At 37.6% G+C, this 56070-nt stretch overlaps 4 protein-coding genes across 7 annotated transcripts; 3 read left to right on the top strand and 1 right to left on the bottom strand.

Moving 5' to 3' along the window:
* Nucleotides 1–10315: 10315 nt before the first annotated feature.
* LOC121801625 (cationic amino acid transporter 7, chloroplastic-like) lies at nt 10316–13330 on the top strand. Its single transcript, XM_042201155.1, has 3 exons — nt 10316–11090; nt 11164–11747; nt 12630–13330. Exons 1-3 carry the CDS (start codon nt 10486–10488, stop codon nt 13190–13192), a joined length of 1752 nt encoding a protein of 583 aa, XP_042057089.1. The 5' UTR covers nt 10316–10485; the 3' UTR covers nt 13193–13330.
* Nucleotides 13331–40556: 27226 nt separating this feature from the next.
* Nucleotides 40557–44016, top strand: LOC121798875 (serine--tRNA ligase-like). The gene is made up of 9 exons (XM_042198110.1): nt 40557–40876; nt 40970–41040; nt 41332–41493; nt 41577–41682; nt 41965–42158; nt 42678–42781; nt 42928–43111; nt 43275–43454; nt 43622–44016. The coding sequence occupies exons 1-9, from the start codon at nt 40744–40746 to the stop codon at nt 43829–43831; spliced, it is 1344 nt and encodes a 447-aa protein (XP_042054044.1). The 5' UTR covers nt 40557–40743; the 3' UTR covers nt 43832–44016.
* Nucleotides 44017–44286: 270 nt separating this feature from the next.
* On the bottom strand, nt 44287–46070 carry LOC121798650 (sm-like protein LSM36B). 4 transcript variants are annotated; one of them, XM_042197750.1, is made up of 4 exons: nt 45857–46070; nt 45531–45661; nt 44667–44780; nt 44287–44564 (listed from the first exon to the last, which is right to left on the bottom strand). In XM_042197750.1, the coding sequence occupies exons 2-4, from the start codon at nt 45640–45642 to the stop codon at nt 44518–44520; spliced, it is 273 nt and encodes a 90-aa protein (XP_042053684.1). In that variant the 5' UTR covers nt 45643–45661; nt 45857–46070; the 3' UTR covers nt 44287–44517. The 4 variants fall into 4 exon arrangements, with proteins under 4 accessions (XP_042053684.1, XP_042053683.1, XP_042053685.1 ...); XM_042197749.1 differs by having other exon boundaries at nt 45531–45664; nt 45866–46070; XM_042197751.1 differs by having other exon boundaries at nt 45866–46070.
* Nucleotides 46071–48103: 2033 nt separating this feature from the next.
* On the top strand, nt 48104–55631 carry LOC121798874 (pentatricopeptide repeat-containing protein At5g04810, chloroplastic-like). Its single transcript, XM_042198109.1, has 10 exons — nt 48104–49037; nt 49808–49935; nt 50286–50426; nt 52100–52186; nt 52396–52549; nt 53186–53245; nt 53536–53964; nt 54078–54373; nt 54484–54613; nt 54879–55631. Exons 1-10 carry the CDS (start codon nt 48180–48182, stop codon nt 55380–55382), a joined length of 2787 nt encoding a protein of 928 aa, XP_042054043.1. The 5' UTR covers nt 48104–48179; the 3' UTR covers nt 55383–55631.
* The last annotated feature ends 439 nt before the right edge of the window (nt 55632–56070 follow it).

Genomic DNA, 56070 nt, shown 5'->3' with positions numbered 1-56070 from the left:
TTCCTAGCATTCTTCTACGGAGCAATTGTACCTGGATAGTTCCTGCATCGGATTGGATTGCACGTGGACCTCGATAGTAGTGGATTCAACTTGCAGGATTCAATCATAAAAGAAAACAACACAACAAGTAAGATTTAGTTACGTTGTGTATTACGTGCTCAACTTACAATATAAATATGAATCTAGATCTGTTATTCTTGTCTGCAATTTCCGCTGCGCTCATTAGATGAATACAAGAATTCCTAATAGTGGTATCAGAGCCCGGGGCTTGATTCATAATTAATTTTGTTTCCTAATTAATTTGAGGATGATTTTGGAAATCAAAACTCTGATTTGATTCTTTTAATTGATCTGTGAAAATTATATAATTTTGAATGAATATGTATCTCGTTAGTTTCGAACTTGCATTAGTGGAGACAAAACAGATCATATGATTAGGAGTATAGCAACGACTCAACGAGGTTGGATAGGAGTCTTTGTTGCTCAGATTGGAGGTTAGTGTTCCCTGATGTAGTGCATTTACTGAGGAAGGGCTGCTCGAATGGTTTGATTGGATGGTTCAAGACATAGCCTCGAGAATTTTCATGATTGACTAAAGGAAATTGCTTCCACCACTTACTTTTGCATGCGAGACCTTTTTGATTAAATATAATAACTAGAGAATGTATATGGCCAAGAGAAGGATTGAAGAAGATAGGTCTTTTATTTATGCGTAGCGTATTCTAATCGTGTTTCTTCTTCTACTCCGTACAAATTAAAGAAGAATTAATATAGATCAGAGAGTTAATATATTAATTAGATTAATAGATTGTGATTGATCTATATTATTTTAAATAATAATATTGTGTATCTAATATTGATTTTGAATTAATCATGTACAATTATTATGGTATAGATTATTATTTAAATTCATTAATTCGATTACTGAATACTAATAATAATAAATATATTATTAATATTAATTTGGAATTAATATTGATTATGTGATTATGTTAATTTAGAATTAATACATAAATTTTAAGTCCACATTCAATTAGAGAATAAAATTTGATTTTATTCATTGCGCATTATTTGATATCCTATGTGATAAGCATGCTATTTGATTTATGCTTATTTATTTAACTATAGTAGTTAGAGACTGTTTTATTGTCTGGGTAGGCGGCGCCCAGTATGTGTAGTCCGTGTTATACTATGTGTGGGTAGGCGACGCCTAGTATTTGTAGTCTGTGTTATACTATGTCTGGGTAGGCGGCGCCCAGTAATTGTTTGAAATTTAATATTGGATATTATATTCACAAAACTAGTATCACACTTTTCCCCATAAAATATAAGTCCTGTTTTGAAACAAACGCGTCGTCCATCACAATTGTTTGCTGCTCCTAGCCTTTTCGACCACAAGTTTTGCGCCCTCACGTTTACTCTAAATCCACAAGGTTAAGGCTGATTCATAGATGCATGGTTAGCATCGTGTGATGGGGTTGGCTTGCTTAAATGATTTTGAGTAGCCCTCGCAACCAAATGATTTATGGATGCATATTAATTAGATTAATAAACCAAGAATTGTAAAATTGTTGTTACAATTGGCTTGGAGGCCTACTTGGTGATATTATTGTAGTCATCAGCCCTCGCAGAGGCTACAACTATATAGACTTGGATCTTGGACCACTAAAATTTATATTTGATATAAATTCGTATTTTATGTTTGGGGGCATAATATATGTTAAAATTAGTGGGAGCTAATCAATACAATAAACCCTTGTTTGATTACTGATGCGAATGTGATCTTTGTATGCTTTTATAATTTGCTTTTCATTTTATTTTCGGTTCAGATAATATGACAAATTTATCTTATGAGTGTATGATGGAAACAAACAAATTGACTAGGTCAAATTTCACGGAGTAGCAGAGAAACTGCCCAAAACTCAAGGCACAAGGTGCAATGAGTGGGAGCTCAGCTATGTTTGTCATTGAGATAAATATGTCTATGAATAACTCACAATCCTGGGTATTGGATACCGCTTGTGGTTCACACATTTGTAATAATGTGCAATGTTTAATTGACAGCAGGAAAGTGAGGCTTGAGGAAGTAGACCTACGTGTTGGAAATGGAGCAAAAGTTGCTGCCGAACGCGTGGGAACTTATAGATTAGATCTTCCCTCAGGACATAGATAATTGTTATTTTATTCCAGTTATTTCAAAGAATATTATTTCCATTCCGATGTTGGACATCGAAGGTTTTTCCTTCCATTTTGCAAACAACAGATTCTCGTTTTCTAATAATGGATTATTTTATGGAAATGCCTCTTTAGAGAATGGATTATATATGCTTGAATGCAAACGGAATATTCTCAATGTGCAAAATAAAAGACTTAAGCTATGTAATACGGATAATGCTACTTATCTTTGGCACTGTAGACTTGGTCATATCAATGAAAAAAGGATAGCGAGATTGAGAAAGTTAGACTATCTAAATTCATTTGATTTTGAATCATATGGTGCTTGTGAATTCTGTCTCAAAGGAAAGATGACTAATAAGCCACTTTCTGGGAAAGGGGTGCGTGCTAATGATGTGCTAGAGTTGATCCACACAGATGTGTGCGGACCGTTTCCAACTCAAGCAAAAGGTGGTTATTCGTACTTCATTACTTTCACTGATGATTTGACAAGGTGTGGATATGCGTATCTTATGATACACAAATCTGAGGCATTTGAGAAATTTAAAGAGTTTAAGTGTGAAGTTGAGAAACAACTTGGGAAAAGTATCAAAACTCTTCGATCAGATCGAGGAGGGGAATACTTGAGCCGAGAATTTCTTGATTACTTGAAATCGCATGGAATTCAGTCAGACTGGACACCTCCTGGTACACCACAAATGAATGGAGTATCTGAAAGAAGAAACCGAACATTATTAGATATGGTTCGATCCATGATGAGTTTAGCTAGTCTTCCTTTATTTCTCTGGGGTCATGCTTTATTGACTGCTATTTACATTCTGAATAGAGTTCCATCTAAATCAGTTGAGAAAACACCATATAATTGTGGTATGGCAAAAAGCTTTGTCTTAACTATATGCGGACCTGAGGTTGTCTAGCTTTTGTTAAGAAACAAATGACTGATAAGTTAGAATCTAAAAGTGAGAAGTGTTACTTTGTGGGATATCCTAAACAAACTAGAGGATATGAATTCTACTTGCCTGGAGATCACAAGGTGATAATCTCTAGGAATGTGAAGTTTCTTGAAAACAATTATGTCTTAAAGGAACACAGTCACAACATTGTAGGTCTTAAGGAAATTCAAGAACCACAAGATAACACTGAGAATGAGGTATTGAAAAATGGTTTGAACAATAACTCAGTGAGAGTTTTTGATGATCTATTGGGAGGGGAAATTACTATTAGAGGAGACCTTAGATGGACTCTCGAAGAACCTCCTCAAGACAATGAGATGCATCAAAGACAAGATGATACAATAGTTGCATCACCTCTACCTCAAGAAGATCATAGTGATATTCCTGAACCTACTCACATTCAGAATGAACAGCTCGAGCCAGAAGAAAACCAACTCAATAGGCCTAGGAGGATTCGTCGTCCACCTGAGAGACTAAATCTAATGGTTGAGAACCAAGATGATGAAGTTGATTTAGATGACGATGAGCTTAAGACCTATACCGAGGCGGTGTCAGACGCCGATCGAGAGAAGTGGCTTGAAGCCTTGATATCTGAAATGGACTCGATGTACTTCAACTTAGTCTGGGAACTAGTTGACTTGCCAGATGGGTTTTACCTCATAGGTTGCAAATGGATCTTCAAAAAGAAGAGAGATGCAGATGGCAAAGTACAAACCTACAAGGCTAGGTTAGTGGCAAAGGGTTATAGTCAGCGCGAAGGCATTGACTATGATGAAACCTTTTCGTCAGTTGCTAAGATCAAGTCCATTAGGATACTATTTGCAATTGCTGCATACTATAATTTTGACATTTGGCAAATGGATGTCAAAACCGCATTTCTCAATGGAGAATTAGAAGGTGATGTCTATATGACACAGCCTGAAGGTTTTGTATCGAAAGAAAGGCCAAATGCAGTGTGCAAGCTAAAGAAGTTCATCTATGGACTTAAGCAAGCTTCGAGGAGTTGGAATATTTGTTTTGATAGAACAATCAAATCGTTTGGTTTTGTCAGAAGCAAAGAGGACCCATGTGTTTATAGTAAACGCGAGAATGGTAACGTTGTCTTCCTCATCATATATGTTGATGACATCTTGATTATAGGAAGCGATCGTTCCATGATGCAATCCGTGAAAGAGTGGTTGTCTAATTCCTTTATGATGAAGGATCTAGGTGATGCTTCATATATCCTTGGAATTAAGATCTATCGAGATAGACGAAATAGGATGTTAGGATTATCACAATCCACTTACATAGACAAGTTGCTAAGGCGCTTCTCAATGGAGAATTCTAAGAAAGATTTTCTTCCTATGGGACATGGCATTGTATTATCGAAGAAGGATTGTCCTTCTAAGGACAAAGAAAGAGACAACATGAAAATGATCCTGTATGCTTCGGCTATAGGATCTATTATGTATGCAATGATCTCTAGTAGGCCAGATGTGGCCTATGCGCTTAGCATGACAGACAGATTTCAGCAAAATCCCGGTGAAGAACATTGGAAAGTTGTTAAGACTATTCTTAAGTACCTTAGAAGGACTAGAGAAAATTTCTTAGTCTATGGTGGACAACCAGAGTTATCAGTTACTGGGTACACTGATGCTAGTTTCCAAACAGACCATGACGACTATAAGTCTCAGTGTGGATATGTTTTTGTTCTCAATGGTGGAGCAGTGAGTTGGAATAGTTCCAAACAAAGTACAACTGCCGATTCCACCACCGAAGCCGAGTATATTGCTGCATCTGAAGCTGCCAAAGAAGTTGTTGCTTTGTTAGAGTTCGTTAAAGAACTGGGTGTCATTCTGAGTGCCAGCAGTGCACTACCTTTGTACTGTGACAACACTGGTGCTGTTGCGCAAGTAAAAGAACCCAGAGCTACGAACAGAAACAAGCATGTTCTCAGAAGATATCATCTGATCAGAGAAATAATTGAAAGAGGCGGCATAAAATTAGAAAGAGTACCCACTGATGATAATTTGGCTGATCCCTTCACCAAACCGTTATGTATAGTAAAACACAACAAGCACTTTGAGAGCTTAGGTGTTAAGCATGTTGGTAGATGGCTTTGAATCAATGGGAGTTACAGTTTTATATGTCTTAGAAATATTTTGTGTTGAGACAATATTACTTGATCACATTATATGAAAATTTTATTTCCTATGGGTTTTGTGCACTTATTGGAATAATTATTTGAAATGTTTGTATTTATTCTAAATATTGGTTCCCTTGAATTATGATTGTCGTTAATGGTGTGAGACATTAATTATATATTATAATTCTAAAATAGCCCTAACCAATGATCATCAAGAATGAGATACTGATGATATGTTATAGGTTAGCATGAGGTTTGCATCACATTCTTCGAGAATGTAGTTGTTCTCACAACTATGAGATATTAGATACTCGTGATGGACACATGGTATACTTTGGAGAGTATTGATATACCATATTATTAAACTGTTTTGTTGAGTGTCTACAGTTTATTAGTACATGAAGTATGTAATAGTCCTTGGATCTGAGGTCATTACACATTTTGTTTGTTGAGTGGTGTGCTTTGACCTTGTACAACGCTTTGCCTCCCCTCAGAGGATTAAGACACGCACTTGTGTTGGGTATATCATAAGATAAATGGAAATGGTAGTTGGGCCAAGAATGAAATTCATTCTTTGATAAGAATTCGAGAGAACACTAAAATTCTCTATATTACTTGACCACTAAGTCATTGGCCAATGCAAAGATATATTCGATTAAAGTAAATGAATATAATCAAATGGGTCATGTAATAAAGAAGAGATAAAGTGATTGAGTTATTTGGATGACACATAACAAATCTTAGGCTCAATCTGGTGGTTCGTGAATGAAAGGATATTACTATAAACTTTGTGTAAAGGCTTATTTACCGAATTCACGTAAACGTCCTTCATATATCGAGCTACGCTGCCAACGCAGTCTAGGAGTTTTGTGCAGACTTCGATTAGATTGTCGTCGATAATGAGGGCCTAAAGGGTCACACTATAAGTGTATTTTGATCCGCTCAAGGGTACAAAGTTGGAACTGCGTATTATATCTAATGCTAGTCTAAGTGAGAGATTGAAAGGATATGTGCTAGATTAGATTAATATGGATTAAATAATTATAGTTGGGCTACAATTATAATAGTCCATAAGCCCAATAATCATGGAACCCTAGTGACTCACCATCTATATAATGGTTATTTATTCACCATTGTGGGAGAAGAGAAATAGAGTAACATTAGAGAGAAAATACGTAAAGCTTTGTAGAGAGAATTCCTAGCATTCTTCTACGGAGCAATTGTACCGGGATAGTTCCTGTATCGGATTGGATTGCACGTGGACCTCGATAGTAGTGGATTCAACTTGCAGGATTCAATCGTAGAAGAAAACAACACAACAAGTAAGATTTAGTTCCGTTGTGTATTACGTGCTCAACTTACAATATAATTATGAATCTAGTTCTGTTATTCGTGTCTGCAATTTCCGCTGCGCTCATTAGATGAATACAAGAATTCCTAATTGAAACTACTATATTATATTATCACTGAAGGTCCAGCAGCCCATTTGCATGCCGTTAGTTTGATAATTTAATCATTGATCAAGAGATAAACTATATTGAATTCAGACAACCTAGAGACAGAAAAGATAGGTCCACTTCCTGTGATATTATCGTCATTCAACTTTGACAATATCAACAAATTAACAAACTATGCTTTAATTAGTTCATACTATTTGGAAACAGTGGGAGTGTTTGAAAGGTTGTATTCTCCTCAGTACTCTGCGGTGGGAGTGTCTGAAAGGTTCTATTCTCCTTAGTACTCTGGTTTGCAAGACATATTAAAAACATGCAAGTTATGCAACTGATCAAGTCAGACGATGAATGGATCAAGTAGGAAACTATCCGGTCGTTGGTTATGCAAACAGAGAGACTTAGGCCCTTCAATACCTTAACCCACAATACTATAGACTAGTAAAGGGAAGTAATGGTCGAATCCCACAGGGACAGAGGCGGGTTGAGTTGTGAATGAGACATGCGGGGGTTGGTTGTTGCCACGCTTAACTAAAGTGGGTTAACTAAGACTAAGATCACTCAAGTCGTAAACTTACATGATCAACTAGACTAGCAATATGAAAACAACATATCTTTAAACTGATCAACTCAGATAGAAACACATGCAAGCATAAAACTAACGGGGAGCACTGCAAGAAAACTTGTGCACTACCAAAGCTGCAAAAACGAAAAGGTGACAGAGACTGCAGTTCTAACTAACTATGACCTTCTTCTTTGCTGAGCAACAAATCAAACACACATGGCAGATGGAAACAAAGCATATGGCATCAAAGCAAGAAACAACAAATCAAAACACGGATCCATGTGATTTAGCGAAAGAGAAAACAGATCTGAAGGTCTATCCTAATTTCATGCAAGTTGACGATCAAAAACTTAGATCTAACTATGAGAATTCGAAAACAGAGCAACAAAGGCAATCTCAGCTAGATCTAATCCAAAAATCACCAAATTCCAACAGACATGCTTCGCATACTCCATCCAAAACATCATATCTAACCATAAATCGCAGAACTCACTTCAAAATCGGAACAGAACTAAACTAACAAGAAAAAGAGAACATAAAACATCATATTCAAAACAGCTTGCACTGAAAACTCCATTGCATAAACGATCTCTGAACAACCGAACAAACAGATTGATCAACAACAAAGGTACTGGAGTAGCAGCTAAGAGAAAACAGAAAGAACAACTGAAATCCGGAAAATAAAAAAAACTAAAACTGAATGACAACTGTTTGACCCCTCGGGGCTTTTAAGAAAAACAAACTATGAAGGCTTCTCTGGCAGATTTGAATCTCTTCTTCCTTGACGAGAAAGAAGAGAAGAAAGTTGACGTAGAACGAGGCTCCCAAGATTCCTAGCTCCCGTGCTCCATGCTTAAAGTGTAAATGTGGACTATGCAGTGACTAAGATGATACTGGACTCCCCCTTGCCAAACTCTTCCTGTGTGTCTTCTCTCTACTATTTATAGGATGGCCTTGTCTCAAATCCCTAGGTTAAGCTCATCATGTCTTGACATTAATGCCCCTGAGGTGGTTTCTTCTTCTCTCTCTTATGACTCATTATCTCGTGAGTTAATCTTCACTTGATCAACTCGCTGGTTGGGTAGGCTCCATTGCTTGTCCGGAACTGATCAGCCTGTGTTCAGATTTGGCCATTTCTCGCTCCTTTTACAAGTTGTTCCTGCAGTCTGCTTCTTCAATACTTTTTAGCCTCTGCACACTCAAATTTACATTTTTTCGCACATTATCACCTCCATTAGTGAAATAAACCCCTATAATACCATGCTTGTAACGAGCCCTATTAGTGTTATTCTCATAAATAGGAGATAGAGTTTTACAATATACAAAACAATAATTTAATTTGAAATAAAACGAAAAATGCTTTCCAGTATAAATACTTTGAAATGGAGTTCAAATCCATGACCAAGATGGTGACATTTCTTATAATACATGCAACAATATTAGATGCATCGAACTCATATACTCTTTCAGAACTTTAGTAAAAAAACTTGCCAAAGCATTGTGTTGATTTGGTTCGTGAGACAATATGTGCAAGACCAAAAGCTACTTATAAAGAAGTAATAGATCCATGTGACATTATACTTAGTACTTTAGAGCTGATTGTTTCTTCCCAGGTTTTGGCCATAGATGTTGCAAAAACATGCAACGTGAGTCATGAAGATGCAGTGGCTATGCCAAGTTTAATTTGGAAATATGTCTGATAGATCTCGCTAAGATATGTGTTTGCACTATTAAACTTATTAAGTGAGGTGCACTATAATAATTACTCCCTCCGTCCCTGAAAGTTTATCCCATTTTTCCATTTCCGCTTATCCCACAAAAATTTATCTCATTTCACTTTTTTATCATTTTTTGTACTGGACCATATATTCCACTAACTCATTTCTACTCACATTTTATTATAAAACTAATATATAAAAGTAGGACTCACATTCCACTAACTTTTTCAACTCACTTTTCATTACATTTCTTAAAACTCTGCCGGTTGAAGTGGGACAATATTTGAAGGACGGATAAAGTATAATAATTTTGATGTAAAATAGTACTATTACTGTTAATTTGATCCATTCTCTCTGTATACTCCATAGATTCTAAAATTCGGTTGGTATTACTAAATTAAAACGAGCATTAATCACACTAATTTACTTTGATGGATACTTTTAAAATATTAAACCTGAAAATTCAACAAAGCTTTGAGTTAAAATAAGTAATACTCCTTCATTTCAGCTATAATAACACATTTCTTAGTATCGACACGTGATTTTATAAGTTAGTTGATTAATATCAAGTAAGCATCACATCACCCGGTGAACTATATCATCAAATTAATACACGTGTACTAGCATAATAACAATTTTATATAAGTAAATCAATGTGACCAAATTTTGTACGACCTGATTATTTGAGAAAAAACTAGTTTATTTATGCATGTAATTAAAATATATGGACACATATATAGTATATGGAATGTGCATAATATTATGGTCATATATCAATTATTTGTGTATAATATTTTACTTTTTTTAGAACCATAAAATGTAATTAATGTCTACTTTAATTCAAATTTGGAAAGATACAGAGAGACAATTCAAATATAAAAATAAAAAAATGGTAAAATGTGGCCTAAGACTAATAAAGTCTTTTTAGCTTGTCAACTAACTATATTTATTATTTTAATATATAATTAATACATCAAAATTATTAATATAATCATATTTTGGTTTTACAAGATTTGGTGGTTTATCATTACTCATTTTATATTCGCATGCACCATGATAAAATTGTGGAACAATTATAAATAATATGAACGGTATAAATATTTCTTGCTTATTTTCAAAATAGCATCAAATACCACCAAATTTTTCAGTTTTCCTAAGAATTTAATTGATCTATCATATGAGACGAAAGCTAAGTAGTAGTATAAATTTAATTGGAAAGCTCCTTTTTGAGTTCCATTCCAAGCATTCTAACAGCTAATAAAATACGATATCATATAAATTTCATGATAACTTTATGAAATATTTTATACGAAAAGGAAAAAAAAATTGATGAATTGAAATCTATGAAGAAAAGAAACTGAAAGTGAATTGTTGTTAACCAACTTGCCAATTGTCTCCGTGTCCAATTTCTATACACACACACACACACACACAGACGTTCTCAAACACAAATAACCAAGTGAGGTGATTAGACAGAGAGAGAAGAGGAAAGAGAATGGGCAGCCGTCCTCACTCCTTTTCCAGCTTCAAATCCTACCTCCACGCACTCTCCGACACCCCGCACCGCCTCCGCCGCCGCGCCTGCTCCGTCTCAACCTCCTTAGAGGAGACCAACCGCGTCCGCGCCCGCTCCGGCTCCGAAATGAAGCGATCCCTCACCTGGCACGACCTCATCGGCTTCGGCGTCGGCGGCATGGTCGGCGCCGGCGTCTTCGTCACCACCGGCCGCGCCAGCCGCACCTGCGCCGGTCCCGCCGTCGTCCTCTCCTACGCCATTGCCGGCCTCTGCGCCCTCCTCTCCGCCTTCTGCTACACCGAGTTCGCCGTCGACATGCCCGTCGCCGGCGGCTCCTTCAGCTACATCCGCGTCACCTTCGGCGAGTTCCCCGCCTTCCTCACCGGCGCCAACCTCATCGTCGACTACGTCCTCTCCAACGCCGCCGTCGCGCGTGGCTTCACCTCCTACCTCGGCACCGCCCTCGGCCTCCCCGCCACCGCTCCGCTCCGGTTCACCGCACACGCCCTCCCCAAGGGCTACAACGAGATCGACCTCATCGCCGTCGTCGTCGTGCTGCTCATCACATTCATAATCTGTTACAGGTATTACACATTATGAATTTCTGATTATCAATTGAATATGCTTCAATCTACTAATTCGGTTTTCGAATTGCAGCACGAAGGAGAGTTCGTGGGTGAATATGTCGCTGACGGCGCTGCACATTCTGTTCATAGCCTTCGTGATAGCGGCGGGATTCTGGAGAGGGAAGCTGGTGAACTTCACGGAGGCGGGGTATCCAGAAAATGCAGGCGGATTCTTCCCCTTCGGGGCGACGGGGGTGTTCAACGGGGCGGCGGTGGTGTACGTGAGCTACATCGGATACGACGCCGTTTCGACGATGGCGGAGGAGGTGGAGAATCCGGAGAAGAACATCCCGATCGGAGTGACGGGGTCGGTGGTGATGGTGAGCGCTCTCTACTGCTTGATGGCGGCGTCGGTGTCGGCCCTCCTCCCTTACGACATGATTGAGGCGGATGCGCCGTTTTCGGGGGCGTTTTCGGAGGGACCGTCGGGGGGGAAGTGGGTGTCCAATGTGATCGGTGTGGGGGCCAGTTTCGGGATCGTGACGTCATTGTTGGTGGCGATGCTGGGTCAGGCTCGCTACATGTGCGTCATCGGACGGTCTTGCGTGGTCCCCACTTGGTTCGCTCAGGTCCACCCCTCCACCTCTACTCCTGTCAACGCCTCCTCCTTCCTCGGTACTTTCTCTCTCTTCATCTTTTATCACTACATCCTTGGAAATGGAAATGTACTGTATTTAATTTAGTAGGACTACCACTTATCTCGCTGCCCCACCGGTAATGCTTGTGGTCTGTGGATAAAATGTTTTAGATTCCAGGTGGTCATCATGTTAGCGTTGATGTGTGATTGAGACGGAAATATTGAAATTTTTCTTTTTCGGTCAAGATTTTGGTCGTTTTTCCAAGATTTGGAGGCCCTCCTAATTTAGTATGTGCAGTGTAAAGAATTATATTTGCTTGTTTTTGTTCTATCATTTCAAGTATGGTTGTTGTGAAATAGGGCCGGGCCGGGCCCACTTGAGTTTGATGCCGCCAAAAAAACTGTTTTTCCCTTGTAGCTGCGCCTGCGGGGCCTATCTTTGACGTTGAATTATGAAATTTTGAAGCTGAATTTTTTTATGAAAACTAGTACTAGCAAAGTAAACGCCATTTTTTGGTGTTCATGGTAAAAACGTTGACAACCGCATAACTTTTCAATTAATGAACACTTTGGTTCAAGTGGATGAAACTATTGCTTTGGGTATTTGCTGACACTGACAAGATGATCCAACTGATAGATATGATCATTATATCGTGAGATTGAGAAACTATCCCGTGCCTTTTTTGACTACTTTCTTCTATGAAATTCAAACGATTCTTGATTCTATATCTCAGGCCATTTTAGGATGGTTCTAGATATAGCGAATTCAATGCCCTGAATTAGAATCTATTCCTGTTGAACTCACAATCGCCACTTGACTTTTTCAAGATTTTTTTAAGCTCAGATTCTTGCTAGATAATGAAAATGACCCCTCTTGCAAGTTGATTGACTGCTTTGGCTGCTGATGTTTTGACCAACAGGGATCTTGACAGCAGCCATCGCTCTGTTTACTGATCTAGATATCCTGCTGGATTTGGTATCCATCGGGACTCTCTTCGTGTTCTACATGGTGGCGAATGCAGTGATATACCGGCGCTATGTGGCCGTAGGGACGACGAATCCATGGCCGACCCTGTCCTTCTTGTTCTGCTTCTCGCTCACTTGCGTCATGTTCACTCTGCTCTGGCGCTTCGCGCCATCCGGCAAGCCCAAGGCCGTGATGCTCGCAGCTTGTGTGGCTGCGGCCATTGCTCTCCTGCAGGTGTTCCTCTTCATGGTTCCTCAGGCCCGGAAGCCGGAGAACTGGGGGGTCCCGTTCATGCCGTGGATACCCTCCATATCGATCTTTCTCAACATATTCTTGTTGGGTGCTCTGAACAGGGGATCCTATCTCCGCTTCGGGTTCTTCTCGGGCCTCACGGTGCTCGTGTACGTGGTGTACAGCGTGCATTCGAGCTTCGACGCAGAGGAGGAGGGCATTCTCTGTGAGAAGGCTGGAGAGAGCATCAAGGAATCCGTTGGAAGGGAAGACCATATTCTATAGCTCTTTTTCTTGCACTTATGAGTTGGGGTAAAGGAAAGCAATAGCACAAGAATATATGAGTGCTGTATGTATAGTTAACAACTGTATATGTATTTTTAGGGCTTCGTCCATCTATTTTGTGCAACTTTTAACTGTAAATTTCTTAGAAATACAAAGAAGTTACTTCTAAAAAAAGTGTAGCTCATCGATAGATTTCAAAGTTGGCCCAACTATTGTACAAGACTGAGTAATTCTCATGCTTTTATACCTAGCAAAAAAATAATTGGGCCAAATTTGAAATATATGTTCGTTCAATATCATAAGTTCCACCTTTTTTGGAGGTCAGATTGGTTGAGCACGTTGACGTCGTTGTTCGATCCGGGGACCCCGAAGTACACATGTCAAATCCATAGCCGGTAGTCGGCAACGGCCTCGAGTATAACGGTGGGGTGGGTGCCTTTGTGGCCGCTCGTGTGTGACCCCCTCCACGCCACAGGGCAATTCTTCCATTGCCAATGCATGCAATTGACGCTGTCAAGCATCCCGGGGAATCCGTGCACTTCTTCGTGAAGGTGGAGCAGAAACTGACAATCTGTCGTGCTTGGCTTCCGGAGAAATTCGCCGGTGAAGGCTACACGGACGCCTTTGCAGAATTGCATCAAGCACATTCTTCCAGTGCTTTCTCCAATGTGGAGGTATTAGTCGAACAAATCCGTCGTTTGTCCAGTCGCAAGCTGACGGATTGCTGCAGTACATTTCTGCAGCGTCGTGTGGCTGGGACGGCCAACGACATCGAACCCTTCTTGGAAGAACTCTTCTCGGGCTGCCAATGTATTTGCGATATGGAGAAATAGCGGTCACCGCATGCGGAAACGGCGATGGAAGTAGGTATCTCCCCATACCGAGTTATCACAGAAGTAGTCGCGTACTAACCTTGTGGCGGCTTCCTCCCGGTTACGATGGATGTAAGTCCGGGATCGTCTTTAGGGCGGCGCGGCTTCCTCCGCCTCCCTACGTCGATCTTCTTCAAGTGATTCTTCCATTATTCAACGCATTTGCTCAAATAGATCCATGAATGTATTAACTTTGGTAGAAGAATAAAAGAGATGCTTTGAGATGAAAATTGGAGAGGAAATGGAGGTAATTTGAGAAGAATAGATGTGTGTTTGTGTGTAATGAGGATGAAATATGAGTATTTACAGAGTAAAAAAATAAAAAAAAAAAGGAAAATGACCGTTGAACGGGCCGTATGACCGTTTATAATTTTTTAATTTTTTTTATTAAATTCAATTTTTTTTAAAATGATTTATTGCGTCAGCGTGACGAAGCCCACTCGCGGTCGGCGAGTGGGCGTCATGCATGGCGCCGGAGTGCGCGCGCGTGGCGAGACAGCTCGCGCGCCGTCTCAGAGGGACGGGCGTCTCGGCGGGCTGGGGACGAGACGGGACGCTGCAACGCGTCCCACGCCCGTCTCGTCTCGGAGGGACGAGACGCGTTCCGGGTGCCCTAATAATTCTACTCATCTCGATAAATAAATTTTAAAATAAAATAATGACTTAATAATCAAATATAATTTGTTTTTTTATTTTTTAAAATCCTATATTTATTTATTGTTTCGATCGATAATACTCGGACTATATAAACTATGCAAATTCTGGTACCTATAATGTGCTGAATAGGACTAGATTCAATTATTTATATCAAACTTAAAGTCAAACTCAAACTTATTTTTAAAGTATATGTGATATGTCGTATCAAAAAGTAAATTTACTTCAATTATTTTTATCAAATCATTTTTTTAGTTTTTAGTATATGCCTCAAATTTAAATACACACCAATATTTGGTGTTGTTCCTACACCAAAAAACTTATTTTAAACCACTTCTGATTACAGGACGTTTTAATAGAGGAAACAGTCGCTATTAATTTTATTTTCCAAGAAAACTAGTGCAACCACATCACCATCATTATCTCTAAATCATTATCTCTAGTTAAGTAAGCTGCAGTCTGCAGTGATATTCTCACTAGCTAGCTTAGTGTGCTTATCTCATCATTAATTCTCCAAGCTAATTATAGTGATATTTAATTTATTCAAAACTTTCAAGTATGCTAATGCCTAACCTAATGCATATTTATTAATTAAATGAAATATTCTACCGTGAATCGTGATAATAATATGTTGTTTTAACAAATTACTAACAAGTGTATTTTAATTAGTACTAAAAAATAGTTGAAAAGGGATATCTCTAATCAATGATTTTAATGGTATTGGGCCATGATAAGTTGAACTTTTGTTATATTTTGAGTAGAAATGGAGTTTAAAATATAAGGGGCATATAATTAAAGACCACACTTAATTATGGGTGGAAGGAATGCACAAAAATAAGATGAGATTGGAATTAAGATGAAACATTGTGAAGATTCATCGTCCCACTTTCGGCTTCCAAATAAGATGAGATTTTAATATTATGTTGTACTATTGTTAAATCCAAATATTCGAACCTCATCTAAAACCTGAATTCCAGGGTTAAAGCCTAAATTTGCAAAATGATAAGTGAATTAATTATTAAGTACATTGTGATGATTTATGAGTTCATGCATTTGTGATTGAATACATGTACTCCACTATGGTTCAAAGTGCCTGAATTTTCAAGTGTAGCTAGGTAAGATTTTTGTATATCTAGGCATTAATGTACAACCTTGAATTATTTAATCTACAATTATGGGTGTGTAGAATATAAACTCATCGGTGTCCTAGAGCTAGGGTTAGGCAGTAGGCCTCATCACACGACACACCAACATATAGCAATAGTATCATTTTTGTAATTGATTATGCTTAAACTCAATAAAATATTTTTGTGACATAAGCTAATTTTCATTAGTGATGTTACGAAATTCCCCATGCGTGACGACGACGATGCTCACCACCCCACTCTTTGCATATTCATTTACATAACACAACAATTGAAAAATAATATTACAGAAAATGTTTTCCAAAATACAAACCTAGCTCTTTCGATCTTGAAAAGTACCATATGAAAAAAACAACAATGTTAATTGTAATTCGGCATGTCAAAATGTATGACTTACAAATTTGATATTCTAATTTGATTCAACTTTTGATCATTTAGCAAATATCTCCTCGATCGATATACAAATTAAAATGCATGGCCCATTTAAGCCAATTTTCTTAATTGCAATTAACTCTTTTGTCTCATGTTAGGGTCCATTAATATCAGCCAATTTGGATTATTCACAGTCACACCATGATTTATTACGTTGGGACAATTCAGTGGGTCCCAAAAATATTTAATCAGTCCCGATCAACACCACTTTTTACTACTATTGCAGGTGATTAATTATGTAATGCTTCTCATAAGTATAATTAGCTTATCTCTAACCAAGCATAGGATTCTGAAATCTGCCGAACGAATCAGTAATTAGCTCTTAATTGTTGTTGAAATTCCATAGGTTATTGATAATCCCACCACAAGTTCTAATGATTTCTAAAACTATTGGAATTTACTAGTATCAAATTAGAAAATCCAAGTAATATACCGTCCAAGTGGACTTGCTATTTGCCAAATCCCATCCCCTTTTGCCCTTACGAATCAGTGATAGATTTTATCTTTCTCTCTCTTTATTTTATCTTTTTTGATAAAGAATGGGGGATCTTAACCTAACGCATCTATCATAACTAGTATTTTTAATTTTTCCTTGCCTTTTAGTTCCATAACTAAAGTAATTAATGTGGTGATTATTCCGCTTTTGTATAGGTGGAACTGGAAATTCATGTACGAATCATAAGATGTTTCCTGGCTCTAAAAGAAAAAAAAAGTTGGATGAGGTCTATTTAATTAACTCTGCATTGCGGTCCATAATATACAACTGCTATTAAGTTTGTACATATGTTACTTCATCTGTACCATAATAAGACCCACTTTTATTATGGGTACTAGTTTAAGAAATATAAAAAATAGTGGGTTGAAAAACTTAATGAAATATGTGACTCACTTTTTAATATTGGTTATAAAATAAAATGTGAGTGAATTGAGTTATGTGAGACTTACTTACTATTTATAGTAAAAATGAAGTGTGACTCTTATTATGAGACGAGCTAAAATAATAAAGTGTAACTCTTATTATGAGACGGAGAGAGTATATTCTAATGTGATCTTTATAGGGTGACATCATTGTACAAAATAACAATTTAGTACATGTATATTGTATTATAAAATTTAAGACTAAAATTTAAATTTGATCTCTTATCTTTGTCCTAAAAAACTTTTTTCTATATATATTAAGTTGTTAACTTTGATTCCAAATAATATGTTTAGTCCAAAATTTAACATTTCCGTTAGAGCATCGGCAGCGGTGAACAAGACGCTGTCCGTCCGTGCCAACGGCACGGCATCGCTGTCCGCCGCTGCGCTCTTGCCGTTGGCGCGGCCCTGCTCAATGCATCGAGCACGTCCGTGCCAGCGAGCAGCTGACGTAGCGCGTTCTGATTGGCCAACGACATTTCCGTTGGAAATTCAATTTTTTTCTAAAAAACAAATAGAAAATAATACCAAAAAATTAAAAATATATATTTTCAAAATCCCAAAAATCTGGCCCTTTTTTTACTTTTTTTTTTATTTTTTAAAATTTTTATTATCCCCAAAATCATCTATAAATACACACATTCATCATCCATTTTTCATATCAAATCATCTCTCATTCATATTTTTTCATACAACTTATATCTACATCTTCCTCTCTCACTCAAACTCTCAAATGGATTTCACCCATCTCATTGCGGAAGCGGAGCGCGAAGAACAAGAATACTATGAACAATATCGTGCCGCCTATGAAGCCTATGTCGCAGCGAATACCCCCACCCCTCCTCCTCAACCAACTAGATCAACTCGCCGATACATCCTTCGTGACCGGGAGGGAGCCAACGAAAGGCTCGTTGCTAACTATTTTTCCGACCAGCCCCGGTATCCGGAAGATTACTTTCGGCGCCGTTTTCGCGTGTCAGAACGCTTATTTATGCGTATTGTTAGGGGTGGGCAAAAAAACCAGAAACTGAATATCCGAACCGAACCAAACCGAAATTTTGAAATTCGGTTCGGTTATTTCGGTTTTCAGTTCAGTTCGATTTTGAAAATACAAAAATTTCAGTTTTTCGGTTCGGTTCGGTTCGGTTCGCTTCGGACGAAGAAAAAAACCAAAAAACCGAATAACCGAATTATATATATATTCTATTAATTTAATATATTATATTATATATAATATATAGTATATTCTTTTAATAAATTCTACTATATTATATATATTATATGTATTATTAATTTTATATTATATATAAATATTCTATTAGTATATATAAAATAAAATAAATTACACACACATATATATATTAATATTATATTTATTTTTTCGGGTTTTTCGGTTTTTTTGGTTTTGTTCGGGTTTTTTGGTTTTTTAAGTTCGGTTTTCAGTTTTTCGGTTTTTCGGGTTCGGTTCGGTTTGGATTTTGAACTAAATTCGGTTTTTCGATTTTGGTTCGGTTTTGACAAAAAACCAAACCGAAACCCGAATGCACACCCCTACGTATTGTCAACACATTGTCCGCCCGTGTTGAATACGTTCAAAGAAGTACAAACGCAGTCGGTCGGCAAAGTCTCTCGGCGTTGCAGAAGTGTATGTGTTCCATCCGACAACTTGCTACTGGGTAAACGGCTGACCTCTTCCATGTCGGTGAGTCCACTGGAATCCTTTGCCTTAAAAATTTTTGCGAGGGCATTCGTTCAACTTCCGGGGATGAATTCCTTCGGGCACCCACCACCGATGATTGCCAACAGTTGCTTCGTCTTCACAAAATAGTCCATGGTTTTCCCGGTATGCTTGGCAGCATTGACTGCATGCATTGGAGGTGGAAGAACTGTCCGACTGCTTGGAGGGGGCAGCACTTAAGCGGCCACAAAAGCGGCGGCCCAACACTTATCCTTGAAGCGGTCGCCGACTACCGCCTATGGATTTGGCATGCATATTTCGGTGTTGCGGGATCCAACAATGACTTGAACGTGCTCTATTCTTCACCACTCTTCAATGATGTGTTGAATGGTGTAGCACCGACGATCGACTACACCGTCAACGGAAATACATACCACATGGGTTACTATCTCGCCGATGGTATCTACCCAAGGTGGTCGACTTTCGTGAAGACACTTAGCAACCCGCAAGACCCCAGATGGGTTCTTTTTGCACATCGTCAAGAGTCCGCTCGTAAAGACGTCGAAAGAGCTTTTGGGGTCCTTCAAGCCCGATTCAACATTGTGAAGGCCCCGTCTCGACTGTGGTACGTGAAAAATATCAACGACATCATGTACACGTGTATTATCTTGCACAACATGATTATAGCCGACGAAGGACCGAGGGCGGCTAGCTTTTACGACGAGGATGAAGCCAGAAGCTCAACCGCGAGGTCTCCCCCACGCCGAGGTGTGCATACGACGTTGGGTGAGAGGATCGAAACAAGGCACACAATGCGCGATACCCGAACCCACGTTGAGCTACAAGAAGACCTAATCAAACACATTTGGGCGAAATTCGGCCACGAGTAGTGGGTTCTTTTAATTTTATGAATTTAATTATAATTTTTAATTTTTAGGATTTAAATGATGTAATTTTTAATTTTTAAGACTTTAATTATGAAAATTTTAATTTTTAGGATTTTAATTATGCAACTTTTAATTTTTTTATAATTTGTAATATTATTCCGGTTATTTTTAATGCATTTTAATATTGTGGAAATGTTTTTTTTTAAATTGAATAATAGAATGGTGGGACCATTGAGCTTGTCCTTGCGGAATAGCACGGATGTGGGTGTTGTGCTCTTGCCTAAGAGCATAGAGTAAAAGTGGGTCCGGGCCCACATCTGTGCTCGTTGGCAAGAGCACGGATGTGGATGCTCTTAACTTTTACGGTCAAATTGACCAAATTAATTACCCCCCACCCCCACCCTCATTAGGAGAGTCCCGATCTACAATCTTAGTTCGTCGGTCATTAGGAGTCCCTATTCAGTTTTATTATACATGGTAGAATCGTCTATTTTCTCATAAATTTCACATTCAACTGACTCATTTCACACATATTTTATTATAAAACAAACATATAAAAATAAGTTTCCTATTCCACTACTTTATTTCCACTTACTTCCCTTCATATTTCTTATAACTCTTGCTGAATTGAAACGGGACTCCTATTGGCAGACGAACGGAGTACTTATTATTAATTGATGAGATTCACTACAAAAAAACTCTCAATTTAGTGACGGAATTATCCATCACTAATCAACTAAATTTATGCACAAGACAGATTTAGTGATATATAAATTATTGACGGGTCAGTCAACAAAAACTTGTCACAAAAAAATATTAGTGACCAATTAGTGATGGACTGTTCTGTCACCAATTAGTGACCGACGTTTTTCAGTCATTTATCCGTTACTAATTCTTGAAATTTCCGCTGCCGTCACTAATTCCGTCATTAATTTGCATTTTTTTAGTGATTAATCTAATTAATTTAATATTATAATTTATAAAATATTTTTTTACCTATAATAAAAATCTATTAAATTCATAAAATAGTTTTATGTATGTATAATAAAAATATATTTAAAATTTTAAAATATTCAAAAATTTAATTTTTAATATGATAAAAAAATATAGGTAATATTTTATCTGTTTGTAGTTAGTTTAATTTTTTAATATTAGATATAATTTTATTTTATTTTATTATAGGTAAAAAATATTTATAAAATTTAATATTAAATTAATTAGGTTAATCTGGTCAATTAGATTCATAGTTAAATAATTAATTTGGTCAAAATATATTTAACCGTTAAAGTCAATGAAATTATGAACCAAAATATATTGTATAGGATTAAATGATAATACACTTAATGTATAGGACAAAAAAATTTTAGGGCAAATTTAGTGGACCAAATTTGGACTTTTGTATGAATTTAAAATTAATTCAAATGTACCGTATTAGTAAAAAGACGTGGAATGTCAAATATTTTTTGCAAGAAGAATGTTCAACCTACTTACAATAATAATAAAGGTACACGGAGCAATCAACAAGACTCTACTACAACATATTGTAAAATACACATAAAAGCCAAAGCAAAATAATAGTAGTACTATTTCACAAGTTCTCCATATCCTTCCTTTGTGACCAAGGCATCGCAATAAAACCAACAATACAAAAGGAGTGAGAAAATAAGAGAAGAACAAAAGAAAAACAACAAATTGACAACAGAAACCACTAATCCATTTTTTTCTATAAAGTTGTTTTGCTGAGTAGATTTTATGAAGAGTTCGATCATCCTATTAAGTAAATTAGAAAAGCAGAGGTACATCGGAGATTGTTGAGAAATCAATTGAAATAACTTACACTCTAGTGAAACTATATTGTGAGAGCAATATGGGAATTTCAAAAATGAATAAACAAGGAGTTAAATAATAATATTGACGATTTTTTAAAATGGTTTGGTCAATTAAAAAGTAAAACATCTCTATCTAAACTCTAAAGCACCACGCACACAAAAGCCAAACAAATGTACATTAAGCATCATGTCGTTTGGTGATTATAATTTTTTAGAAATAACAAGTCATCAACCATCTGCATCTTAGCAAAAGAAAGATTTTGGCTTCTAGTTAACCTATATGAAGTAAATACTTCTCACAAAACTTGAACTACTGTAGCACTAGTATAATTTATAATGTACTATAATACTTACGACAGAGCATAATCTTATTAATTTATTATTTCCACCCATATATAAAAGCTTGTCAAGTTGCAAATATATAATAGAACACCCGCAACGCATCTCGCGGGTGTCTCTTATCTTGTAACGCCCCACTTTTCGAACCCTAATTTTCGAACCCTAAGACGAATGTATTTATTGCTTTAATTGCAGAAATTAAATGGCGAATTATTATGTGTTTGCTTATGTGACCTAATTTTGTTTTGACCGAGTCAAATTCGTTGATTCTATGACGTGGTTATGATTAATTGATGTGGAATGAAATATATTGCGGTGAATTATATTATTATGGGGAGTGAGATTTAATTAGTATCATAAATAATTACCTTGCCCTTTCATTGTGGAATTTTCGACCACTATTATTTTGAGGAGAGGAATTCTATTTTGTTGGATTTAATTATTTGATTGGGATAATTATCCAATTAAATCCAAAGCCTAATTACCCTATTTAATTCTTGATAAAAATCGGCCCCCACTATTATTCCTAAGGAGATTTCGAAATCTCCTAGCTTGTGGGAGAAGAAGTTATTCATTTATTCAATTGATCCCTTAATTATTTCTTTCCATGTTTTAATTGGAATATCCTAGCAAATCTTGCCTTATCTATTTTATTAAAGATTTGGAAATTATTCCTTGTGGGAGGAATATTTTTACACGCCTATTCCCTATATTTTATGGGAGGATTTTATTAATTTTTATGCTCCGTATTATTTTATTCTGCTCCGTGAAAATACCAAATAAAATCATGGGCTAATTTATTAGCCATGATTTTCGAAAATCCTCCTTATTTCTCCCTCAAATTAACGCCAATCATCCCTCCCCAAATCTCTCAAATCTTCATTTCAATTATTTCCCCAAATCTTGAATTTATTGGGGAATATTGTATTTTTCCAATTCTATAAATAAAATATCAAACCCAAAACCTAAACCTAGCCCCCAAAACTCACGCCCACTTCATTTCACACGCCCCTCCCCTTTTCATCTCCCCCCACACTTGTTCATCCATTCAACTCAAGATCCCATCGATTTTCCAAGAGATTGTTGAAGAACCAAGGTTTTAATTGCTTCCTACCGATTATTTCGTCCAAGAAAAGGTACATTCAAACCCATATTCTTCAATCCTCTCCATCTAGACTTTCTTTAACTCCCTCATGCATGTAGAGAGTGTAGGTAATGAAGATCTAAGGGTTTAATCGGTGGGAATGTGAAGTCATACGTGTGAGTGCGTTTTGATTGCAATTGCTTGTTGATTTATTGAATCCTCGGTGGTTGATGTGCGATTTCATGAAAATATGTGTTTAAGGACTCTTTTGAGCATGATTGTATATCAAAACCTTGAAAAGATTGATTTTGAATGAGTGGGGATAAACCCTAATTCGAATTGCTATCAGTATGAAAATCTGTGATTTCCGAACAGTGTGTTCTGATGTGTTTTTGACCAACCAAACGAACTCCGATTTGACCGATTCTTTTTCCTGTATAAACTTCGTGATGTCTTCTATATTGTGTGTAAATTTCGACCCTTTTGGTTAAACTATGAATTTATGGTGAATTTTTTAAAGTTGACTGCGCGATCCTGCCAAAAACGTGTTTTCTCGACCAGTAGGTTACGCCTTTGGTTTGCCCGACTTAAAGGTGGTATTTTGACATGAAATTTAAACTGAATGTTATTTGATGAGTCTACTGCCTTGTCATAGAGTTTTAGCCCCATCGGAGGTCGGATGATTTTTAAATAATTTTTACAAAAAGGTTGCGCAGAGCTGCCAGATCTCTACTTTGGTTAAACAACTATATTTGTATGCTTGAATGACATACATGAGTTTACATATGTGATGAGGTGATGTGATATGCAAAGATGTGTGATATGGTGTGATTCCTATTGTTGATTGGGAAGGGGAATGATCTAGGACATGCATGATTTTAGTCCATGTTGATGACTAATTGGGAATACCTTATCTAAAGGTGAAAATTCGTGCGCTAAACGTGATATCAAAGGAAAAGCGAAAACTTGAAATCTAAAGGGTCGAGGTGGGCTTCTTTTCTACCCTACGATATGTGTGGGTTTTATTTTATTAAAATCTTTTACGTATGACTGTGGAGAGATAAGGGTGGTTTAAAGTGATTATCATGCCTGATTTGTTTTGACATGCCTATCTGATGTGGCTGTTGCCACTGTTATATAAATCGAATTCGGGTCCTCGTAGGGCCGAAAACCCTACGTGGATTAGTGTACACCTATGGTAGATCGTGTGCTAGCGTACGGGCTGGCCGGTCTAGTGACCTGGTTTGCGGCCGCATTCCTTGTCATGTATTGGCAGATATGGTTGATGACGATGGGGAAAAATGACTGCGCAGTCGCTATTTTGAACAATGGAAAATGTTTCGGTGCCTCGGGTCTTTTAATCTCAAACCCCGATGGTTACCTACGTATGGCATGATAATAATATGTACTCTTACTTAAAATGTTTTCGGCACGAGCCACTGAGTATTTTCAAAAGTACTCAGCCCTGCATATGTTTTCTCTATGTGCAGGTTGAGCAGCGACGAGCGGTTGGTGGTGTTGAGCAGGAATTAATAATAAACTATGGTCGTTTTGAAACTCTGAGTGTCGTCGTGTCTTCACACATGACGTCACTCTTCTCTTGGATGCTTCCGCTGGGATATTTTCTTTACTTGTTTTTACTTAACTATGAATCTTTTTGATTAAATGTTGAAAACTCGTTACTCTTTTATTAATGTCAAACCTTTGGTCTTTTACTTATCTTAATATAAATGCTTTTGGTCGTTTATTTATTAAACTTAAATTCTTAGTCAAACTTTTATTGAAACCCTAGCCTTCTATGCCCGTTCTTTAAAACCCCTTTAAGTCGCGATCGCCCGCTTTTATTAACCCTAGAGGGCGGGCGTGACAGTTTGGTATCAGAGCCTCAGTTCTTTCCACTCTGGACCCAAGAGTCTTTTTGAGTCAAAATCTATGCATGTGTAATTTGGCTAAATGATAAACATCGGAAGCTCAACACCACAACTCGTCCCTGCCCAACCAAGAAGAATGAGGTAATAAGTATCTTGATTTATATTGATCTGAAACTGTGAAATGTTGTAAATTGCGATGGGAATATTACTCTTGTGAGAATGAAATTATTTCGATGGGAATCGAAGATAATATGACGTCTTGGAAAATGTTGTTTGAAGTGTGGGATGATGAAATTACATGGATATGAAATTGCTTGATACGACTATGCCAAAAAAAAAAAAATTGTTTGAATATTTTTGTGCACACCCCGATAAGGAAAATCGGCGAATATGTGATTAGACTTCTATGAGTCTGGATAGATGAAACTCTAAATGATTGAAATTTCATGAATTGTGAAACGTAAAGTATGCGTGTGATTACTTGATTGTACTATGAAAAAAAAAACACTGGTGGGAAATAAGTAAATACTACGGCTCTTGGAAAATGTTGTGAAGATATGAACCGTGAGACACTATGAGATTATACAATTGCTTTTGTTTAACCGTGAGGTATGATGGCGTTGATTGTGCTGGATATTGAAGTGTGATTGTGAACTTGTATTAATTGATGTTGAGATTTGCTATTACGTCCACGAAACTGCAAATTTTACTTGGAGAAAATACATGTTGCTTCCATGAGCGACAAAACTTTTATGCCTAGGCGTTTAAAATTTCATGACTATGAAACTGTGAAATGCAAAGCATGATACGCGCGTAGTTGCGAGTTGTGATTGTGATACAGATGAGCATGACTTGCATGATTTATGAAATGTGATTCCATGGATGATCGATTGACTAAGTGTTGCTATTCACACATATTAATGTACGATGTTTGTTATGCTATGGAACACCAAATGATTTATACGAATAAATGTATTGATTGTGCAATATATGTACGACGTTATGTGGTGAAAATTCATGACCGATGAAGTACGAGGCATCGTATAGAACCACTATTAAGGGGAATGTGGAACTTTTGAACCTTGTTGCAAACGTAGGAGCCATATGAAGCTTGAGTTAGGTAATGATCATATATACGTGAAGTACGAGGCTTCAAGCTATGCTTGAAAGTATAGAGTGCCTAAGAGGTAGGCCAGACTAAACGTGCTAGAACTTAGTTGTAAGTTGACAACTGCAATATCACTTTCCTGAGTGATAAAAACAACGAAAAATATATTTTTCGAACTTTGGTGTATCCTCACAATGGCGAGATCATACCTAAGATCTAATTAAACTATGCAGTCTTGCATACCATGCCAAAATGGCTATGCGACACAAATGCGATGACGTTTACGACACCTTAAGACCACGTGTACAGCGGCAATGCTTTTCGAAAACTATGTGGCATGGCAAGAAGACTTTGAAGATGCGACAATCAAAAGAAATGTTATTAATTTCGACGATACGATGAATCTCAACTTGGAATCCACGATTCCATAGAATGATGTTACCACGTTCAAGCTCGCGAAAAATGTGCGAGGGAGTACAACCCTCATAGCTAGAATGAACGATATTTAAATCAACAGTACTTACTTGGATTCTAAATTCCTTTCGGGACGTTTTAAATAAACGTGAGCCCTTGACTATTTAAACACCTTGGTTGACTCCCAATTTGCAAGTAATGCCCATTGTACTCTCTTCATCGAGTTATGACTCGCTTTCAGTTCTTGAAAAATTTGTACTTGCCTTCGTAACCTCGGACATCTTGATTAATCGTCTTCTTTGATTCATTTTTCGTAAGGACAATATTTTGACCTTATGAACTTCCGTCATTGAACTTCATTCCTAAGGTCGTTTGCAGTTATGACCTTCAGTATAATCACACCTCCGGTCCTATTTTCTTCAAAGGATGGAATATTCTTCTTGGAACTACTGGTTCATCTCTTTATTTTGTAATCATGTATGTGGCAAGTTCTTTCTTGCAGAAGTGAAATTCTTTTTAGCTCGGTTTCACTACATATATTGTTTCATACTCAATGATTTTTCTTTCTGCAACACCAAGTTAAGGCCATCCTGTTCCCTTCTTCCTTAACGGGTTAATCGTGTTAAATTTCTGAAAAGTTCCATTCACTTTGAGTTGTCTTTAACAAACCCGCGGACCCATTGATGTGATCTCATCTTTTCCAATAACATGATGTGGTTGAACCATCATTTGTACTACTTCATGACATTTGCCCATGTTTCTAAATCCTGCCGCGACTGAATATTTTTTTGGCCTTGATATGTTGAACGATATCATTCATTGCTGTCCGGAATTTTTGCAAATTGTGATCTAGCAGTCGGCTATGGAATTTGAGAATTTTTGCAGTTTCATCCTGTTTCCATGACCCATCTCATGTTCTTTCGAGCTCTCATCAGAAGTAAATTCTCAAATCTCTATGGGTTTTATTTGATACCTCTAAACCATTTGATTCTCAGAATGGACGTTTTGAGTCCAATGGAGCTCAATCATTGCATTGATGTTCTTGTTTACTTTATTAATTTTGGAGCCTTCCCGACTAAAGACATCCTTAAAAATGTTGCAACAATTTGAAATCTGTTCATATCCAAGTAAGACTGTTGGGTCAAATTTCGAATCCTTGATACTAGACGGTAGGAAAATGCAGTGGTCGACTCGGATATACACAAGGGATAAGTTTCTATAGTCAGACATGCTCAAAAATGACACACCAACCAGAAGCGTCGACATAACCGACAAGATACATATATGCGTGAACGATCGATTGAACGATAAGCGAATAATGAATATGAGAAGATGTATTTACGGTCACCATCGTGCGAGGAAATTGTACAGGGAGTACGAGCCCCTTCATAGAGTTTATTGCACAAAATAAATATCGTCAACGAGGAAGAACCTATGAAAGGTGACGAGAAAGAGCCACGTGACGGCGATACGATCGAGAAAAAAATGTGTGATAATACCATGAATATTAGAAAAAAAAATCGTGTGGAAGTTGGAAGACAAAAAGAGAAGAGTTAATAGAAATTTTCATGGGAGAACTTAAGTTAGTCGCTCACGATTTGCAAGTTATGGCGATGAGGGATATCGACGTAATTCTAGGAATGGTTTGGTTAACCACGAATTTTTGCGACGATTCGTTTTAAGGAGAGACAGATATCTCTACAAGCCCCGGGCAAGGAACCCACCTTATGCTATGGAATTTTGATGAACCGGCGAGCATCTATCATCTCCGCGCTTCAAGCTAGTACGTTGGTGAGGTAAGGACATCCCGCTTATCTCGTCTATCTACAAGGAGATGAGAAAGGAGAAAAGAAAATGGAAAACGTAGCCGTCGTGCAGGAATTTCCGGACGTCGCTCCTGAAGCTTTGCCTGGACCACCGCCAGATCGGCAATTGGAGTTCACAATCAATCTAGCACCAGGGTCGGCACCTGTATCTAAGGCACCATACAGAATGGCGCCTAAGGAGTTAGAAGAACTCAAGATACAGCTCCAAGAGCTTATGGACCTGGGATTTATTAGACCCAGTGTTTCACCATGGGGCGCGCCGGTGCTTTTTGTGAAAAAGAAGGATGGATCAATGAGGATGTGCATCGACTATAGAGAGTTGAACAAGATGACCCTCAAGAACAAATATCCACTGCCAAGGATAGATGACCTATTCGATCAACTTCGAGGAGCCGGTGTGTTCTCTAAGATGGACTTGAGGTCCGGGTACCATCAGTTGAGAGTCCGAAGAGAGGACATACCGAAGACGGCTTTTCGTACGAGATATGGTCACTATGAGTTTGTCGTGATGCCGTTTGGTTTGACGAATGCACCCGCGGTATTCATGGACTAGATGAATCGAGTGTTTCATCCCTACTTGGATAAGTTTGTCTTGGTGTTCATTGATGACGTGCTTGTGTACTCGAAGAACGAGAAGGAGCACGAGAAACATCTACGAATCGCCTTGGAAACTTTGAGGAACGAGAAGTTGTACGCCAAATTCAGCAAGTGCGAGTTTTGGCTAAAGGAAGTAAATTTCCTTGGTCACATCGTGTCGAAAGAAGGAATTCGAGTAGATCCCGCTAAGGTTGAGGCGGTGCAACAGTGGAAAGCACCTTCAACACCAAACGAGATTCGGAGTTTTCTAGGTTTGGCGGGATACTATCGAAGGTTTATAGAAGGGTTCTCCAAGATAGCGAGACCTATGACACAACAACTCAAGAAGGGAGTGAAAGTCAGTTGGACTCCCGAGTGCGAGGCTAGTTTCCAACTCTTGAAGGAGAAGCTAACTAGTGCACCAATCTTAGCTATACCGGAACCTGGAGTGAACTACGTGGTATACACGGACGCTTCGAAGGTGGGACTTGGATGTGTGTTGATGCAAAACAACAAGGTGATTGCTTACGCATCCCGGCAATTGAGGCCGCACGAGTTGAACTACCCAACCCACGATTTGGAGTTAGCAGCAGTGGTACACGCCTTAAAGATATGGAGACATCATCTCTACGGAGTTCGATGTGAGATCTTTACGGACCACAAGAGCCTGAAATACTTCTTCGAGCAAAAGGATTTAAATATGCGACAACGAAGGTGGCTCGAATTGGTGAAGGACTACGATTGTGGCATAAATTACCACCCCGGAAAGGCAAATGTAGTGGCAGATGCCTTGAGTCGGAAGAGTCATTCCCAACTAGCCACTTTTCTCACCAAGGAAGAAAGCTTGGTCCGCGAGTTTTGTAAGATGCGTTTGGAAGTGGTGAGAGCACCGGAAACGGTGGAAGCGCGAATCGCCACTTTAGTTGTTAAGCCTGATCTAAGGACAAGAATCGTTGAAGCGCAACGAATGGATGCGAAACTAGAGGAAGTTCGTATAGAAGTGCGAACCGGCGAATCTGGACGCTTTAGCGAAGAAGGTGACAACGCGCTTACCTTCCAAGGAAGACTGTGCATACGGGACGACGAAGAACTTAAAAACGAGGTGATGAGCGAAGCTCACGAGACCCCTTATACCGCCCACCCAGGAAGTACGAAAATGTACCAAGACTTGAAGAAGTCCTTTTGGTGGAATGGTATGAAGAGGGATATAGCGGCCTTCATGGAGCGCTGCTTAGCCTGCCAACAGGTGAAGGCTCTACATCAACGACCGTATGGGAAGTTGCAACCACTAGAAATCCCCGAGTGGAAGTGGGAGCACATTGCCATGGACTTTGTGACAGCCTTGCCAAAGACGCAAAGAGGGAATACTGCCATCTGGGTAGTTATAGACCGACTCACCAAGAGTGCGCACTTCATACCGATACCCATAACCTATGGATCTAACAAGCTAGCTCAAGTGTACATAAAAGAAATAGTGCGACTACATGGAGTCCCCGTGACGATCACGTCTGACCGTGACCCGAAATTTACGTCAAGATTTTGGATCAGCCTACAACGTGAGCTAGGCACTCGACTGAACTTCAGCACGGCTTTTCACCCGCAGACGGATGGGCAATCCGAAAGAACGATCCAAACCCTCGAGGATATGTTAAGGGCCGTGGTGTTGGACCGAGGAGGGAGTTGGGAGTCCGCACTCCCGTTGATCGAATTCGCCTACAACAACAGTTTCCAGGCAACGATTAACATGGCGCCGTACGAAGCCTTGTACGGGAGAAAGTGTAGATCCCCGCTCTACTGGGACGAAGTCGGTGAGAGAAGGGTACTCGGGACCGACGCAGTTGAAGAAATGGTTGGAATCGTCCGACAAATTCGTACGAGGATAAAAGAAGCTCAAGACAGACAGAAGTCATACGCGGATGCGCGACGAACCGACTTACAATTTCAAGCAGGCGACAAGGTCTTTCTCAAGGTATCCCCGTCGAAAGGGATAACGCGTTTTGGTGTCAAGGGAAAACTAAAACCGCGATTTATTGGACCTTACGAAATCCTCGAAGGAGTGGGTCCTGTTGCATACCACTTGGCGCTACCTCCAAGCCTTGGGAGCGTGCACAACGTCTTTCATGTGTCGCAGTTGCGGAAATACGTGTTTGACCCAAAACACGTGATTCACTACCAAGAAGTCGCGTTGAACTCGGACTTGAGCTACGAGGAGAGACCCCAAATGATTCTAGACCGTAAGGTCAAAAACGTGAGAAATAAACCAGTTGCTTACGTGAAAGTACAGTGGAGAAACCACGGACACGAAGAAGCCACGTGGGAGCTTGAGGACAAGATGATGGGTTTATACCCAGAACTCTTCCCATGAGAGTACCAAATTTCGGGACGAAATTTCTTTTAAGAGTGGTAGGATGTAACGCCCCACTTTTCGAACCCTAATTTTCGAACCCTAAGACGAATGTATTTATTGCTTTAATTGCAGAAATTAAATGGCGAATTATTATGTGTTTGCTTATGTGACCTAATTTTGTTTTGACCGAGTCAAATTCGTTGATTCTATGACGTGGTTATGATTAATTGATGTGGAATGAAATATATTGCGGTGAATTATATTATTATGGGGAGTGAGATTTAATTAGTATCATAAATAATTACCTTGCCCTTTCATTGTGGAATTTTCGACCACTATTATTTTGAGGAGAGGAATTCTATTTTGTTGGATTTAATTATTTGATTGGGATAATTATCCAATTAAATCCAAAGCCTAATTACCCTATTTAATTCTTGATAAAAATCGGCCCCCACTATTATTCCTAAGGAGATTTCGAAATCTCCTAGCTTGTGGGAGAAGAAGTTATTCATTTATTCAATTGATCCCTTAATTATTTCTTTCCATGTTTTAATTGGAATATCCTAGCAAATCTTGCCTTATCTATTTTATTAAAGATTTGGAAATTATTCCTTGTGGGAGGAATATTTTTACACGCCTATTCCCTATATTTTATGGGAGGATTTTATTAATTTTTATGCTCCGTATTATTTTATTCTGCTCCGTGAAAATACCAAATAAAATCATGGGCTAATTTATTAGCCATGATTTTCGAAAATCCTCCTTATTTCTCCCTCAAATTAACGCCAATCATCCCTCCCCAAATCTCTCAAATCTTCATTTCAATTATTTCCCCAAATCTTGAATTTATTGGGGAATATTGTATTTTTCCAATTCTATAAATAAAATATCAAACCCAAAACCTAAACCTAGCCCCCAAAACTCACGCCCACTTCATTTCACACGCCCCTCCCCTTTTCATCTCCCCCCACACTTGTTCATCCATTCAACTCAAGATCCCATCGATTTTCCAAGAGATTGTTGAAGAACCAAGGTTTTAATTGCTTCCTACCGATTATTTCGTCCAAGAAAAGGTACATTCAAACCCATATTCTTCAATCCTCTCCATCTAGACTTTCTTTAACTCCCTCATGCATGTAGAGAGTGTAGGTAATGAAGATCTAAGGGTTTAATCGGTGGGAATGTGAAGTCATACGTGTGAGTGCGTTTTGATTGCAATTGCTTGTTGATTTATTGAATCCTCGGTGGTTGATGTGCGATTTCATGAAAATATGTGTTTAAGGACTCTTTTGAGCATGATTGTATATCAAAACCTTGAAAAGATTGATTTTGAATGAGTGGGGATAAACCCTAATTCGAATTGCTATCAGTATGAAAATCTGTGATTTCCGAACAGTGTGTTCTGATGTGTTTTTGACCAACCAAACGAACTCCGATTTGACCGATTCTTTTTCCTGTATAAACTTCGTGATGTCTTCTATATTGTGTGTAAATTTCGACCCTTTTGGTTAAACTATGAATTTATGGTGAATTTTTTAAAGTTGACTGCGCGATCCTGCCAAAAACGTGTTTTCTCGACCAGTAGGTTACGCCTTTGGTTTGCCCGACTTAAAGGTGGTATTTTGACATGAAATTTAAACTGAATGTTATTTGATGAGTCTACTGCCTTGTCATAGAGTTTTAGCCCCATCGGAGGTCGGATGATTTTTAAATAATTTTTACAAAAAGGTTGCGCAGAGCTGCCAGATCTCTACTTTGGTTAAACAACTATATTTGTATGCTTGAATGACATACATGAGTTTACATATGTGATGAGGTGATGTGATATGCAAAGATGTGTGATATGGTGTGATTCCTATTGTTGATTGGGAAGGGGAATGATCTAGGACATGCATGATTTTAGTCCATGTTGATGACTAATTGGGAATACCTTATCTAAAGGTGAAAATTCGTGCGCTAAACGTGATATCAAAGGAAAAGCGAAAACTTGAAATCTAAAGGGTCGAGGTGGGCTTCTTTTCTACCCTACGATATGTGTGGGTTTTATTTTATTAAAATCTTTTACGTATGACTGTGGAGAGATAAGGGTGGTTTAAAGTGATTATCATGCCTGATTTGTTTTGACATGCCTATCTGATGTGGCTGTTGCCACTGTTATATAAATCGAATTCGGGTCCTCGTAGGGCCGAAAACCCTACGTGGATTAGTGTACACCTATGGTAGATCGTGTGCTAGCGTACGGGCTGGCCGGTCTAGTGACCTGGTTTGCGGCCGCATTCCTTGTCATGTATTGGCAGATATGGTTGATGACGATGGGGAAAAATGACTGCGCAGTCGCTATTTTGAACAATGGAAAATGTTTCGGTGCCTCGGGTCTTTTAATCTCAAACCCCGATGGTTACCTACGTATGGCATGATAATAATATGTACTCTTACTTAAAATGTTTTCGGCACGAGCCACTGAGTATTTTCAAAAGTACTCAGCCCTGCATATGTTTTCTCTATGTGCAGGTTGAGCAGCGACGAGCGGTTGGTGGTGTTGAGCAGGAATTAATAATAAACTATGGTCGTTTTGAAACTCTGAGTGTCGTCGTGTCTTCACACATGACGTCACTCTTCTCTTGGATGCTTCCGCTGGGATATTTTCTTTACTTGTTTTTACTTAACTATGAATCTTTTTGATTAAATGTTGAAAACTCGTTACTCTTTTATTAATGTCAAACCTTTGGTCTTTTACTTATCTTAATATAAATGCTTTTGGTCGTTTATTTATTAAACTTAAATTCTTAGTCAAACTTTTATTGAAACCCTAGCCTTCTATGCCCGTTCTTTAAAACCCCTTTAAGTCGCGATCGCCCGCTTTTATTAACCCTAGAGGGCGGGCGTGACATATCTCGTCCCTCCGAGACGAGACGGACGCGGGACACGTTGCAGCGTCTCGTCTCGTCACCATCCCGCTGAGACTCCCGTCCCACCGAGACGGATGGCGAGCCGTCTCACCACGCGCCCGCGCGACGTGGCGCGTGCTGGCGCCACACGTGACGCACACTCGCCGGCCCGCAAGTGGGTAATGAATCATTTTTTTAAAAAAATAAAAAATCAAACGGTAATATTACCGTTTTAGACCGTTTTTTTCTCTTTTTTTTTTACTCTATAAATACTCTTATTTCATCCTCATTACACGCACAAACACACATCTATAAAATTGTATTTTAAATTATGTCTTTTTTTATTTATTTTTCCACGAATTTAATTATGTATTTTTTTAGAATTTTAAGTTGTAATTTTTATTTTATTGGATGAAGTGTGTTTTTATTAATTGAATTTGTTGGAAATAAAAATAAAAAATGAAATTGAATGAATAGTTAAGGGATGAGATGGTTTTGTCTCTTAGTTAAGAAATGGAGTAAAAATACAGTGGAGCCCATGAATAGTTAATAGATGAGACGGTTAAGAGACGGATAAAAGACGGTTAAGAGACGGATAAAAGACAGGATTGCGGATGTCCTAAGCCCTAAAAAATGACTGTCCTCCACTAACTTAACCTTAGTGGGTTAAAAAATGCAATTCCTCGATGGACGGAGTGGTAATAATTTACCACAATGTATCGTGATGGTTGTGAATTTTTTTTAGGGTCCATCCAATATTCTTTTGTAAAACAAAATCTATTATTGTTGTTATGATTATTACTATTATTATATCTTTATTTTGAGTACTAGAATTAGAAAAAAAATCTTGCATATAGTATAAGAAAAGATTCGGCAAGATCTTTCTGTGGAAAGATTTTATGCAGTTAAATTTTGCAGAGATTCGAGTCCTGCCAACTTGCTTACTGCTTTAAGAGTTAAAATAACTTTAAAAAATATTTGGGGTTAGTTATACATATGTATATGCACAAAGAGCACTGATCTAGGTAAATCAATACTTAAATGTATAACTAGAGAACACGAATTTAGTTCACTATAAGAGCGATTTAGTTCACTACGCGAAAGAGTGAATCAAAACGCCATTACAGTGAACTAAATCCTTCACGGAATAAATACTTTACTATAAGGTGTTTCAGTTCACTCCTTGTTTTCAAATTCATATTGTGAACTAAAACGCCTACACAATGAACTAGATCAATTTGATCTAATGGCTCGAACTCAGTACCTTATACAATAATGTCTAAGTTTTTTGCCGTTAGGACAGAGGCTCTGGACAAGTTATAACTACATTAGCAACTTCCCTTAATTTCATGGTTTTTGCCTCTATTCAACATATGCTGAATTAAAATAGGATTAAAGAAATTTTTGCCCCTTTTGACATTTACCTATATAATTAAGTGGCTTCAAAGCGTTGAGCACTGGACCAACAAATTATAGGAATAAGAGAAGTAGAAGAAGAAATTATAAGAATTAAGAGAAGTAGAAGAAGAAAGAAAGAAAGAAAAAGAAGAAGCCCACTTTGGTACTTTTTGCACGACAATGTAAAGTTGCTAATGACTTTTCACAAAAGATTAGTAAAAGTTTATCTGAAAAGTGTTGCATGAAAGAGTTTGATGTTAATCATGACAATCCTTGAGTGGATTTTAATAGAGCATGTATTTGCCACCTTCTTCCAACATAGATGATAGCCCATAATTTTAAAATCACAATTTAAATTACCTAAATAAACGTAATTAATTCTAAATTTTAATATGGGTTTACTATTTTAAAATTTAGCTTGTAGTACTAGTTACTTTGATCGATTGAATTATTTAAATACCAGAAGAGATTTGTTTATGATGTTTTAGCTGAAATCATATCGAATTAACTTATCAGATTATAGTTAAAATTCAGAAAGTTAGAATCTTCAATCATATTCATCCAAAGTTCAAACCATTTATATATATTGAACAGATAATGTTGGTAAAGAAACTAATACTAAGATTTTTTTTTATAATTTTAAAAGATAGTTTAAAGTTAAGGTTTATAAAGCTCCCCCAATTTTATGGACTTTGCAATTGGGAAATCAATATTTTTATGTCTCTCTCTCAATATGTGATTTGTCATGCTCCCCCGATTATATGGATTGCTTAGATTTAGACTTGTCACAATATACATCTATAAGTTTTTTTTCGTGATGGATTGAATTTTTAAAACGTGTAATAGAAAAAAATGTTTTGTGAACTTGCTTTTATATTTTTGGTAAAAAAAATTAGGATGAAAACAAAAACCGAATCAATCCCGAAAACAGAGCACATACCACACACTAATAAGTGGGACTTTGGTTAATGGGAGGATGATGGATGTGAAATTGGTGAAGAAAGGTGATTGGTTAGTTGGATTGTGTATAATGATGGAGAAATTAAAGGGGTTTAGCCATACATATATGGGTCACTCCACTTGTCTTGTTTATGTATAGTTGTTGGTGTGTGAAATCAAATGATTTCAATTGTTATTTACATGTATATCCTAAAAGCTCTCTTTTCTTTTCTTGTTAAAGCTTCTTTCTTGTTATCTTGCTCAAAAGATTTTTATTTCAATTTCAAGAATGAAAAAAGGGCATGCAAATTGGATGAGATTAATTGGTTTTTAGAAAGATATGATAGTTGGGATCCAGCTAGGCCATTGAGTTTGAGGTTTTGTTGTTTAAATATCTCTTATTTTGTGAGGTTGATATTGAATTAAGTATTGATACACACCCCAACATAGATATAGGTTTTTTCTTCCCTATGTTTTGTGATGATTTATGAAAATTTTCTTCGTTGGTTATTTCAGTATTTCGTGCATAATTACTTGTTTTTTTCAGTTTTATGTAGTGTAGAAAATCACTATGGGGAACTTTTTAGTTGAACACTAGATTGGATCCTTTTCCACAAAGTATTAAGTCATCACCCCACTTATAAAAAGATTAATACACCATAACAAAATAGCAGGTAATTTTGTACGATTAGAAAATTATTGAGTCCAAAAAGGTTGTTGGGCCATATCTTGATAAGGGATTATGATAGTATTTGACGATTGGCATTTTACATCTGGACTAATGTGCAATTCATATTTTTTTTATTTGGTTATGGTACAAAATTAAAATTCGATCATAATTTGTATTTTTATATGCAACAAATCCTAAATAAAGAGTTGGACATAGAGTATTGTATAGTAGTATTATAGGTGGTGAATAAATAACCAATTTTCAACTCGGAAAGGTGCATAGCACACATATTAACTGGGCCTTGAAAGCCCAATATTTCCCTTGAGATTTGATGTTAGCTTAACTGGGTTTATATAGTTTGCTAGTTTTGGTAGTATAGGCTTTTTGAATCTCACACGAAACAACATTGGGTTTAAATAATTATTGACAGCCCGAATTATTGTGATCTGTGTAAGTAAGTGACTTAGAAAATTTAATTTTTAATATGAACACAAACTCATTTTGGTTTGAGCAAAAGAGTAAAAAATGAGAGGAAATAGGAAATTAAAGCAAATCACATATTTAAAAAAGCTGAGGGTCTAGAAAGAAAAACTTTTATTTTTTTTTTGGTTTTTTTATAATTTAATTCAGTTCAATTCAAATTCAAAAAATAAATAAATACATTGACTAATATTTTAATATATATGGATTAGATCTGCCCAAGGTTTACCGAACTGGCGGTCAAAACCGAAATCGTAACCGCCGGTTACATTTCGGAATCGAAACCGTGAGAATTTACCCAAACCGAAATCTTCGATTTTTGAACCGTGGTTCGGTTCATGTTTAAATATTTTCGAACCGAAACCTTGTCGGAACCCGAAAAACCGACGGTTCAGAACCGTGAAAAACCGCCGGTTCGGAATCGAAACCGAAACCGGCGGTTTTGGAATCAGAACCGTAAGCGCGAAATACCCTCGCAGTTCGGTTTCAGTTCGGCAATCAAAATCGGAACCGCCGGTTCCGGAACCATGGACACCTCTAATAGGGATGTAATCAAATTCAAACTCTAAATATTGTACAAACTCCAAACTATGATCTGAACCGTTAGAAAATGTCAACAGATAATAAAATATGAGCAACAAAAAATGTCAACACATTGTCAACGGTTGACGCTGCGTTGACTCTGTGTTGATACAATGTTGACATTTTATGTTGCTATTATTTTGTCATCAGTTGAGATTTTTTAATAATCCAGATCATAATTTGAAAATTTGTATAGTGTTTAGAATTTGTATTTGATGACCATCCTTAATAGGCATCCTTAAACGGCTTTTACATAGCCGTCGTTTTATGGTTGCAACTAACTTAATAGTTGAAGGAACAGATGCTTTGAGAAGAAAAAACTGTTTTTGGGAAATGGAAAGATTTAAATTCTATTTGTAAAACAGTCTTTTTGCATGTAAGAGCATCCACAATGGCGGCGAGCGGACCAGCTAGCCGATTCCCCACGCTGGCCGGTCCGCTCATCGAACCATTGCAGCAGGCGAGCTCCAAATCGGTGAGAAAAACGGCGAGCGCACGCCGATTCCTGGGCGCTGGCCGATGCGCTCGCGCGATCGGCTGGCCGCCATTGCAGGCTCCCGATCGGCGAGCGATCGACCAGCCGATTTTTTATTTATTTTATTTAATTTTCGAAACACTATATATACTCGATTTGCACGTCATTTTCATTCGCATCACTTGTTTTAACGAGTTTTCTCTCTATCTTAATTTCTGTACAAGAGCAACAACGCGAAATGGAGCACAACAACGAGTCTACTCCAGTGACGAGCGGGTCTCAAACTCCCACGGTACCCGTGGGAAGTGGATGGGGTCCGATGGTCGGGTACTACAACATGTACCCTTGGCAGCAGATGATGCCCAGGATGGCAGGAGATGCAGGGCGGACCGGCGATGCCGGGCGGGCAGGGGGTACCCGGGATGCAGATGATGCCGGGATGGCAGCCGAGGATGCAGGGGACGCCGGGGGAGGGGGGACAACGTCTATCGCCCCAGTTTTGATTTTTTCTTCGCACACATCAACCCCATCGGAGACGCAGTTCACTAGGTGTGATACTTTCTCCTTAGAGGAGTTGGGGATAGATCTCGAGGATGCGGACACTCCCGTTCAAACGGGGGGAGTAGGGCGGGGTCGGGGCGCGCCAAAGAAGAAGAAGGGCAAGGGCAAGAGGGTGGTCGGCGAGTCGTCGCAGCCGGCTGATGACGAGAGCCCGGCACGGAGGAGGTGGACGGATGCGGCGAACGTCGCGTTGTCCAAGGCGTGGGTGAGTGTTTGCGATGATTCCCTCGCCTAGAACAATCAAAGGATCGTCAACTTGTGGGCTAAAATAGCATCACCCTACAAGGCATTTTCCCCGGAGGGGAGGCCACGCAGCGGGGAGGAGTGCCGGAAGGGGTGGGACCGAATCAGGGTTGCGGTCTCCCGATTTTCGGGCTTGTACACCAACGCCCTCCGCATGCAGACCAGTGGCCAAACTGACGAGGACTGTAGGAGGATAGCGGAGAAGGCCTTCCCCGTGCCCGGGCTTTATAAGGAGTTCACCTACTAGAACTGCTATGAGGTGCTGATGGACTCCGAGAAGTTTCGGGCAGGTGTCGATGCTGGCTGCCCGAAGAAGCAGCGACTGAACTATACCGGTGATTATAGCGGCGGCGGCAGCGGCGGTTCCCACGACCTCCCCGAGGATGTTCAGGAGTTCCTGTCCCCTCCCGCGTTTACTCGCCGCACTCGCCCGGTTGGTCAAAGGCGGGTGCAACGGGCTCGCCAGGGGTCCCAGGAGGTCCAGTAGGCATCCCCCCTGTTGGCAGGTCGACAGCCGAGCTCGCCTTCTTCGCGCGTCAACAAACGCGGGCTGAGATGTACAAGATCTTAGCTAACTGGAAGACGACAACTGACCCCGAGGAGAAGAGTTTTCTTCACTCAATGCTCGTGAGTATGCGGGCCGATTTGAATGCCGCCGCGGCACAGTTGGGGGGCTCAGACGCTGGCTCAGATGCCGCAGATTTTGGGGTCCCGGATAGCGGCGACAACGGCGGCGGCGACAGCGACGACGGCGATGAGTGAGGCGGAGGCGGGGGGCTCGTGTGTGGAGGAGGAGTTTTTTTTTAATTAATGTACTTTTTTAAAATTTAATATTATTATTGAATTTTTCCGTATCTGTGTCGTAAATTTAATTCCGTATTTTGTGTGATTGTTAATTATTTATTTTTTTTATAATTTTGTTTATTGTGGCTAGGCTATGGCTGGCTTATTGCTTGTCCTGATGATGTGGCATAAAGAGTTTTTAATGTTGATGATATGACAGGTGGAGTTTGTGGCTAGGCTATGACTGACCTATCTCTATTGAAGATGCTCTTAAAACAATATGCTGAAAAAGATAAAACTAAATTTTAACCATATTACACTAAAAGTCCAATTTAAAGCCCAAATGTTATAGTACATCAATTAATATACCAAACCCTATTACTTTTCGAACCCTAAACCAACTAGATCGGGGCACCCAATTCTAAAACTTGGCGCCACCGCCGCTTCCGCCTCAACGACGTTCCTTCCACCCGCCGTTCCACCGACCACAGCCAGCCGCCGTCCACCGCTGTCCACCGGCAGTTCAAGAGATTGAAAAGAGAAGAGTGTAAGATGTTGGACATTAATCTATTTCGTGAGGAGAAAGGCGGGAACCCTGAGATAATAAGGGAGTCCCAGCGCCGTCGTTTCGCAGACGTTAACATTGTTGATGAGGTTATTGAGCTTGACAAAGCTTGGAGGAAGCGTCAGTCTCTAGTCCATGTTTATTTGACTTTACATTACATGAACTCTAGCCATTTTGTGGATTTGTAAAATTTAATTGGTGATGTGGATGTAGGCCAATTTGAGTTGGATGGTTTGAAGGCCTCCAGGAACAAGATGAGCAAAGAGATGTCTCGCCTCAAAATCGTGAGTTTAATGTTTAAGTAACAAGTTTCCTGTGATTTAGCAATCAAATTGTTCTTCGATTATAGATTATCACAATTTGTTCTTAAAGAATTGTTATGCGAACAAAATATGAGCTACTATTGTTATGCCAGTGTTGTCTTTTTTTTCTAGAATATGTGAATAAAGAAGAGAAAATGCCAACCAATATCAGATTGATATGTCTTTTTACTAGCATTGCCTTCTTGTTTCCCTTTGAATGTTAAACATTGATGTAATTGAGTTCTATATGTTTCCTTTTTGTTTTATTGCAAGTCCGGTGGAGATGCAAACGAAGTTAAAGGCAGTTTAGATGAAAACAAAGAACTGACTACACAGAAGGAGGCCGAGGTGCAGGAGGCCTTTTCAGCATTGCAGTGTAAATTAAGAATCATTGGGAACCTAGTGCATGACTCTGTTCCGGTTGACAATAATGAGGTGTGTTTGAGGTCTTCTTGTGCATAAGAACTTGCGTGCCCCTGTGCTGAGTAATCTTTTTAATGAACTGTGTCATTTTTCAGGATAATAATGCTGTTATACGGTCATGGGGAGTGAAGAGAATGGAGCCAAAGCTGAAGGATCATGTTGAGCTTGTTGAACTTCTTGGAATTGCTGATTTGAAGAAAGGTGCTCACTTTGCATAATACATAAAAAGTAGTATTTAAGAAGTTGTGCAAGTAAAATGGCAGCTGCTTTGTGCTTGACATAGCAGGACAAGCCAGAAACTCTGTTAGTATGTTTGTCAATATTTGTTTACTTGTAGAGTCTTTGGGGGCTTACTTTCTTTGTCCTTTATAGCTCTGGTTAAATTTTATTAGCCTTGGGCTTGGCTTATTTTCAATCATTATATTCATAGCATTAACTTGTTTGTTGATATAAAGTGGGTTTCAACATTTGCAACGTTTGTAGGTGCAAATGTTGCGGGAGGTAGAGGTTATTATCTCAAAGGGGATGGGGTACGGCTTAATCAAGCTCTAATCAACTTTGGTCTGGATTTTTTGGACAAGAGAGGATATATGGCGTTGCAGACCCCTTTCTTCATGCGGAAAGATATTATGGCAAGGTGTGCCCAGCTGGCCCAGTTTGATGAGGAGCTTTACAAGGTAGCCTTTTCTTTTTGTCGAATAGCTTAAAAGTATTGTTAAGGGTTTGTACCTTAATATGTCTTTAACTTAAGAGAGAAGATACCACATTACCACTAACTTTTGTAATCCTGGCTAACTGAATCCATTCCAGAACAACATGCAATAGTAATGGGTACTTTTCAAATTATGGTCAAAATCAGTAGAAGAGACTTAAAGAAGGTGAAGCATATACTTGATATTAGAAACGAAGTATAATTGTGATAAGTATATTTAGTAGCTTGGTACTTTCTCTGTTGTACAAGTCTTAACTCCAGTTTTATGCAATTAAATAAGATCACTATCTTTCTTGTGTTCTCTATAAAAAGCAAAACAAAAGTTACCAGACAATGTAGCCATTGGCGCATTGCCCCGCAAGGCTGTATCTATGCAATTATATCCTTGACAAAATAAAGGTGATACTCGTGCATTGTTGTGTGTACCTGAATGAATGTCTGAACTTTACATGCATAAACATCTTGACTGTTGTGTTTCTAACAGGTTACTGGAGAAGGAGACGACAAATATCTGATAGCTACTGCTGAACAACCACTTTGTGCATATCATATGGACGATTGGATTCATCCTACCCAACTGCCTTTGAGGTGTGAGATCTATAAAGAGAGTCCCAACTCACTTGTCTTTTCTTGGTGCATTTTTATGTTAGCTTATTGTACTATTTTGAACCTTCAACATGGTTCCTTCTCTGGTATTTTTATTTATGTTTGATGGGCTTTATTGTTTCTTTTAGATATGCAGGATATTCTTCCTGCTTCAGGAAAGAAGCTGGCTCGCATGGTAGAGATACTTTAGGAATTTTCCGTGTTCATCAATTTGAAAAGGTTGAACAGTTCTGTATGACTAGCCCAAATGGAAGTGATTCATGGGAAATGCATGAAGAAATGCTCAAAAATTCAGAGGCTTTTTACCAGCTGGTATATGTTTTGGTCCCCCCCTTTTGATTGATATAATTTTTATGCACACTGGGACTATGGCATTGCATAGCATTAATAATAAGAAACTGGTTACTTTATGATTTTTTGTCTCTTAAAGCTAGATGCTTCTAATTGAATTTTGTGAAATTATTCCCGTGAGCAGCTAAATATTCCCTATCAAGTTGTATCTATTGTCTCTGGTGCCCTGAATGATGCTGCTGCAAAGAAGTATGACTTGGAAGGGTGGTTTCCAGCATCACAGAAGTACAGAGAACTTGTTTCCTGTTCAAATTGCACCGACTATCAGTCGAGAAGATTAGAAACACGATTTGGACAAAAAAAGGTTAATACTACTGTTCTTTGCTGCTTGTTTATATTTACGAGGGTCTTGTGTTATGGTCTAAATCTATATGCCCTAAGCTTACGAAGTCTTATATTGATTTGTGATTGGAAAAAGACTGGTGTGTAGCATATAATTTGAAAGATATTGACTCAATTGAATTGCTGCAGGCTAATGACAAGTCTAAAGAGTACGTGCACATGTTAAACTCCACCTTGACAGCAACTGAGAGGACTATGTGCGCCATCCTTGAGAACAATCAAAAGGAGGATGGGCTTGAGATACCGGAGGTTCTTCGACCATTCATGGGTGGGAAATCCTTCCTTCCTTTTATCGTCCCCCCCACCAAAGATTCCAAAGGGAAAAAGAGCAAGGAATAAGCCGATTGTTATTACTTATTACAACTTCCCATGTTCACTTACGTTAATACAAAAACTAGCTCTGCTTTTGATAGACTGAACACTATACAACCTGTCCTTTTGCCTTTGCTTATCTCTGATGGTTTTTTACAATCAACGTTTGTAACGTCCATTTGATCAAATTAAAATTATGTACTATTTCTTTATGATTGTCGTTGTCAGTTTTTCTTGTTTCTTCTCTTCGATAAATACAGTTGTTCATATTCTTACAGCATTTGGGGTTAGAGTTCACAGAAGAAATATCTGATGGTTAGATGTCAACAGCGTCCGCAAGTTTCTCACAGTGAAAAGAAATCATTTTAATGATCGAATTAAAAATAAATCCTCAAATTTCTTGTTAGTATCTTGGAAGAGCAGAGCCAGGTTCATTTCACTCAATTGATTGCTGATCACAAGTATATTTGAAATAGGCACAGTTTCAACTTGCAATTACATCGTGTTCAAATATTTCCTGACTGTTTTTGTTACAGCAATAAAACAAATTACCTTGGAATAACCAGTAACCATTCTACAATTCAAAATAAGCAGACTCAACCACATTTCAAAAGGAACGTTGTCGTTACGTATAGATATTACAGATGCTGCAGAATTTTGCAGGAACATTTCTGGGCAAGTCACGGTTACAATATAGCTGACAGATCACAATGCTAAGCTCCTTCTGCCAAGGTTCCCTTTGATGTGCTGATGTAGAGTACTGCAAAAGTGAAGCAATACTTCAGAATCAAGAAAAGAGTTAAACACAGAGATAATTGATAAACATCACATTCAAAGCCTCAGCCTGCTAGTTACTGCTTACCATTATTTCCACGAATGAAGGCATCTCCATATTTGTTCTTTAGCTGGCCATTCACATATTCCTCTGTTTGTTCCATTGCAATATTCATATATCCATCCAGACAAGCAAGGATACCTGAATGATAACATTAAACACAAAGAAGAATCTTGTGAGTTGTCTGGGTATATTAAGCAAGAAGCAAGTGAACTTCCTCCTAAGTTCAAAACCATGTTACCATTAAACAAATTCATCTACTGATTCAATTCAAGGCACAAAAATCAAAGCGAGCTAGTGCCGAATAACTTCAGATTATCATTCCACAGCTTACTAGCCTCTTCCCTCATCTCTCGTGCAACCGTACATGATAATGTTACATAGCCAAACTCTTAGCTTTTTAATTATTATACTTACTTGAAGGGTATCAGACAACCACCACCAGCATACTCCAAAACACAACAATGACCCATTGCACCCCTACCCTTTTCCCCAACACTGATTTCCTTAGCGTAACAAGCATATCAAACTAACGGAGACCCTGTTTGCACCAAGGCAGCCAGTCACTCCACTATAAGAACATTGACCTTCTACTTTCCAACTAAGTGATTGGATCTCAGTTGAACAACCAGAGTTTCATGAATCCGGACTGAATTTTAAACAGAACTAATCTCTTGCAGTCTTGGCTTTGGATGTTACTCTACAATTTAAATAGCATCTGATCAAGCCGAAAGACAGAAACTTGTAGTCCATAATTAAATGCAAATCACCCTAACATACTTCAAAATTACTTCTTGTTGTTGTTTTGCATACAATTACAGAGAATCTATACAAAATGCCAAGGAAAATGGAATCGGATAGAGAGAGAAGGATAATTGAGATGAAGTTCACCTCTATAATCGACACCGGAGTTTAATTTAACAACCACAGGCCGTCCGCGTATGGATTTCAGAAAATCTGCCGGAGTTTTAGTGCCCGACAGTTTCTCCCCTGTACCGCTCATTTTCCAAATTAATGCGAAACTGCTGCAGCATAAACAACCCAAACACGATTAAGGATATCTCTCCGCACACTCACTCGAATTAAAGCATAAAAAGCAAAATCTAGACTATCTTTAGCATTGATTAAAGAAGCCACACGATTTATACACGCTTTTCAATACACAGATAATTACGCATAAATCCATAGAACACAATCAACAACGAGCAAAAAATTACCAAGAAAACCTGTAAACTCCTGCGAACGACGGCGGGAGATTGCAATTCCAGGTAGAAAACAATAAATTTCGTATGAAAAAAATTCTTTTTCTTATTCTTAAATTTGAAGGCAATTTCGGGTAGAAGAACAACAGGATAAGCTGTGAATTAGGGCTTTGAATTTAAGTTTCTTGGACTAGACTTTGGTTAAAAAGGGCCATTATTCATTCGCGCTTCGTAATCAATTTATCAATAAATTTTGCTCTCTTCCAACTAACTTGAGCAGAATTTTTAAACCCCGAAAATTAAGAAATTTAGCTGAATAAATTAAATAAAAATAAAATAAAATATAAGAGAGGAATTTAAAAGATGATGAAATATACTAGTAATAAAATAAAATATAAGTGAGGAATATAAAAGATGATGAAATATACTAGTAAAAGTGATTAGATTATATTAGATTAGATGTTTTAATTTTTTTTTATTAAAAAAGGAAATGAGAGATAAAAGAAAGTAAAGTAAGTAGATGTTTTATTTTTTTTTTGTTAAAAAGGGAAATGAGAGATAAAAGAAAGTAAAGTAAGTGATCGAAATATATTAAGAATGATTACATATTTTATTTTTTATTAAAAATTAAAATGAATCAGAATAGTTGAGGCATTGAACACAATTAGTTGAGATAGAGGAAATAACAATTTTTAACATCCCACAAACACATACAAAATAGTAAATATTATTATACTTTTTATTATTTTTATTCTTTTTATAAAAATTACTTTAATTATATTTTCTACGTTCATGTAAATCAGGTTTGTATCATTATCACGTATTTGTCATGTTGTATCTATCCAAATTATATTTTGATATTAACATGTTTGTGTCATATACAATTCATGCTTGGTCTTAAAGATAATAAGTCGAATTCATGTTCAGGTTGAGAATTTTTTTAAATGATAGATTTAAGTTAGATCTCGTTAGGTTAAATCGTTATCAAATTGATTTGATAACAATTGAAACCACACAATTTGACAATCCTAAATTTACTTTATCGCCGACAAAAAATTAATTCTGCTACTTTCCCTCCGAAGAATGTAAGTACATCAGCTAATTCATGACTAGTAATAGTACTATAATTTATTTTTCATTCTCTATTTTTATCTTGATTAATTATAGTCCTTTCATCCCACAATAAGAGTCACGTTTTGCTATTTCAATTTGTCCCACAATAAGAATCATATTTAACTTTAACATTAATAGTAAGTACGTTTCACATTTCACTCATATTTTGTTATAAAATTAATATTAAAAAGGTGGACCTCTTATTTAACTAACTTTTGTATCAGATTATCGGGTTATGTAAAAAATTGTCGGCCGTAAGAGCATCCACAATGGCGGCGAGCGGACCGGCACTGGCCGGTCCGCTCGCCTAACCATTGCAGCCGGCGAGAAAAACGGCAAGCGCACGCCGATTGGCGGGAGCCTGCCTTCGGAAAAAAAAATCGACTGGCCGATGCGTTCACCGATCAGCTGGCCGCCATTGCAGGATCCCGATCGGCCAGCCGATTTTTTTTGTTTTTTTAAATTTTCGAAACACTATATATACGCGATTTGATCCTTCAATTATCAGAAATTATTACATTTTCGGATGAAGATTTATGTATAGTAACTTTAATGGAAATAAAAAATTTCCTCAACCCCAGCCAGTGGCTCTGCCCCTTGGACCCCGCTCTCGGGGGTGCTGCCCCCGAACCCCGGTCCAATCATAACGAATTCAAAAAAGTGTGCACTCCACACTTCCAACTTATTTGATGTCTCATTATGATCATATTGATCAATCAAGTTAATCCAATTACACTAAAATATCCAACACCGGATAGCGCGCGACAACGGCGGCGACGACGACGAGGAGTGAGGCGGAGGCGGGGGGCTCGTGTGTGGAAGAGGAGTTTTTTTTAATTAATGTAATTTTTTAAAATTAATGTACTTTTTTAATTTATTATTATTATTGAATTTTCCCGTATCTGTGTCGTAAATTTAATTCCGTATTTTGTGTGATTGTTAATTATTTGTTTTATATAATCTTGAGTGATGTGACTAGGCTATTGCTAGGCTATTTGCTTGTTTTGATGATGTGGCAGGAGGATTTTTAGTGCTGATAATGTGGTAGGAGGAGTTTGTGGTTATACTAGCTATGGCTTGACTATTTTTAATGTGGATGCTATAAGTGTAATAAACCATTTTACTTGCATTAAATTGAATTCAGTTCGAGTTCATCCCCAAGTTTCGAATATAGTAGTAGTATAAAATAATTTGATGAGTTTCGAAGAGAAGAGGCGATGAAAGTATGGATATCTTGTCCATCTCCTCCACCGTTCAATGCTCTCACACTCCACCACACTTGTCCACTTCTGTAAACCACCGCGCCTCCACCACATCCACTTCATTCATTCGATCCCAAGACAATTCTCACAAACCCACCACCGACTCCCCCGACCTCCGCCGCCCCATCACCACCAACAAGCCTCTCAAAACATCCACTTCACGCCCCTCTCACTTCCAACAAAATCCCCTCAAGAAATTGGTTAATCTTCGTAACCCTTCTGCCCCCAATTCTCCGCCACACGACACTATCAGCGCAAAGCTTTGGTTGTCCAGCAAACTCTCCCCTCCGCCACCTCCTCCACCGCCCTTGCCGCCGTTGCAAGAGAGCGAAGCTGATAACCGGGTTTCTGGAAATTCAGATGAAAATGGAAAGGAAGTGGAATTCAGAGAGAAAGGCAAGATCTTTGTGGGAAATTTACCTCTTTGGATAAAGAAAATTGAGGTAGCTGAGTTTTTCAGGCAATTTGGGCCCATAAAGAATGTGATTTTGATAAAGGGCCACGACGAATTGGACAGGAATATGGGATTTGGGTTTGTGATATATAGCGGAAATATGGCAGAGAAAGCTGCAATGAAGGCTGTGGAGTTTGATGGGGTGGAGTTTCATGGAAGGGTGCTGACGGTGAAGTTGGATAACGGACAGAGAGTGAGGGGGAAATATGCAGAGAGGGCGAGGTGGGTGGAAGGCAAAGAAGGGGAAGCATACCGGTCTGAGTGGCATGAAGAGAGGGAAGGTTCACGAAAAGAATTCGCAAAGGTTCTAGAATCTCATCCCGAGAATTGGCAGGTCGTATTGCGAGCCTTTGAGAGGATAAAGAAGGTAAAGTTTGTCTTTTGATGCCCATGCCCTCCTAATTAGTCTCTGAGTGAAACTGTTTTTCAGTTGCTTCAAGCATTCGGCAACTTTTATCGTCAATGAATTAGCACAAATGATATGCATTGAGTTTTGAGTGCTGTTGAGTTACAATTGTCTAGGTATAGCCAATAGCACGTATAACTAATTACATGCTTATCCCATGCCGAATATATCGAGATTTCACTATGTTGAGGAGCCATGCTGAGATATGAGAGCTCATTAGAGAATGTATAATAATTTTTTGTGGACACTACATTCCACTAGGAGAACCTTATAAAATGTAGTTTATCAAGACTTTTAGAATTTGAATTAGTGGTTTATATGAATCAGTATTCATATAGTTATAGAAAGTAGTTTTTTTGGCATCTCCATTGTTGTCGATGGAGGGGATTTCATCATATTGTACAATGACTATTTTGTGTCCATCACTTCATTGGCACTAGATTGAAGAGATAATGAAGTTTATATGCACTACAAGGTTTCCTGATTAGACTGTATAGTAGTTGTTACTGAAACCTGAATATAATTACTGCTGTAATGTTGCTTTTATCCTGCACCTAGTGAATTGGGTAAGACATTGTTGCATTATATGGCTTAGACCTCCATCTGCTTTGGATATTATGCATACAAATCTTACTATATTCTAGCTTCTAATTGACAAGGAACTGAATATTCCTCTCTAAAAATTTTGTATTTCATCTTTATCTGCTATTAATACTTTCTAACTTTTGTAGCCTTCCAGAAAAGAGTTTGGGTTGATGGTGAACTATTATGCAAGGCGAGGAGACATGCATCGTGCGCGTGAAACATTTGAGAACATGCGTGGCAGAGGAATTGAACCAACATTACATGTATATACAAAGTACATGTTATTCCATTTCCGTTTTAGCTTTTTATTGATATTTGAACCCCTTGGTGTTAATTTTTTTATTTTGCTGAAAATTAAATATAGTTATGAGGTAGAGGTGAAAAGCTGATAATTGTTCTATTATTATTGCAAATGGGATCTTAAAAGCATGATATATGATATATCATGTTGAGCACCTGCAGATATACATGATAAAACAAACCCAAATATTTGGTGGTATGAATTTTCTGTGCATCTTAATCAGATACCAATAATAGAAACATATTATCATTCCTTTTTCATCAGTTAATCAACAAGTTGATTTCTCATCAGTTGACTAACAAATAGTTGATTTGATTGTGCAGCCTCATTCATGCTTATGCAGTAGGAAGAGACATGGAAGAAGCACTATCATGTGTAAGGAAGATGAGGGATGAGGGAATCCAGATGAGTTTGGTGACATACAGTATTGTTGTTGGAGGATTTGCAAGAGTTGGGAATGTTGAGTAAGTAGCAATTCGGTGCATGTACGGTACCATATGCTTATTTATTTATCTTTTAGGCCATGTTTGGTTGGCGGGAAAGTAAAGTTGGCAGGGAAAATGATTCCTGGGAAAATGAATCCCGGGAATATGATTCCCAATTACTTTATTTTCCCGTGTTTGGAAAATATCAAGATTTTAAATTTTATATTTGATTGAAACATCAAACTGAAAATATACTTATTATATTTTATTTACAAAGAACAATAATAATAAAAATTTTAATAAACTATTAATTACAAATAATAATTATTATTATATTATTATATTTATTATTACGATGTATAGTTTAAATATGGATCATCCATCACAATATATAATAATACAATTATAATTATAGTTACATGGAGTATTATAATAATAAATATTATATTATTATTATTATTGTTATTATTATTATACTTACAGATATTATAATTAAATAAATTTTATAATATAAAATTTTACTACGATTTTAGTAATTAATTATTAATTTATAAAATAGTAATTAGTATTTATTACTATTATATAGTAATTTATATTATATAATTATATTTTAATTATTTAATAAATTATTAATTAGTATTATGATAATAACAATTATATATAAATATTATAATAACATGGTTATAATTATGATAGTTTTAATTATAGTTATTTATTATATTGAAATTAAGTATGATTTATAGTTTGAAATTATTTTTAAAATATTGTAATTAATAATAATAATAATAATAATAATAATATATTGCATTAAATATGTAAGAATCCTAAAATTGGAAAAAAGAATACCTAAGAAAAGTTAGGATTCAGAATCCTGGAAAGTTGTACTAACTTTCCTTGTTCTTAGGATTCTGATTACTTTCCCAGTTTGATTAAAAATCGAAACAAACACAGGAATTTAAATTTAAGGAATCAGATTACTTTCCCAGACAGAATCCTGGCAACCAAACATGGCCTTAATGGCATATGATATTACTGTTGGCCGATGTGAATGAGTTAGGAACGTTGACTAGATAGTAATCTGTAGCATGAATTGTATGATATGCTTATTTTAATTATTAATCATACTTTAGTGACTTTTATGCCTAGTTTTTTAGCAATCATTTGACCCCTAAGTATACAACCCTTATGATTGAAACCGTGTATGCTATATCCTGATAAAACAGAGATATAGGACCTGTTCATCAAAAATCTATAATAGCAATTCTAAAAAATGAAAAACCAGCATATTGATAGATTGCCTTGTAGTTCCATATCTTCTTTGTCACATCATCAACGATTATTTTTTTAAGATTTACACACACATGCACCCGAGAATATTCTAACCCCAACTATTGATTGGAAAAGAAATATCTTACCAATTGAGCCGCTCTTCGCCGTCTTCATCCGTTGATTATTACGAATGTGGAATTGGTACCTTTTTATGGACAGATACCAGTTATCTTTTCTATTTTGGTGCATGGAGACCAAGTTTAACCAGATTCACCTAAATTTGTTCTTTATATGTTTGGCACTCTGTTGAATTTTGTTTCTCCAAATGAGGCATTCATTTCTAGGTTTATGATAAGGTCTTGTTTCTTCTGGCTTCTTGATTTTCCCTAAATTACCTCTTCTGCAATTCTTTCTCTTATATGGTTCCCTGTTGTTTGTTGAAGAGCTGCAGAGCTTTGGTTTAAGGAAGCGAAAGAGAGACTTACAAGCTTAAATGCCATCATATATGGGAACATAATTTATGCTCATTGGTAGGTTGATTATAATCTTTACACGAGTATATATTCTATATCATTTACTATATTGATCAGGAAAGCATGTATTTCTAATTATAGGTGACTAATGTGTCAGCTTCAGTGTGTATTCTATGTTGGATATTTGTTTAAAAAACTAGTTAGATTGCCCCAATGGATCTTCCTGTGTAATCATGTTGTTTACTCAATACTTGTCATAAATGCAGTCAAAAGTGTAACTTGAGTCGTGCTGAAGTGTTGGTGAGAGAGATGGAAGAACAGGGTATAGATGCTTCAATTGATATATACCATACAATGATGGATGGTTACACCATGGTACAGAATGAAGAGAAATGTATAATGGTTTTCCACAGACTTATGGTAAATGCTTACTCCTTACTGTAATTAATGTTTGATAATTTTCTTCAGAATAAAGAATATTTAGATGTAAACATGTTTTTTCAATTAATTCAAGTACAATGGATTTTGCTCGTATGAAGCTGAATAGCAGCCATTATTTACTCCTATCATACCCAAGCCTTTTATAGCGGAAATAACTACTAAGCCTTAGATAAAGGATGATATTTTTGAAGATATCGAAGAATCCTGGGATGATGTGGGGAAGACATTGAAGTTGAATAAGCAATCTGGATTTCAAACACTGGAGCATTTAAGATTTATGCTTTTCTTTTTCTAGCAAATGGCATTATTATTTGTTTCTTATGTCGATAACATAAAAACTGGTTTTTATGAAGTAGCCTGGTTGATGATTTTATACTTTATGGAAATATAACTTCTAGAATGACCTTTTTAGGAGGTATTCTTGTCATAAAAATTGGCAGTATATATGCAATATGTTCCCAAGTCTTAATGCATATTCTTTATTGATGTTTTTTTAATCAGTTCAACATTAGAAAATGCAAATGCTTAGAAAACTGTATGAAGGGAATTTTTGCTGTTGTGTATCTTTTAGTCAAAAACAAGTCTGCACACTGACATTTTTTTCTTTTGCTACAGGAATGTGGATTTACGCCTTCAATAGTTACTTATGGGTGTCTCATCAACCTTTATATCAAGGTAGCTGATGCTTTTAGTTGCAATAATTAAATTGTATGTTCTTCTGGAATGTAATGGTGGATCTTCTTTCTCTATTTAATCCACAACGTAATCATTTCAATTGTTTTTTTGAGTCGACTAAAAAAAGAGCACTACACAAGAATCTAATTTGATTTTCCGCTCTGTGATGACCTTCAAGCTAATTTATCCCGGTTAATTTTGAATAAATTTTACAATTGACTGTATTGAGCTGTCCTAATTATCAATTTTTGATTGCTTAATTTTCACTAAGTACTTCTTTATCTTCACAGATGGGAAAAATTCATAAAGCTTTGGAAGTAAGTGAAATGATGAAATCAGCAGGCGTAAAGCATAACATGAAGACGTATTCCATGTTGATCAATGGTTTTATATATTTGAAAGATTGGGCAAATGCTTTTTCAATTTTCGAGGATGTAATTAGAGATGGTTTAAAGCCGGATGTCATTCTTTACAACAATATAATAAGAGCATTTTGTGGCATGGGCAACATGGACCGTGCTATTCGTACTGTCGAAGAAATGAAAAAGGAGAGGCATAGACCTACCCCAAGAACGTTTATGCCCATAATTCATTCTTTTGCAAAGTCTGGAGAAATGAGAAGAGCTCTCGATGTTTTTGATATGATGAGGAGAAGTGGATGCATTCCTACTGTGCAGACGTATAATGCTCTGATCATTGGCCTCGTCGAAAAGCGCCAGGTACGTTATTCATTGAAATATTAGTTTAAGCATATGAGAAGTAGTATTGAACCAAACGTAGCCACTTACGTTTACGTTTTGCTTAACTAGTTATTCTCCTTTATTTTTGATAGATGGGGAAGGCCGTGGATGTATTAGATGAGATGTTGCTCGCCGGCATTAGTCCCAATGAGCACACATACACAACCATCATGAATGGTTATGCCTCACTGGGCGATATCGGGAAGGCGTTTGAGTACTTTTCCAAACTTAAAAACGAGGGACTTGAGCTTGATGTTTACACTTACGAAGCCTTGCTCAAGGCGTGCTGTAAATCAGGCAGGATGCAAAGTGCTTTAGCAGTTACAAAAGAAATGAAAACTCAAAATATCCCCAGGAATACATTTATCTACAACATATTAATCGATGGGTATGGATTGTCTTATACTTGGATTCGACTTCTTGCTTTGCTTCTCTCTTATATACAGTAGCAAGGTCTGTCTACCTTTATTTATTTCTCGAATCTCTTTTTCAATGCAGATGGGCTCGCAGAGGTGATGTTTGGGAGGCTGCAGATTTGATGCAGCAAATGAGACAGGAAGGTGTACAACCCGACATCCATACTTACACGTCGTTTATAAATGCTTGCTGCAAGGCTGGAGATATGCTGGTATGTGTGTATAAGAAGTTGAATATCCCAGATAAATGAGTATTTTCATTGGATGTTTAAAATCTTGAATTATGTTACAAAAGAATCAGTGTGGATAAATGTAAGGATTTTAGCTTAGTTGGGATTTTAGCTTAGTTATGGAGCAGGTTACTTAGTTTATCGCGTTTCTTGATCACCAATGACTTGATAGTCTAGCTATTCTACAAGCCATCTCTAACCAAGCGCGTATCTAAGCCTGTTCAATTTATTCTCTCTCTTGCTGCAGCGTGCAATGAAAACAACGAAAGAGATGGAAGCAGTTGGAGTGAAGCCAAATGTCAAGACCTACACAACACTTATAAACGGGTGGTCACGAGCATCTCTCCCGGAGAAGGCACTCAAGTGCTATGAAGAGATGAAGCAGGCAGGATTGAAGGCGGACAAAGCCGTATACCACTGCCTAATGACGGCGTTGCTATCGAGGGCTACCGTTGCTGAAGACTACATCTATTCGGGGATCCTGAACCTATGCCAAGAGATGGTGGAGAAAGAGTTGGTCGTGGACATGGGCACTGCAGTTCATTGGTCCAGATGCTTACGCAAGATTGAGAGGAGCGGCGGCACCATCACAGAAGCCCTTCAGAGGACCTTCCCACCTGATTGGAACTCACACAAGGCTCTCGATGCTAGCTCCGATGAAGACGAGGACGGATATGAAGATCACGCTTCCTACAACAGCGATGCTGATGGCGAGGACGACGCCAACTTTAAAGAAAGGTTTCAGTTCTAACTTTATTTCACATTGATGTGTATGTGTAGAAGAGAGTTAGTCTAGGTGTAGATTTTATTTGATCTACTTAAGAGAATTTTTTGTGACCTTTTTTGATGTATAAATTTAAGTGTTTGTTCACTGTATGATATTATGGTTGAGTTTTCTGTATTTTATTTTTATTTAGGGTACATCACTACATTATGTAAAAATGAAAGGACAGGCAAGATTGAAGTAGAAGTGAAAGCTTTTCATGGTTGACCTTTTTTATTGAGCCTATGTTAAATTGGTTGTTAGTTGGTGGAATTATTATTTAGTTATATAGATAAAATAAATGTGATGTATTCAACTCTCTTGTATATCATGCAGTGTGAAGAATGTAATGCCAGATGTATTTGACTTTATAAACATTTGGATTTTGGTGCCCTTTTTTAAGGCGTCTGTCGTTGGAGGGGAGCTCATTAAATTCTTTAAAATAGTTTTTAATTTTTTTAGAGAAATCGGTTCTCAACCAAATTTTTAGGATTTTCCATATTTATTAATTATATATGATTTTCCATATTTATTAATTATATATGACTTTATAAACCAGAATGTGTCATGCATCCATCCAATATGACAATATAGCAAGTTAAAGTAATTAGATTGAGACATTGTGAATGGTGGGTATGTGTCATAATCGCTAGTTTAATTCCAAGTTTATACAACA

Source organism: Salvia splendens, chromosome 4 (genome assembly GCF_004379255.2).
Source record: "Salvia splendens isolate huo1 chromosome 4, SspV2, whole genome shotgun sequence".
Lineage (NCBI taxonomy): Eukaryota > Viridiplantae > Streptophyta > Magnoliopsida > Lamiales > Lamiaceae > Salvia > Salvia splendens.
This window is presented reverse-complemented; position numbering and strand designations above follow the sequence as displayed.

Coding starts and splice junctions, on each gene's coding strand:
- LOC121798874 (XM_042198109.1), top strand. CDS start 48,180: ATGGATATCTTGTCCATCTCCTCCACCGTTCAATGCTCTCACACTCCA. Junction 50,427..52,099: donor GCAAGAGTTGGGAATGTTGA/GTAAGTAGCAAT, acceptor TGTTTGTTGAAG/AGCTGCAGAGCTTTGGTTTA. Junction 54,614..54,878: donor GCAAGGCTGGAGATATGCTG/GTATGTGTGTAT, acceptor CTCTTGCTGCAG/CGTGCAATGAAAACAACGAA.
- LOC121798875 (XM_042198110.1), top strand. CDS start 40,744: ATGTTGGACATTAATCTATTTCGTGAGGAGAAAGGCGGGAACCCTGAG. Junction 41,683..41,964: donor AATTGCTGATTTGAAGAAAG/GTGCTCACTTTG, acceptor CAACGTTTGTAG/GTGCAAATGTTGCGGGAGGT. Junction 42,782..42,927: donor CCTACCCAACTGCCTTTGAG/GTGTGAGATCTA, acceptor TGTTTCTTTTAG/ATATGCAGGATATTCTTCCT.
- LOC121798650 (XM_042197750.1), bottom strand. CDS start 45,642: ATGAGCGGTACAGGGGAGAAACTGTCGGGCACTAAAACTCCGGCAGAT. Junction 44,781..45,530: donor CTCCGGTGTCGATTATAGAG/GTGAACTTCATC, acceptor GTTATCATTCAG/GTATCCTTGCTTGTCTGGAT. Junction 44,565..44,666: donor CTTCATTCGTGGAAATAATG/GTAAGCAGTAAC, acceptor TCACTTTTGCAG/TACTCTACATCAGCACATCA.
- LOC121801625 (XM_042201155.1), top strand. CDS start 10,486: ATGGGCAGCCGTCCTCACTCCTTTTCCAGCTTCAAATCCTACCTCCAC. Junction 11,091..11,163: donor ACATTCATAATCTGTTACAG/GTATTACACATT, acceptor TTCGAATTGCAG/CACGAAGGAGAGTTCGTGGG. Junction 11,748..12,629: donor CAACGCCTCCTCCTTCCTCG/GTACTTTCTCTC, acceptor TTTGACCAACAG/GGATCTTGACAGCAGCCATC.